Source organism: Lepisma saccharinum, chromosome 9 (genome assembly GCF_977018435.1).
Source record: "Lepisma saccharinum chromosome 9, izLepSacc3.1, whole genome shotgun sequence".
In the NCBI taxonomy this organism is placed as follows: Eukaryota; Metazoa; Arthropoda; class Insecta; order Zygentoma; family Lepismatidae; genus Lepisma; species Lepisma saccharinum.
The window spans coordinates 13518562-13590650 of NC_139237.1; the positions used below are offsets into that span (position 1 = coordinate 13518562).

The following is a 72089-nucleotide window of genomic DNA, read 5'->3' on the forward strand; positions in this document are numbered from 1 at the left end:
ATCATCAGGAATTGTCAGATCAACTTCTAAGAACCAGCCATAGTTACTGTCATCAAAGTCCTGAAGATCGTCAATGTTGAAATCTTCAACCCACTCAAGCCCTGCATATGGCAATTTATCCATTATAACATAACCATACAGGCTATTGGCATCTACATACAGTATATAATTTGATGGCAGTGCTGGATCATAATTGGTAATATACTTGTTATTTGCTCTGGCATATCTCTGAGAACATTGCACCATGCCTCCTCTTATACATTGTTCCATAAACAGATACATATCTTGATCTTGGATCAGATCCAATTGCATTTTAGTGTTTAAAAACATTGCAGACCATGCTAGGCCCGGAGCACCTTAACAATACATTGGATCCAGCTTATAATTTTGCATGGAAGATTTTATAAATGCCTGAAGTATATCGGCTAAGAGGGTCACATCAAGTTTTAAATATGCCTTATGATAATCACCTAATGTCTGGCATTTTAAATTGTTCCACATCAACTGGGCATGGTGATAATCTTCATCAGTGATTCCAGATGCTCTGAGTTTGTGATGTACCTTGTTATTTGTATCTGAAAATTCAGAATCACAAACCGGGCATTTTTCTGCATTGTCGAACTCTTCAATCTGATCCTCTGTTAAAGGCAACATAGGTTTTGATTTTAATAAGACATTAGATGCTATGTTATGGCACTCATTTTCTATTCTATGTGCAAATTCTTTGATGGCATCTGCTCCCATGTATAAATATTCTTTACTGACCACACCATCCTGTACAACAACATAATAAAAACTAGAAGGTTCATGTAACTGGTATGATGTAATTGAAGATTCATCAGGATCTGGGCTGCAGAATGCAAGGGGTTTGAGGTTTGATTCAAAATCACAGACTATATATGCTGAGTGTTCCAACAAGGCTTCAAATGTTTTTGAATTTGGCATTTTCACTTGGCTTAGGCATCACCATATGAACAGGTTTATGGTTGCCACAGTATTTTAAATGTTCAATTAACTTGTTTTTAGCAATATCTGCATTCCTTTCACGAACCCCATTTATTATTTTTTTACCATCAGATACAGTCAAACATCTTCTGCACAACTTGAATATTGTATTGGATTTGTCTAGGTGTTTTCTGACTAAAGCTTCAAGATTATGTATCAAAGTGTAATGATATGTGCCATCCTTTTCAATTAGGAGCAGATCAATCAGGACAGCAGAATCATCATCAAGTGTTCTGATTCTGAGAGGTGCTATCAAGCAATTGCCACGGCCAGTAGAACAAATAAATACATTAATAAATAATTGTTTACCATTGATATCAAATTTATCAATATTCTGAACTGACATTGGATATTTTAAGCCCTCCATTTCTTCATCAAAATCATGTTCATGCTGTTTATAATAACTTATTCTCTCTGGATTATTTAAAACTGGATACAAAGCAGCTAAAATGCACCACAGAAAACATTTCTCATCATTATTTTCTATGTTAACCACAGCTTTTTTGTTTTTGATATTGTCAGGTAAAGACACATTTGTGGAACCTTGTAATGGGCTGAATTCAGAAATATTAATATGTAACTTGTGTGGAGTTCCGCATAGGCTCCATCCTGACTCTTTTGCAGCAAATTCAGAGTGTTTAATATTCAATTGATCTATCAAACTGCTTATTATTTTGTCTAAATTTGCATTTGAATAAACAGCTACAGTTTCTGTTATGTGGGGCTGTGTAAATTTTGTGCCATTCGGTTTCTTATATTGTGTAAACAATTTGAGGGACAGCTTATAAGAGCCATTTTGTGCATTTAGAATTGCCTGCACATCAGGATTTATACTGTTCAAAAAATTCTTAATACCACATTTTTGCTCTGATACAAACCGGTAATCCCTAAGTTGGCCAGCAAAACTGCTATGGATGGGTTCATAGCGTGGCTGCTTTGCCGGTCTAGCATTAACAGGTGTTTCAAACTTCCTTTTCAGACCAGATGTAGATGGCTGTGGGGGCAATGTTGATGGCTGTTCAGAACAGGTATCTATATGTTTATATGTGAAGTATTCCATGCTATATTTTCTATGGCATTTAGGGCATATTTTTGTGGGAGTTCTGCATTTGTCTGGATCACAATTCTTTTGGTGCCTAGCCCAATTAGGGCTGGATATATTCTTATTGCATTGATTACAATATTTGTGATTTGGCATTTTTGTTGTTGGTTTATTATATAAAATTTCTTGGTATTCTAATCAAAATTCTATGCTTAATACAAAATATCAGTTGGATTCAGCAGTGTGCTTTGTATATTTAGTGTGTGTGTGTGTGTATGTGTGTTAATATTTTTGGCTTTGGTATTTATATAAAAATTCTTGGGGTTCAAATCAAAACTCTATACTTAATAAAATTATGACAGGTTGTATAAAGCTGATTGCCTACATGCACAAATGTAGAATATGTACAGAAGCACTGCCCTAGCACAAATGCAAGTCTACACAGGCATGTCCTAGAAAAACAATAACCTAATACCATGCGTCATGTATAACAAATTGGGGCAGATATAAAACCTTTGTTCAATATATTACAAATATGTTTGATATGAATAATAAAAAAATCTGTATATTAAATCAAATAGATTTGTAATTCAATTTATATAAATTTGCAATATTTTTGTGTTTAAAAAAATATGAGGAGCACTGCAACAACATACCCTTACTCTACAACAACTCTCACAATACTGGCTGATATGTAATGCAAAATCTCTTTATATATAACCTAAGCACGGACCGCATTGAAAACATCTGAAACAATAAGCCAATCAGAATATAACACATCATCACATTATGTCATAACCAACCAATCAGAAAACAACACGTGCCTAATAATTTATTGCATAATATTGGGCAATAATTTGTTGCACAACATGATTCAATAGAAATAAACCAGAAATAAGCCACAAGTGGACCGGAAGTGGACCGGAAGTGGACCGGAAGTGAACCGGAAATGACCGGAAATGACCGGAAGTAAACCGGAAGTGGGCCGGAAGTGACTGGAAATGACCGAAAATGACCGGGAGTGGACCGGAAGTGTACCGGAAGTGACCGGAATGGGCCGGAAATGAACCGGAAGTAAATATGTGTGGGTGTGGGTGGGAGTGGGTGTATGTGGGTGGGTGTGGGTGGGTGTGGGTGTATGTGGGTGGCTCTTATGAGCATTTTGGCCTTATTTTAAGTGTAGCAAAAAATATCAAGAGGGGCATATTTTTGACAAGCTTATGGAGAACAATGTCACAGATGTGGCTTTTGTAAGTGTAGGCAAATCAATCTGAGGGGGCTCATCATTTCACGGGAAATTCCCGAGGGAATTTTTACAAAAAATCTTGGATTAGACAGAGTACCACACTTGAGCAATAAGCTCATATACACATCTTGAGTTAGTTTTAAGTGTAGCCAAATCTGCCTGAGGGGGGCTCATCATTTATCGCCCCAGTAATAGTACCAAACACACTACTAGAGCACACACAGAGAAATACAACGCCGTTGGTCTCATGCATCTACTGCACATAGGAACGAAGATATGGCCATGTGAAAATATGTAAACAAACTAACAAGTGGCCTACTTGACCGTCCGTACCACGGCATGTAAGACTTCTTAGGTGCCTGACAGAACTGCCTTTACGCAGAGCAAGTTTTGATAGCAGGTCCACAAGATCGTGTTAGTTCATAGCAAGCAGTCCTAGTGGTATGAGCGAAGATTATGGTGTTCACAAACATAGAAAAAGCGGACATGATCCTGATTTATGGGGAATGCCGAAAGAATGCCTCAGAAGCCTACCGTGTGTACGCAGAGAGATATCCGGACAGACGACAGCCATCTCGACGTCTGTTTGGTAAGTTATTTATTAAATTAAGATACACCGGAAGTGTAACACCACGAGCACGTGTGCGGAACAAGCCAACTACAGGTGAGGCAGGTGCAACAAATGTTCTCGCCGCTGTTGCTGTGAATCCTCACGTTAGCTCCCGTGAAATTGCCAGGGATGCTGGGATGAGTCAGCGAAGTGTATTGCACATTCTGCACACACACAAGTTTCACCCATATCATATCTCACTCCATCAGGAACTTTACGGGAATGATTTTGTGGACCGTGTTCGGTTTTGCACATGGTTGTTACGACACGACACACCCGATTTGTCACGTATCCTCTTCACTGACGAGGCAACTTTTACCAATCATGGAAATGTCAACCTAAGGAACAGGCACTATTGGACGGTGACAAATCCACATTGGCTTCGCCAAGTGGAACGCCAGCGCCCATGGAGTGTGAACGTGTGGTGTGGTATAGTGGGTGAACATCTCATTGGCCCTTTTTTATACAAGGGACACTGAATGCTGACCGATACATACAGTTTTTACAACATGAACTGCCTGTACTATTGGAGGACATACCACTTCAGACAAGGAGGGACATGTGGTACCAACATGGCGGGTGCCCAACTCACAGTGCAAGACGCGCTACAGCATGTGTGGAAAATACATTTCCAAATAGTTGGATTGGACGTGGAGGGCCTGTCAAATGGCAGGCTCGTTCCCCAGATTTGATACCGTTAGACTTTTTCCTGTGGGGAAAGCTGAAGGACATTGTCTACCGGGATGTGCCAACAACTCCAGAGGATATGCAACACCGCATTACTGCGGCCTGTAGGGACATTCCCTATGAGATGCTACATTCTGTGCAACGATCTTTGCGTGGGCGCCTCGTTGCCTGTATCGCAGCTGACGGCCACCAGTTTGAACACACACACTTTGACAGGTTTTCGCTTCTTACGCAGTGGTTCTTCGACATACTGTCATGGTAATTTTCATTATGCTGTAACACTGTCAAATACATGGTGCTGACGATGTCCACAGTATTTTATCTTCCTTTAACACGTTCTGTCTTCATCTTGTCCAATGGCTTCCGACATATCATACTTGTTCATGCCATGGTACTGACGGTCAAGTGGGCCACTTGTTAGTTTGTTTACATATTTTCACATGGCCATATCTTCGTTCCTATGTGCAGTAGATGCATGAGACCAACGGCGTTGTGTTTCCCTGCGTGTGCTCTTTTATATTATGCATGTTATTGTATATCGTTCCATTTAAAAAAAAATATGACTTTGCTCCAGATGCCCCATTTGTCGATATTTTTCGACCCACCCCATACCTCCGATTTACGAGTCCCATTTGATATTATTGTTTCCCGCAAACCTCACATCGCTACTGTTTCTGGTTTCTTCGCTATTTCAGGTGGTACTTTTAGGTGCCTCACGCGGTATATACAGGGTGTTTCTAAAGGTCGTTTACAACGCTTGGGAGGTGATTCCTCACACGAAAACAAGCAAAAAGTGTGAGTAACATTTTTACGACTGAGGCTTCGTTTCCGAGATAGGAGCCTCGCAAAAGGTGACAAAGTGAACGTCACACCTGACTGGGACGAATACTATAACAGATAGAGAGGCGGTTCCAAGGGAATCATAAAGGAATCGTATGTGCTCAGTCCGGAAGTCACTATGAAAAGTTCACTGCACGCATGCGCAATGGAGTCCTCAAAGGAATTGGGGATTTCCAGCAAGAACAATGCATGGAAAGTGTATGTAACGCATCAAGAAGGACCGTGACAATGAGAAAAGCGTTAGAGACAACACATCCCGACCTCAAACATCAAAACATGAGCACGGAACACATAATCCGAAAAGTTGAGCACGGTTGCATACCCCAGTTACACGCGAGGAATGAACGAATCATGTCATGTGGCATACGAGAGACACATCACTCCACCAGGAGGAGGGAAAGAAAAACACAATATCAGATGATTGCGACAACGTGTATTTTTAAACGCGACAACTACGTAATATCCCCACACACACACAAACAACAAATGCTACAATATCTTACGCACGGACAGTGCGTGTGACTGTACTCCAACTGAAGATGTCACTTTCACCACACAAAGGGGGTGGGGAGCAATACCAAGAGTGTTCGCGCGCGATCACTGTGACGTAAAAGAGACCAGTTTTGGAAGCGCTGCGCAAGCAAGTCTGGCTCTCGTAGTCTACGTTTGACCTTCATGGCTGCTGTACCCGCGAGAGGAGCTCGAAAGGTTGGTTCTCTCCGGCAGTCGTCCCAATCGTGTTGCAAGTGCTGGGATATGATCAGCAGTTCGCTCTAGGTTGTCATACGCATTGAAGAGTACTAGTATGTTGTATTTAAAGAAGTTGATGTGGTGGAGTGGGCAAGTCAAGTATCGCAACAATTGGTCTTTGGTGTTCGTACGGTGATACGGCCAATTTTTGCAGTGTGCCAGTGTTAAACAAAAACGATACTTTGCAGTTCCAGCTCCCTATTACATAGATGGCTGCGTATACGACCCAGCAGTTAGCAGACATGCATCTCATGTATGGGGAGGCACGTGCTAATAGCCGTGAGGGAAGTTGTCTTTATGGAGAACGCTTTCCACATAAACTTTTACCGTTTCACGCCTTCTTTCAGGTAGTGGACAGTCGACTGCGTGAAACAGGTCAGTCTTACCACCGCGGCAAGACGTTGGAAGACCCCGAAGTGTACGCACATATCAGTTTGCAGAAGATGTGTTAACAGCGGTCGCAGAACATCCTGGCACCAGTACGCGCGTGCTCGCTCGGGCACGAAACACGTGTCATGTGAATGTTTGGCGAGTGTTGTCAAAAGAAGGAATGCACCCTTTGAAACTGCAAAAAGTACAAGAACTGTTACCTCGTGACTTTCGACCTCGTATTGAGTTTTGCCAATGGTTGTTGAATCAGCTGGACACAAACCATCACTTCTTGGGAAAGGTATTGTGGGCAGATGAAGCCATTTTCACCAGGATGGATGTATTCAATAGTAGAAACAGTCATGTCTGAGACTTTGACAACCCACATGCACTTTTTGTGGCCCATCACCTGCACAGGTTTTCAGTGAATGTGTGGTGCGGGATAGTACATGATCATTTAATTGGACCATACATTCTCCCTGTTCGCCTGATTGATCGCACGTAGCATGCATTTCTTAGTGAGGTTCTGCCTGAACTGTTGGAGACCGTACCTTTGGCACTGCGGCAAGAAATGTGGTACTAACACGATGGGACAACAGCTCATATCGATCGTAATGTACGACATTTCCTGCATGACGTGTTTCGTAATAGGTTCAATGGTAGGGATGAACCTATGCCTTGGCCACAGAGGTTGCCAGATCTCAACCCTCTCGATTTGTTCTTCTGGGGAGATATGAAAACCCTCGTATGCGACACACCTGTCACATCAGCTGAGGACCTCGTTGCTCGCATCAACGTCGCCGCCGCGACGGTAGCATATACACCTAGCTTGTTTGCTCGTACTCGACAATCCTTGATTCGTCGCTGTCATCTCTGCGTAGAAGTGAACGGCAGACATTTTGAAAACCGTCTGTGATTATCGTTCTCGGCAAATCCCAGTGAGAACACTATTGGTATTGCTCCCCACCCCCTTTGTATGTTGAAAGTGACATCTTCAGTTGGTGTACAGTGAAACGCACACGCAAGACATTGTAGCATTTGTTGTTTGTTGTGTGTGTGTGGGGGGGGGGGGATTTACGCAGTTGTCGCGTGTAAAATTACACGTTGTCGCAATCATCTGATATTGTGTTTTTCTTTCCCTCCTCCTGGTGGAGTAATGTGTCTCTCGTATGCCACATGACATGATTCGTTCGTTCCTCTCGTGTAACTGGGGTATGCAACCGTGCTCAACTTTTCGGATTTTGTGTTCGGTGCTCATGTTTTGATGTTTGAGGTCGGGATGTGTTGTCTTGATCGCATTTCTCATTGTCACGGTCCTTCTTGCTGCGTTACATACCTTTTCCATGCATTGTTGTTGCTGGAAATCCCCAATTCCTTTGAGGACTCCATTGCGCATGCGTGCAGTGAACTTTTCATAGTGACTTCCGGACTGAGCACATACGATTCCTTTATGATTCCCTTGGAACCGCCTCTCTATCTGTTATAGTATTCGTCCCAGTCAGGTGTGACGTTCACTTTGTCACCTTTTGCGAGGCTCCTATCTCGGAAACGAAGCCTCAGTCGTAAAAATGGAACTTAGACTTTTTGCTTGTTTTCGTGTGAGGAATCACCTCCCAAGCGTTGTAAACGACCTTTAGAAACACCCTGTATATATATATATATATATATATATATATATATATATATATATATATATATGCATGCATCACGCATGAGTCCTTTTTATCCATGTTCCTCGTTTCTTTGGCAGTTGATTAACTTTTTGTTGCTATCCTCTGATACTGATAACATACTCCCTGACGGCGCAGTGGTAGCGTCGTGGAATTGCAATGGGTAACGGTTTGGATTCCCGGTAGAGGAACATTGTGGTTCAGATCCCACTTAAACTCTATTTCCAGTCCCGATTAGCTCTACTGTGCATAAAGTGGACTTAAAACACCTAGTTAATCAATCATTCGACCAATACTGCTCAGGTCTTGTGTGTACTAAATGTCCAGAATATAATTGGCCATGTGATGGTGGCGTTGAAAGCAAGACTTCAAAGATGAAAAATTGTGAGGTCAAATGAGTGACAGATCATATCATTCCCACCTCAAGTCTGGAAGTAGGATGTGGTCTACTGTAAAGTAGTTGGCACGAAGTCGGCACATTTTTCTTAGTCTTTGGCAAAGGTATTGCCAATCCTCAAGTATTTCGAAGCACGTGCTGAGTCTATGTGTCAAAGTATCACTTTGACTGCAAAATCTGCACTTTTCGTTCCCTTCCAATTGTAGCCGGAGCGCCATCTGTTTGTTCAAGACTTTGTAAGGCCTTCTTAGGCAACACATAAATCGTACAAGTGCAGGTATGTGTCCTGCCGAAACATTACGCCATGCGTTTGACCATTTTATAGTAGGGTGCATGGCTCGAATTCTTGGCATCACTAGTCGTCTTTGTAACTGCATTCGGTATATGAATTTTCCCATTAATTGTTTCACTATGTAATTGCTGGCATGCTATGAGTAAATACTTAAATAACACCATCGTTGTTTGAAAATAGTTGAGAGTTCTGGTTACTTTTAGCACTGAGACAGGGGCTAATAGTTTGACATCTCTTATGCAAGAATGGAGCACATGCTCTGTCAGGTTCTGTGTTGTACTAAGTAACTGTTTTATGTTTCGGTGTATTAGAAGTGACTGTGCTTTTTTGTCAACATTCATCAGGTTAAGTCCTCCAACTCGCTCAAGTAGGCACAGTGGCTCATACGCGACTCGTAATACATGTGCTTGCAAAATAAACTGTTGTTATACGACATATTTCAGCAGCTTTTTGTTTGGGGAGTTCTAAGACTTGCGCTACATACCTTACTTCAGACAAAAGAAACACATTAACGTAGGTTACTCTGGCTATTATTGACAATTCCCTTCGCCGATCTAGAAAGGTTGCATGTCGGAGACGTGTCACCACTTCATTATATGTTCTTACTTTGGTTTCTGTTAATGTGGTACAAAAAACTATTCCTAATATCGTCACGTTATTTAAGTTTGCATAGACAGAGGATTTATAACAATATGCTGGTTGCTTTCCCAGTTGTAGAATTTTCAATTTTTTATAATTCACAGTCACGCCCGTTATTTCTTGTGTTGCTTCAAGTATTTTTTGTACTGATTTCGGATCATGTTAATCTTGAAATATTATTGTCACATCGTCTGCATATGCGAGGATTCGATGTCTTTCGAATATAGTTCTATTTCTTTTACCTCATCCTCTAGCCAGTTTATGATAGGTGTTATAGCTAAACAAAATACGAGAAGTGAGAATGGTCATCCCTGTAGAAGGCCTCGTTGCAAAGGAAACGGTTTTGTCAAAGTTCCATTCAGATTAAGCTTTACTCTTGCTTGGAAATAAATACCTTGCATCGCCTCGATAATTTTGTCTCCTAGTCGAATTTTGCGTCATAATGCAAATAGATAATCATGTTTTATGGAATCAAATGCACTTGAAACATGTAATACTAATATTTGTGTTGTAGATTCCTTTTCATCTTGTGTTAAGGCTACTATTTCTCTCAAGGTATGTAGTTAATAATTCAAATATTCTTCCTTTGGTTCAAATACATGTTGTTGTTTTCCAATTATTTTATCTGTATATATCTGCAAACACCTGGTAAGATGGCGTGCGTAACTTGTATAGTCTTCACGTAACAGCGTTATTGGCCGGTAAGGTTGTGCAGATTGACAGCGGATAGGTTTCGGTACCAATACCATAACTCCTAACAAGCTTGAGGGACCCATCCGTTGAACCCGAAAAACGTCATTTACCCATCTTGTCACTACGTCCTTCATCAGGGACCAAAATATTTGAAATAGTTCCATGTGAAGGCCATCAATTCCACCCTCTTTATTATTTCTTCCTGTAATTACCGCTTGCTTTACTTCGTCCATTGTAAAGGGTTGATTCAGCATTTTGTTGTCTTCTTTGTTATCTTCGGAATGTAATTGGCGAGAGTCGATAGATCTGGTGGTTCTGTGGTAGAGATATTGGTATATCCGCTGAATTTGTATGTTTACATCCATTCTCATCTTCTATTTCTGTGATTAATTTCCATTGTTATCTTTGTAGCTCTTTTAACACGTGGGATAATTTTGGTAGTTCATAGGATCGAACGTAACTAATTGACTACGATAGTTGCATCCCTGTAAGTTTTGATTATACATCTTCAAGACAACAGTTTGCATTTTCCCGTATTCGGGAAATTGTGAGGAATCACTTTCTAATTTTTTAGCTAATTCATAATACAGCATAATAAAAATTATATTTCTTGTAGAAGTCAGCCATTTGTTGTTTACTGTATTGTTGACAAAAGTATTTTATGGACGGTTTGAGTAGAGTCCCACCACTGAATCAAATCTTTCTGACGCAAACTCATGGATTCCCATTTCTCCCACTGTTGTTCAAATTCCATACGGAATGTGGAATCTTGCAATAGTAGTATATTGAAACGCCAGTATCCTCGACCTTTGATAACGTGAGGTATATTTAACTGAATGCTCATGTTTACTCCAAGGTGATCACTAAAACATGTTGGTTGTACACTTATTCTTCTAGTATGTGAAAGTAAACAGCTGGTTACGTAAAATCGATCCAGTCTTCTTGCCGAATCTGTTATTATAATATATGTGCAGCCTGGATCGTGAGAGTGTTTTTTCTCCCATACATGACATAATTTAAACCCATTCACTAGAGCTTGCAAACTGTGGCAGGGATTAAATCCCGGGTTTTGGTCTTCATTTGGCTAAGTACAATTAAAGTAGCCCACACATAGCAAATGTTGTCGATTTCCCTCTAATGCTGTCGCTACAGTGGTATTAAAAAGTATGAGCGCCCCTTCCTTGCTGCAGTACCCGAAGGTGCATATATATTACATATCCACACCGATCCCATAAACACACAGGTAATCGTCCCTGATGGATGGATACCTTAGAGACAGGGAGAGTTTCCTTAACAATTATTGCCGTCCCTGTGAATTGAGGGTTACTATTATTATACACTACATAGTCTATTCCTACCTCAAGGTTTTCTATATCGACTTCCTCTTTACATACGATAGTAGATAATATTGATTCCTTCACCGGAATCATGGTACGAGCGTCGATTAATATTTTGGCCTATTTTGGCTTAAATTGACCAAAATTATGCTATATTTTTATATCTTCTGTTGGATTTTAGCTAGTTTATAAGTGTAACAAATTTACCGATCATTGTACGAAAATTATTCAAAGAATATTAATCCAAGTGCCAAGCTGGTCTGGAATGCCCTGACCCCTGTTAATTGGTTGTGTGTGTGTGTATAATATTTCCCTACTCCCTCTCTCAGATTTTTAAAATCGGATTTTGTATTTGTAAGTGAATGTTTCGAGAATTAAGCTGGCTCGGGAAAATCCTGAGAAATTTAGCTGCTTCTGGAATATCCAGTCAGTAACTCCAGTGGGAATTCCGAGAAATGAAGCTAGATCGGGAATGCCCTGGCCCCTGTTAATTGGTTATGTTTGCATATAATATTAGAATAGCCCCTACCCCCTCTCTCAGATTCTCAGAATAGGAATTTACACTTGTAAGTAAAATTCGGGATTTTCTCGAGAATTAAGCTGGCAGAGACACTCCATATATCGAGTAGCTAAAACTGGGTTAATCGATTGCTTAATACAGTGGTTGCGTGCTCTCAAAGGCCAGCAGAGTAGTTAATATATTAATATGACTTATATGCTATTGTATAAATATTAGATAGGGATATCTGTCACAGTGATTATTTGCCCTCAGGAAAAGCCGTAATTATCTACATTTGTCTCTCTGTTCTGACATGTCGTGTTTAAGTTGGAGAAAACATTAACAAATGATAATTGTGTTTCGATATTGCTTGGAGATTGTTGGGTTTATGTATTGTCTTGCAAAACCTAGCTACTGTGTGGGTCACGGTATCGACCGGTTGATTAATGTCGCATTGCAGAAGAATTGTACTCGATTAGTGAATAGTATGAAGAGGGGGTTAGCAATCGTACAAGTTTTTCGTGCTCCCACAATATTTTGTCATAGGTTTTTACCCTTGTCCCGAAGTTACCAGTAGTTGAGATGTTAATTTTGTTAATTTTTGGCTATCCAGATGAACCCCAAGTTTTACAGATGAATTGCAGCTACCTCATAGCCTACAGTTGCTGTTTTGATGCCATTTGCCTCCCTCTCCTAGTGTGCATTTTTGTAATAGTGTGTCATATTGTGTCATCTTGTGTTATATTACATCCTAGTGCGCCAAAAATGTGTTTCGGTGTGTTCACTTATTTTATTGTTTGTTATATTGCGTCATCTTTTGTTGATTGATTGATTTGTTGTTTAAGTCCACTTTATGCACAGGAAGGCTAATCGGGGCTGGACCTACAGTTAAAAATTGGAGCCGAACCTTAATGCCATGGCATGGTATCGAACCCGGGACCCCTTGATTACCAGTGCAACGATGCTAACACTATGCCATCGGGGAGGCCGCCATCTTGTGTTATATTCGATCTTAGTAGGTTACAATGTGTCATGGTGCGTTATGATATATTGTATGGTATATATTTGGAGAAGACGATGCAATAAAGACTCTGTTGTCTAAGCACATACAGGGTTTGTCAAAATTATTGGCCTTCAGTAAATATTATGCTAGTGTCGTCTAGTAAATTAAAACTCCTAGTTTTGATTCTCAGATACCCTGTACTTAAATTGTTTACATACAGCAGTGTTGTGGCCAAGCAAATTAATAGATTTTTGGATAACTAAAATTGTTCTGTGACTCTTCCATTTTACACATCATAAACAAAAGTTTTCTCTGCAATAAGAATAACACTACATAAAGTGTTGTCGGGCAGAGGCTCATGGAATTCATATACAATTTTGATATTTGTTCTGTCATTATCCACAACTTGTTTTCTTTTTGATGTGTTGATGACAAACATTGGCTTTATGGAGACCAATGCTTCATTATCTGTCCATGGTGTTTCCATAACTGTTTGATGTTTTTCCCGTTATTGCCACTTTGTTCACCAATGTTTTTTTTTTTTTGAAGATCAAAAACCATCATGAAGAAACCTTTTTTGAACTTGATGAAATGAAGGCAACATCTGCCTATTCCGTTTAAGTTAATAAATTTATCATTTCATATGACAAAACAGATTACTTGCGAGGGGTGTAAGGGGTACCTTCCACGTAGGCGCCCAAAAGTCAACCTCACTTCCACGTAGTGCACCCTGGACTAAAGACTAACGAGGCTCTGGCGACTGGCACCATGGCCAGTATAATTTTGTTTGTGTTGTCCTGTGTTTTGTCCTTATTTGTGCTGAGTGTTCTTTGCAGCCTCGACTTTTAACAACAGTCAGAACATTTTAATCTTTTATGATTTTAATTAAGCAACGTTAGAGTTGTTACGTGTAACGGTAAGGGGCTGGACCCCGTATAGTGTGACGGGTGCAAAATAGCCGTAGTGCTGACGCACCCAAAAATTTTAAAACCAAACCAAACCAAACCAAGATTACTTGCGAATTCCATAATACAAGACATTAAATTCCCATAAAGTGTTTTCTCTATTTGCTACATTCAAGTGATTCGTTCCATCCTAACCCAATTTTTTAACATATTTTATAAGTACTACTGTATTTCTTCAGAGTTCTATTTCAACTTGTTTGTAATTGTTTTATTTTTGGAGGTTAATACCATGCTTTTAATGTGTGGAAAATTTTCAAGGAAATTTAAATTGGCCACTGTAAGTTACTATATGTGTATTTAAAATGTGATTTTATACTTTCCTTATTCTCTTTGACGTCTTATGCTTTTATAGAGCTTTAACTCTGGAGGACTTCTGCACATTATCAAATTATGCAAAGCATATTAATTGCCAATGTCTCAATAAATGCATGTACATGTATAACAAAGTGTATGTTTATTATTCCTTTCATTTGTTGGGTTGAGTTGGTGTTTTAAGTCCACTTTATGCACAGTAAGGCTAATCGGGACTGGACCTACAGTTTAAAGTGGGATCCGAACCACTTGTGCCTCCACCGGGTATCGAACCCGGGACCCCTTGATTACAAGGCGGCGACGCTACCACTGCGCCATCGGGGAGGCCCTTTCTTTGTTATTTGCAGTAGTATGTAATGTTTTACCTTTCTACAGTACTATTAATAATTCATAAACTGCAATTAATTTATTGTAAAAATTGTTATTTTCATCTGGTATGTTTCTGAGCATTCCAGGAGAAATTGAACATGTCACAATAGTGAGTCCTGGTTTGTTTGATGGATTTTCATTAACTATTATACAGTTACATTGAATACAGTGGAAATTAATTGGTCTAGTATTTTAAGGATTATTTTAGTCGTTTATTCTACATTCCATGTATATTTAATGTTAATAATATAATTTACATTCTCAACAGCAATACGATGTTCGAAATGAATGAACGTGCTAAAGTTTTAGGGTGTTTCGGAATGTATGACCATTTTGTACCCTTAAAAGTATACCAGGAAAAATCGTCTTGTTTCAAACCTTGCCTTAAAGTTAAAAAAAGGAATGTAAGGAGTCTCTTGAGAAAGATTACAAATGCAATCTTGTAAAGGGACCACCAGGGGACTTGCACAGTATATTAAAACGGTAAGAAGACAGTAGAACTTCCACACAGAGAGGGATATGTCACATGTGGCTTTTCAATGGTATGAAATATCCCTAAATTTACAAACTACCTGTTGGTATATTTGTCATCGGCTACAAAGTTGTGCATTTCTAGTGTGTCAGTTAACTTTTTTATCTATAAAATTCATTCATGCAATATTTATACTTAATATATTAATTCCGCCATGTTGAAAACGGTATTAAATATATGCATGTACCAAATACTTCTTTGTGCAGTATAAGTAATGGGATATGTACGATAATTAATTGTATTTAGTGTGTGTGCTCTTGATGATGCATACTCCATGACTGCATTGGTTTGTATTTTAAGACATTAATATTTCCTAGTCCAGATTTTTGTGTAATGCCATATGATGAAATTGTAGTTCAGTATGTAGAGTGCTTCCAATAAGTAACTTCGAACAAAGCTCACTTGTGTTACATACTCTTACTCCTAATCTAGATTATAAAATTCAGGATATTTCACAAATACTACATGAATAAGCATGCAGTCATTTGTTAATAATGTATCTTGCCATCCACATGTTTTTAGGAATGGGTTGAAATTACTCATATGCAAACCAGAAAAGTGATATTGTATAAAACTTCGAGACAATGTGACTTCTTTATAGGCATTCTAGGTTAACTTGTGTAAGACGTGACCGTTCCCTACTCTATTTTCCATAACTATTCATTACCATCATCAATCTAGTTTTTACAGAGAAATAGACTGATAGTTTTTAAAATACAATTAATACCAGCAATAATTCTGGTTGATAACTTCTCCAATGTGCTGAGTCAGTCATAACTATTACTTTATTGTATTCTCTCATGGAAGATTTCACTTAACTAGTTTCTAGGTTGTATATTCCAAAATATTATTTCAGCTACAGAACATGGAATGTTAGTTATGATATAACGTGATGGGCCTTAACCTATATCCCGACTGCCAGTCTCCCTCCCACGATCCTACCTAGAGGTTTGGTTTGAGTTGCTGTTTTAAGTCCACTTTAGCTAATCGGGACTGGACCTACAGTTTAAAGTGGGATCCGAACCACTTGTGCCTCCACCGGGTATCGAACCCGGGACCCCTAGATTACAAGGCAATAACGCTACCACTGCCCCATGGGGGAGGCCCCTTACCTAGAGGTGTAGAGATCTTCAACCAGTAATTGAATGACGTGGGATCAGCTTATCGAACACTCGCCCGTTATAGTATAATTCCTAGACTTAGTTATACTACTCACTAGTAGCTCCCCAATTTCCACACGAAGGTGGGTTGCCATCGGTCTTATGCAAATGCCGAAAACCCAGAGACTGAAGCCAGGTCGACTCTAACCCATGCTGTCCCACAGTCGGAATGTTGTTCAATTTCCAATATCAAAAACACACTGTGTGATTGAAGTCCTGTTAATTATCACATCCACATTATAAGTATGAAAAACAAGTAATGGCTATATATTTGTATTTCTTATTCCAGTATATTTCACACATACAAGCTCCCAACCGATTTGTAATGGTTTCTTAGGATGAATAGTACTAACGTTCCATCAGTAGTTTTGGATATTACTAGTTATGCTTTACTCTTATATCCTGAGGCAAAAATTCGAGGCTAAATAACAAACATCAAATCAAATAACACTGAAGGAGGGGGTTAAATCGCTGTGGTCTACGAACAAAGTAATCGCACTAGAATTTGCACAAGATACAATCGCAATTTTCCCAAAATGCTAAAAAAACCAAGTCAAAATAGGGAGAATACGAAATAGAATTACTTATTACCACAGATATTAAACGATTTATATTTTATGCACAACGGAATGAACGGACTAAAGTATCTGGAACCTCAATTCATTTATTTTCCTAGGTTGTGCATTTTGGGCTACAAATTCTGATATATATTGTAACTTAACGTAGAATTGATTCCAAACATAAAACGCACTTACTGAAGATTGGTGTTTATCCTCGTAGAACAGTTTTATGCAATTAAATAAATAATAGAATCTTCAACGATTGCGAGATTATTATTAGTAAAAAATAAAAGCAGGAAGGGGAGTGGTGGGAACGGATCATTTCGCTGAGACGCATTCAACTGTCAGCTGCAAGAGTAAGACGTGATTGGCTGGGAGATTGCTTTGGCAACGGTGTAGTACATTTGCACGAATAAGATGTGATTGGTAGACCGGTTGCCATGACAACGCTGTAAGCTTAGAACCCGCCGTAGGTGGCTCTACATGCCTCTCTTTGCGTACCCGTAGATTGGAAAGTATAGAAAGGCAGTGGCGGATCTTTATAATCTGTGATTGAGCTGTATGATTTATATAATCATGATATTCTCAAGCTATGAGAAAGACGAACAAATGTGTTAAATAGGCTGTTGTTGATTACGATAAAGTTAATTAAGATTCCTCAAGCGCCATGCTGTGCACATGTAGAAAGTTACCATTGTCTCCGGATAAATATCTACTAAGAAAAAATTAAATTATCTCCGCAACCAATAATGATAGGATCGTCCGGTTTCCTTTGTCTGAAAGAGAAACGTATCAAGTTTTATCACCAAGAGGTATAATGTGGAAACATTGCTAGAGGGTATTTGTTTACAAGTGAGCAAAATGGCATCATTTACAGTGCGTCAGAAAGTTGAGTGTTGTTTTTGGTTTGCTGAATTCAAGTATCCTATTATCGTACAGATATAATTCGGACAACAATATAGACAGGAAACACCATAGCGTCATTCCATTGTTCGATGGCACAAACAATTGTTGGAAACGGTGTCCGTGTTGCGAAAGGAACGCAGTTTCACGAAACGTGTGAGTGACGCAAACGTGGAGGCCGTTCGGGAAGCTTTTCAACGCTGCCCACGAAAATCGATTAGACGGGCGAGTACACAACTTCAAATCCCTTGATTAACTGTGCGTGAAATTATACACAAAAGATTGCGGCTTAGAGCTTACAAGATACAGCTCGTTCAAATAGATAATCGTAATGACAGACCTCGAAGGAAGAAGTTCGCTATTAAAATTTTATGGCTCATTGATGAAGACAATGAATTCTTCAAACGTGTAGCATTTTCTGAATAAGCCACTTTCCATACATCACGTAAAGTGAATAAATATAATTGCAGGATATGGGGTAAGAAAAGTACAAACATCTACTTGGAAATGTTGGAACATTATGCTGTACGCCATATACAACATGGATACACATTTCATTAGGCCGGGGCTTCTCCGCATTACGGACTGAATGTCAGAAACTTCTTCGATCACTTTTTCCCACACAACTAGATTAGAAGGGAAGGGCCTATTCAATGCCCTCCGAGGTTCCCTGATTTCAACCCACTATACTTCTTTCTATGCGGGTACATCAAGACGCTTGTGTACCAAACACCAGCAAAAGACTTGGAAAATTTCGGCAAAGAATTATCTGTGCATGTGAATCCTCAAAGTTTACAAAACACCGGAAGAGATGTTGAGTACGGCCTTGATGTTTGTCAAGCAACCAAAAGACCACACATGGGGATGTATTAAGGTGAGTGCATTGAATATTTTTGTTGCTGACAAAACACGTTGAGTTTCTCTTTTAGACAAACGAAACCGGACGATCCTATCACTGTTGGTTGCTGACATAATTTAATATCTTATTGGTAGATATTTACCCGTACACCCTGTATTAAACACCGTTTGTGTTGTATGTGCAGAATGTACTTTCTTTCGTCTATCCATGTTCTCACGTGTACCTAAACATTCTGTAATTACTCGGAACGTTTCACTTGTACACCATTTTTGCATAGCCTATACTAACTGACATTTTCAATAAATATGGCGTGGTACAGTTTATTTCCAAATACTCTATTTTGACATTTGCAACACACTATGGCTCAGGTTATGTTCGGAGATATATGATTTTCTCCCTACACAAACCCTTGAGAGTGTCGTTAGTAATTGAAGCATTCCACCGAATAATGCTGTATGGCACTTTTGGAAATGTGCTGAGTTACCAGTGGAATCATGCTGCGGCCCTGTGGTTACGGGCTACAAGCTGGCCTGTCATAAGGTAGGATGTTGCTCAAAGATTGATACTGTGCTTGCATAAGGTTTTATGTTGTTTTTTTCTATTACAATACAGTAACATACTACAGGTTTTTCCGTTGTTCTCGCAATCACTGAAATGTGCCATACAGCGTTATTAGGTGGAATGCTTCAATTAGTAAATAGCAATTGTCAATCTCGGTATGTGTGTTGGGGAGAAGGGTGAAAGTTAGGAAAGTTGATTTGTCTTGATCTTTAATCAATACTCTTTTTCCATTCTTTAATCAAAACAAGACATTCCCAGATGCCGTAGTGTTAACGTCGTTGCTTTGTAATCAAGATTGCCTTGTAATTCGAATTTCTTTCAGGCTTAATTTTTATTCAGTTGATTGCCGGGATTTAAGGTTAAAACTTTTTTTACTTTTAGCTGTTCTCCATAAATTGTGTTAACACACACATTATGACTAATTCATGTATCAAATATGTGTATTCAGGATGTTGTATGTAATGTTATTTAATATTTGTCTTGTTTATACTCTTCACTGCACCTAAAATTTTGTAAATATTTTCCATATATATTAGCACAAACAAAGACACACACAATTCCATTTTGTAGTGGAAAGAGTTTAATGAATTCAAATTGCTAAGATTGGTTATGTTTTGTTCGTTCCTGAGTAATGACTGTTGTTAATACTCTCACCTTCATCTTTTGATACGTCTAAAATTAATAGTAAATAGCCAATGAATGTAAGTGAACGGGTATTGTAACTGATGCCGATGCGATAAAAAACACAAATAACTATTCATGTATTGACATCTAATAAAATTAAAGACCTTAGAATAATTGTTTATTCGCCACAGCTCTGTGCCCAAAATACTTGTCTTGTTTCAACAAGATAATATAACAAATTTTCCACTAAATTCGCAATATTCAAAACCACCCCCTTCAGATTTACGTAACTTGAATCTTCGCATTCGACGTGGCACATGATTACCTCCTACCTTCGAAATAGCTTCCGGAAATGCTGCAGCTCTTACAATTTCCTTTCACCTCGTCAAATACCTTGACCAACTTTATTTTCCAAGCACAGTGGATAAACTTTACACCTAATGATATACTCCCAACAAAATCCTGCTCCAAGGGAGAATCGAACAAACGACCACCCTCGTCAGTAGCAAGCACGCTACTACTTCTCTAAGTATCTCATATTAAAATTGGTTATCAGTTTGAAGAAGTCAATAAACACCTGATGTCATATCTGTAATTTTCTAATGGCAAGAGTCGGTAAACGCTGAAAAGGAAGAATGTAAAGCAATTGTATTCGTGCTTTATCACATTTTGTAAATGATGTGTAGATGCCGTGTTTAGAACAAGGAATCATTTATCATGTAGTAACGAAGTTTCTTCTTGGTTCTTGAAAGTATGATCTAGATAGCGAAAAGGAAGCAGTTGAACCAGGCTCCCGTTGGCAAAGAATTTCAAGCTGTCTGTGCAGACTACAGAAAGATAGAGAGGAAAGGGATATTCAACTTCTGAAATATATAAATGTGTGAAATTAAAACAACATATAATCTTAGAAGTGCATATTAATAAAAATAAATTTTGAAAACCCCCTTTACCTGTTAAGAAACGGATTGGGATTCAAGTCATGTTCGAAATATGAACCTGATTTTTTTCTGTATGTAATGTGGAGATATGGGACTATACTATTCCTCAGCAGGGAAAATTTATTCCATTTGTTCAATGGTCATAATGTTTAATCGTGCATGCATTCCCCAGATATTCTCGATGTTCTAGCAAACATCCCCCACCTAAGAATTTCCACTTCACACTATACACCAATACACAAATGTGTATGTCCTCATCCTATGAACGGAGTGATGAAACTGTTGTCAGCAGTGTAGTGCAGTGTCAAGCGTGCGTGCCAACATTCGGTTGTAGTCAGACGTGTCTGAGAGAGTTCCGTTGCTGGATTGTAGGCTTTCAGATTCGATACATTTCCAAATCAGGTGAAATGCACAACACAGGCAAATAGTGAGGAAAACATTATGAATGCCATACTTTTCGTCTAATTTTAGATGAAAGAATGACCGTGAAACGGTTGAACACTTATCTTTCTCATTAGAAAGACTACACCAGCTATTCATGAATGGCTAAGGGACGTTGCCCAGATGCCCTTTGAAAAGGTGTGAGTATCGAAGTGGACTATGTATTGAAGAACAGTACAAAACAGCCGGCAACTCAGTATTGACTTTCCATCTTACACGAACTTCACAAGATCAAATCACAAAAAATGGAAGCAGTTTTGAAGCAAATAAAGTCAGGTAGAAAGAAGAGGATGAAGCCAGGGAAATGAGAAGTAGAAGACAACCAACCAACAAAGAAGCATGAAGAAGAACGCCCTCTTTCTCTTTCTCCGGTAAGAATTACGAGATCCCAGAGCGTGAGTTCAAATCCAGTGCTAATGCCACATAAATACAAAAATTACATCATAATAGGTAGAGTAAAGTTTAGAGTACTAGGATATAACATTCCGCAGCTCAGAAAATGGTAACTGGAAAACAGGATCAGAGTAATAAAGAATTCAAACAAATAAGATAAACTAGAAATAGTGAGTGTAAAATGTCCATTTTAACTTTCATAGAAATATTAGGTGTGGCGACGCCAATCATTAAATTGGCCACGTTAAATGTAAACAAATTAAGAAGTGAAAACAAATAACTGCATTACGTGAAATTTTTGTACATAATCATATGGACGTGTCATGTTTAAAAGAGATTGGTGTTCCATCCTTTAAATGCAATAATTTATAATCGGAACATAATAACTTTTAACTATTCGGGGAAGTCAATTTTAATACGACATGGCTTAACGGTTTCACAAGAGCAATACCATTCTAGTGGAAAAATAATAATATTTAAGTTAAAGGGCATTAATATTAGTAATGTATATGTACCATCAGGGAAGCAAAACAAAGAGACGCGTCGTCATTTCTTCACTCACGAATTAGCACCATTTCTAGATGGATATACAGACAATCTTTAAATTGCGGGTGACTGGAACTGTACCTTAAATAGAACAGATCAAACATCAACATTCATTTATTCGCCAGAATTGCAACATTTAGTTACTGGGTTTCAGTTAAAACACGTGTGGAAATGGTTACTTCCGGAAGATTCAGGCTATACTTATCTTTGGGCAAACGAAGCTTCCCGGTTGGATAGAGTGTACGTCCATACATCCCGAAATAAAACAATCAGTGTTAGAAGCAACGGTTGTTTGGGTAGTGTTCAGTGACCGCGAAAGACTCAACACTAAACTGAAATCGAATTTTGAATATAAACATGCTGTCAAAGGTTATTGGAAGATTGCTACATCAATTTTAAAACGCGATCATTTTAGTGCAAAACTGGCAACGCCGCCCACTTAAAGAAAAATGTATATGATAGCTTGGTGGGATTAATTGTTTAAAGCTGGTATTAAAAAGCTATATATGAAATATTGTTAGATATTGTTAGATAATAAACGAGAAGACATAAGTTTATGAAGAGAAAACTAACATGCATTTCCTGATTTAAGCCTACTTCTTATATCCTCTTTAATAACATTTTCATTTGTTAGTATTATCCCTAAGTACTTGATTTTGGAAACTGGTTCAAACGAGTTGTTATGAATAATTAGACTTTGATTAGTACCTAACACTTGGTTTCAGACTGTAAGCATATATTCACTATAATATTTAATATGTTTTTGTACGAAAGGACAAAATATTTATATTATATATATAATATTTATTAATAATAATTACTATAATGGCAGAAAAGTGCATTGAATTTAGGATTATCTTTGCAAACTTCCAAACCTATCTCTTTAGCTGCTTTGAAAAATATTTTAGCATTATTCTTAATTGTATTTGTATCATCCCCTAATAAGTCTACATCATCTGCGTATGCTAACAACTGAGTCACACAATTTAACGTTAGTACTTCGTTAGTTTCTGTTACCTTCCTAACAGTACATTCTAGGTGAAAATCGAAGAGCAATGGAGATAATGCATCTCCTAGTTTTAACCCATCGTGAATTGTAAATTTGTCAGTCACATTAATACACACACGAATTTTACTTTCTGTTTCACTGGCGATACATTTATCATATTAACAAGCTTCTTAAATATTCCTAACTCGACTAATATATTATATAATTTATCCCTTTTGACTGAGTCATAGGCTTTACTTAAAATCAAAGAAGAGCTGATGGACATTTTGATTATATTCCCACTTTTTCTGAAGTGTCTGTCTGATGTGAAAAAATTGGTCTGTTGTTGATCTGTTACGTTTAAATCCACATTGATATTCACCTATAATTCGAATAGTATATGGGGTTAGTCTTGTTAAATGAATGTTAAATAATATTTTATATATTGTTGGAGTAGAGAGATTCCACGGTAATTATTGCAGTTCATTTTATCACCTCTTTTAGAAATGGGAACAATTATGGATTTTTTTTACTGCTGAGAGATTTCTTATTTATTCCACATTAAACAAATTCATTTATGAATTGGACATATTAACGAATTTACACCATATTTAGTTAATTCGGCTGGTATTAAATCAATGCCAGGTGATTTGATATTCTTTAGCCTTTTAATAGCATCGTTAACGTCAGTGAAGTTAGGTTCTGGAAATAAAGGTTCTGCTGTGTGAACTTAATTTATTTCTGATTTATCTTCTACACGAACGTTTAAGAGGTCATTAAAGTTCTTCCATCTATCTAAAATATCACTTTGATCGGCCAAAAAATCACCGTCTATATATTTTATCAAGTTTGCATTAAGTTGATACCCTTTCTAAATTCATTTACAACTTTATATATATTATCTCTGATAATTTTGATCTTTCTGTTTGTTTCAATTTCACTAATTTTGCTTTCCAAGTAATATATTTTTTTACTTTGAAACGTACTGTTAACATCTCGCTTTATTCTATTATAATTGCTTAGATTTGTATCATCAGAGTTATTTAACTACCTAAGTCTAGCCTGATTTTTTATTTTATTTAGTTTACCACATTCTTTATCAAACTATGGCTTCCTTTTTATTGGATTATGGTATCTTATACTCTCTTTAGCTGCTGATTCTATTGCATTACGTATCTGCTCACAATTGTTATTTACGTCTGTTTCATTTATATTTTCATCATCATTTAAATCCTGCAAAACATCAAGTCTATTTGAAGTTTAATTTGGTAATCCTTCTTAATTCTTTCATCAGCAAATTTTCCTGTATTAATTTTTAGAACTTTTAGATTTTGTTGCTTATGATTTATCACTGTGAGTCTTTCCTTTAATTTAGCAATTACTAAATAATGGTCACTGGCATAGTTAGCACCTTTATGTGAACGAACATCAATTATGCCTTCTCTTATCAATCAGAATACGACCTATCTGGTTATGAGTTTTACCATCTGGAGAAGACCAGGTATATTTATGGATATTTTTATGTTTAAAAGTGGTACTTTTCACAATTAAATTCTTTGAGGTTGCATAAGTAATTAATTTTATACAATTGTCAATACTTAATTCATGAAGACTTTCTTTACAAATCGTGGGTTTAAAAGTCTCAAAGACCTGTTCTAACTCTGCATAAAAAATCCGTAATGTTATCATATTTATCTTCCGTTGGTGCATGTACGTTTATTAAAATAATTCTACACCACCTACCCTGTAAAACGGCACATGATAATCATTAACAAAATCTACTGTTTTAAGTGCAGAGATAATTCTATTATTTGTGAAGAAACCTGTTCCAAAATTATGATATTCAGTACCACAATAAAAAAGTATAATATTTAGTTTTACAATTCCCTTCTCCTGGCCACCTAACTTCCTCTACAGCTACTACATCTAATTTATACTAAATATCTCATTAACTGTACACTGAACTGCACCAGGACGGTAAAGGCTCAGAACATTCCCGGTGCCTAATTCAATATCCATATTCCTAATGTAGATCTTATTCTTAGTCCAGGGACCTCCCAAAATAGTCCCCAACCGGAGATCCGAATGAGGGACTATTTTACCTACGGAATATTTTACCTTGGGAACATTCCTGGCCTCATATTTCTGTTTCTTGACATGTCTTTTTACAGTGCAGAGTTGTCAGTTGTCCAATTCAATATGAATGGAGGACCGCACCTGTCGTTGGTCAGCGGATCCCTCGGATATAGCTGGGATGATCACATAGTAGTCCACCAACCGTACCCCACTGCTGCCAATTGTGGGACGCTCATAGAGCCATGACAGGACAACTCTGTAAATCACAACAGAGCAAAATGTTGACCATTTTACTCTGTTGGTTGACTAACTCCAGTTAACAAGTCACTGGCGATGAGGTCGGCACATCCCAACTGTCGATGATGTAACAGTATTCTGCAATAGCATTGTAGATGTGATTGTTCTAGGTCAGTGCATTGCAATATATGAAAATGTATCCGGAGCCAAGGTCAATGGCAATAAAACTGGTTGTTTACAGTTTAGTCTTCGAAGTGATGCAAGCGTGGAAACAGTGTTTCCAGTAAAGAACGCACAAGAAATATTTGGCGTTATATTTGGTACTATGCTGCAGACTAGTAAATTACATTTATTCGTAATTATGAAACATGCACATTATTCCTTGAACAATTACAAATATGTTGTTCTTAGTTTAATTTCACGCGTTATCTTTTAAAATGTGTATGTTCTTTTGCATATCTGGTACGTAAAAATGCCAATTACCTCTTACACAAAAATGTTTCCCAACAATACAATCACTGATAGGAAAGTTTGTGTGGAGGAATGCTGTGTTTTGACCAAGACAACCCACTTTCTCGCTTACTTACTTTCAAGGTCCTTGAAATGTTAAACGTAAACTTAAGGCGAATACCTTGTTTTGTCTGAGGTCCTTTGCACTTGCAATGCAAACGGACGATACGACCGCACGTTTCTTACGTGACCTATTTTTAATGATATACCCTTGGAAGCCTTAATAGACATTCCAAAGTTGCTAGCTAGCATAAATTACTATTCTCCGGCAAATATAGCAATTTTGTATGTTCTCCTTCTAAATGTGGAACATAGTACTTTAAAGGTGATGTTGTGGTGTGTCGTATGAGCCACACGCATCATTGTGTTCATTTTTCATCGTCACTACCTTAACGGCGCAAGAGTACCTGACGTTCCTTCAGGAACATACGTTTCCTTCCATTCTGAACCCCGACGGCAACTTTTCCTCTTATTTTCAACACAATTGGGCGACTACCCTATGGTGTGCTTCACTGGCTCGATGCACAATTCCCAGGGAAGTGTATTCGTCGCCGATGTCCCGCGGATGGCAGCCCAGATCACCTGATTCACACCCTTCCATTTCTATCTGTGAGGTCATCTCAAGCAGATGGTGTATGCTGAGAAGTATAAGGCACCTACATGAACGCATTAAGCACTCGTGTGACTACATTTCACCGGACATTCTCCTGCGTGTGCAGTCGGATTGGATACGGCATCTACGGTTGTGCATAGGACGTGATGGCCATCACGTAGAATATAAGCTGTAGTGTGCCATTGGTACGAGATTTTCAAATTTTCAGTGTTCATAACTTGCGAACGATACAATATATCAAGGAAGCAATTACACTTTTGAATTCCTGAGTTCACGCTAGTGTAATTTGATATGTTACGTGTCCCCCTTCCAATTTGAAATTTAGACCTTGCATTCTAGATGGCGAATTTCAAGATGGCGGTCTTGGTTACCATTTACCCTACAAGTTGCGGCCCCCCTCTACTAACATCTCCCATTACCAGATTTCCCATTTTCCTGTCAGGTTTCATAATAAAAGGGTGTCCAAAGACTTTTGGCTCACCTTGTATATATATTGTTGTTTTAAGTCCACTTTGAGCGCAAATGGGCTACTCTGACACACCTACAGTTTAACCTCGAATCCGAACCATTATACAATGATTCTCCGTCGGGTATTGAACCCTGGTCACCTTGATTACAACATCCTGTTTAATAACATACATTATGACGTATACATTCTTAATGTGTGTTAACGTAACTTATGGCAGCTGAATTAAATGTTGTCTTGCCTGAAATCCTGGGAAACTCTGAATATCTTCTAACGTGGATGCATACTGTGCTATAGATAAATCAACCAAGCTGAAGAATTCCTTAACAAAAGCATAAAAACGTATAGTGATTTAACATAAATATATATCACATTGTAACAACACTTCGTACTTGGTAAAAAAAAGTCATGAATTCGGACCTACGGTGTTTCGTTCTTCACCAAAAAAGAAGAATAACAAGGCTAATGTCTAACCAACTGCTCCATGAGATTTCTAAGAAGATAGTCTATGAAACACCTGGATCTCAGCGGAAACAACCTTCTGCTGGAGTTCGAACAATTTTTTGCCACAAATCAAAGAAAAGACGAACTTTGCAGTATCGCCCGGCATTTTGCAACTATTTTTACTGAACTTTTGCTTAAAGTCGTGCAAAAGCTTCGTCTTTGCATTCAAATGTGATGCAAAATCACTCGAGGTGGAGGTGAACCTTTTCAGTGTTTCAAACTGCACATAAATTTCCTTATTTAAAATTTCATAATGAAGATTCTTCAAATTTTTTCAACATTCGTAATTATAGTTATGATTTTTCTGTATGAGTGGGTACTATTACTGGTTTCGGGTTTTTAAGTTCATGGGATGTAAAAAAAAGAAAAACTTAAAAGAGATATTTAATTTTTAAGGAATAACTGTTACAAAGTTGACTACTGTATGTTGGATCTGAAGTGCGATGTTGTCAAATTTACGATATCAGGACTTTGATTATCTTCGAGGAGAACAAATAAGGTGTTGCGAAGTTTACAGGGCACAGTGTTTCGGATCTCACTTTAAACTGTAGGTCCAGTCCCTATTTTACTTCCAATGCAGAAAGTGGACTTCAAACAACAAATCAACCAATCTAGTCAAATCATGATTATTGGAGTCACGCGATCTATTCTAGAATGAAGACATATGCGAGGAGTTTTCTTCTCAAAAAGATCTCATAAAGTTGGAAGAGGTGGTGCTGGGTAATGTGTGTTGTGTCGGCCATTACCAAAATAGACATAAACAATACTGCTTGTGCATATATTAGATCTGCATGTAATTTGGACTCACCAACAACTCCTGTGATGAATTCTCGCGAAAGTTTATTGATTAATCATTACGAGCAACTATTACTGAACGTTTAGCTTATAATGTGTCATTTTGAAACTTTCATTGTGTTTCTAAATATAGTTATCTTATGTTCCACTGAATGTTTGTAATTTAGATTGTCTCTTCAAGAGATTTAAACGTGAACCAAAAATTCTACTGGACTAAACATGCTCGCATACGTAATAGTATACAATTCTATTTTGAACCACATTTTTCGTTATGTTATTCTGACAACCACTTCAGTGAGTAACGCAAGAGTAGATATACTTGTACTACAACCAGGACGAGAAAGTACGAACTCCTCTCTAGCAGCTTTGGCCATATTTAAAACTTGTTCAATATGTTTATATGAGTTTTTGTTCAAGTGTGGAGCTCTTATAATTCAAGATTTTTGTAAAAAATGCCCTCGGGAATTTTTCAGAAAGTACGAACCTCTCTCTAGCAGATTTGCTACACTTACAAAAGTTGCATCAGCCAGATTTTTGTTTATAAACTTGTCAATTTTTGGCTACACCAGAAATTAAGCTTATAGTATGTTTTTCTGTCAAAATCCCAGGAATCTTGAAGATATCTATTGGGTTCTGAGACCGAGTGGAGTGTGGTGCATTGCCTTGTAATCAGGAGGGTTTTGGGTTTGAGTCCTCATAAAATCTGATGGCAAAATGTTAATATTGTTGTTTTGTAAACAAAGGGGCTTTGGGTTCGAGTCCTGATAGATGTGGCTTTCCATATGTGAGATTTTGCTCTGTTGATAGCTCCCAGATCTTAAATTTGGTAAAAAATGTTATACAACAGAGCAAAATTATTCTCTATTAAGAATCACCAGAGTACGGCCGAAACTGCATAATCAATACATACATACGAATGGAGGTCAAGTAAACATTACATGTTTTTTCCAGGAATTAATGCTTGCCCGGGAATTGTATGCCACCAGATATAATCTATATTGCGTCTTTTCAGAGTTATTCATCATCAAATAGTAATTGCCTTCTTTCTGTATGCCTGAGTGATTATATCTATTGATATTACCTCTATTGTGCCTTTTCCGAGGGAAATTACATGTTATTTGTCATGGAACTCAAAGTGAAATTCTTATCTACACTATGTACCCTTTTAGGGACCATCTATCATATTGAGAAATTGCCTTCTCGGATATTGCCATTGCAAAGGTTTGATCTTGTCGCAGCTGAATAATTGTAATGGCAAATGTGCTGTGTTAGTAGGTAAAAGCTTTTCTGCTCGTAAGCATAGGTGCAATAAAATGTGTAGGTAATATATTTTCTGACGGTAAAGTATTGTTTTATATCCAAAGGGTTTCTGTGTTTGAATTGTGCTTCTAGTTCGAGTTGCTGTTTTAAGTCCATTTTATGCACAGTAAGGCTAATCGGGACTGGCCCTACAGTTTTAAAGTGGGATCCGAACCACTTGTACCTCTACCGGGTATCGAACCCGGGACCCCTTGATTACAAGGCAATGACGCTACCACTGTGCCATGGGGGAAGCCCTGAATTGTGCTTCTAGAACTGCTCCGTGACTCTCTCATTTCTTACATCATAAAGATATGATTTTTCCCCTATGAGAATGACACTACATATGGTGTCTTCAGGTAAAGCTTCGTGGAATTCACAGATAATTTTAATGTTTGTCCTGTCATTCACCACAACTTGTTTCCTTTTTGAAGTGTTAATTACAAACATGGGTCTACGTGTCTTGAATTCATCTGGCGTGTAGTACATGTCAGTATTGCCAATAGTGACTCTTTTGAAAGCCGAAAAAGCTTCATATAATTTAAGAAAATCATCCTTTGACATGTCTAAATTGTAATTTTCTCTAGGAAAGACTTCATTTCTGCCATTTTTAAGATATATGTTTTTGATGTTGCAGTTATCAAATCTACTTGAATTTTTTTCCTGATTGTTGTGTCTCCCAGTCTGAAACAGTACCACTACAAAATGAGGCATGTCAAATTGAATACTAGAGAATGAATTTGTTGCATCAAATTCATAATAAGTACCAGTGGCAACCTTCTGTACGCATTGATATGTGTAAAATTGGAGAGGAATCTGTGGATTTTTTACTATATCTGCTTTGTATTTAAGAGCGTAACTGGCTTCGTATTCAACAACTGGAATTCTTAACTCCAAAGTTTGAATAATGCATCTGCCTGCATCAGGTAAGGTATTAGGCATAGCCTCCCCTGTAGAGTTTAATGTACTGTATCTCATCAATGCATTATTATCATTGGCTGCTCTTCTAAATGTAATTCTTAACCCGCCCTTCCACATAATATCTTTGTAATCTGAGAAGAATCCTGGCAACAGGCGCATGGGGAACAGCACTGTATGGTTCTTGGATAATATCTTATCACTAGCCTCAAATCCACCTATTTTGTAGTATGAAGCTTCGGTTTTGGATAATTTTAGAGTGGCCAAAGCTGTGGAGGTAATGCCGGGATAATCTATTCTGTTTATAACAACGCCATGCTTTCTGATCTCAATTTCAGAGAACAGATGCGGTACAAAATTATCTACAAGTCTTATATTTGCATTTGCAGGGTAATCTGTTCCATCGAGCTTTACAACATCAAATTTGATGTATAGATCTGCTCTGTGGGGGTGTATAAATCCGTCCCCTACATCAAGATCAACCTCGATCTCCGTGTTGGGTTGATTTAAATTTGCAAATGTCCTCCTGTTTGGGGGGAATGATTGTAGCTCATAACTCTCAATATTTTCCATTGTATGTATTTTTATTTAAATGTTAATCTCTATGATTGCAGTTGTTGTGGCTCCAGCAAAATCAACTAATTCTTCTTTTTCATTAGTGACCATCAATTCAATGTTATCTATTCTATTATGACACACAGGAAAATATAATGTTGGGGATGGATTGTAGATGATGGGCTCCATGAATTCGGAATTAGGTTTGAATGTTGCAATGATGCCGGTTTGTTTGTGAGTGCCTATGCCATTTGATTTGGTGATCATACCCTCGGCCACATTACAGTGAATATTCAGAGTCTCTATGGCCAAGAATTTAGGTATATTAATAGCAGTGTGTTTGATGCCTGCTTCAAGTTTTGTGTTGTTCTCAAAGCCTAACAGCTCTCCTATAGTATCCAGATCCACTGTTTCTGTGGCAGATACAATTTCTACTCTGTGAGTGACAGAATTTTGACTTAGCACTACACCTCTGGGTAATTGAGCATTTAGAGTGGACAGATTATATTGCCCTGGAGTGATGACAATTTTTTGATCCCCTACTGCAATTGTATTGTTGTGGTGTGTAATATTAGGTATCAAGTACATGCCGTAAAATGCCCTGAGAGCTATTGTTTTGGGATACACAATGTCATCATGTAATTTGAGTTTCAATATTGAATTTTGGCTGGTGAGATGGAATACCCCCATGATGTTTCAGATACCACAAGGCCTTTTGAAAATTTTCAATTGATGGTTTATTTATTTGAGACATATATCTAAGAACAGATAAACACAAATGTCCGCAATTAACATCTTTGAAGTTTTGAACACGGGCATTATTGTAATAAAGATTAGCTGAATTTAGATATTTTACTAAATTTTCAGGCGGAACACCTCCAAATGAATCAAACACAAATGCCTCATTGTTTAAATATTTAAGATAACAAATCCAGTGAGTGCCCTGATTTTTGTACTCATCCAAATTAACAATGCCACACTCTTTGTTGAGTGGTTGTTCCGGTAAAGAATCAGACATGTACACACCTCTAAAATGTTTGATGCCCAGTGGCTTGATCAAAGCTTCAATATCTTGGTTTGTAAGCGGCTCTTGTTTTTTTTAAACTTATTCATGGCTCTCTTAACACCTTTGCCCTGTTTCTCCATGGCCAAGTTATGGCGCCTCTGCTCATCTAATTCTGCCCTATTCTTCTTGGCATCTATTACTGTTTTTGCTATGGCGGCTGATCCCCCAGCCAAGCTCCCCACAGCCCCGAGAGCAGCTAAGATGGCAGGGATGGTAAATATGAATCCCCCTACATGTGATTTTTTTCTAGATTGCTGTAATTTTTTTAATTGGGGGGTGCTAAGCAACAATTTCATACCATGTCCCTTTGCAAGACAAGAGCTTTTTTTCTTGCGCTGCTTTTTGGTCAAGAGACTGTCAATAGTTTTAAGAGATTTCAGACCTGCATAAGGTATTTGATACATAACACCCTTGGCCTTCATCGTAGGTTTATTATATACATATTCACAACCCCCACCCCAGTTTTTGTTTGGTGCTCATAGCTATGGTGGTTCCCAATGCTGATATTCTCTCACTCAAAGATGCATCTTTGCTTACAAATCTACCAAATGCAGCCTCTTCTAATTTCTTGTCTGCAACATGTCTCTTGTCAAGATCAGAATGTGTGTTGTATGCTATGTCATGGTCTCTACAAGCAGCATCTAGGGGATTAACACCAGGATCACCTCTGTTTAATCTATGATCCAATTTTGTGCCAGGACCACAATACTGATAGCCTGGAATATGTAGTTCAAATGGCAGCTTGTTTATAATGTCATTAACAAGCCCCCGACCCTCAGAAACATTCCAAAATTTAGGTGGTAGAGTATTAATAATTTTTATGAGATATCCAATCCCCTTAGGGTCATTCACTATAAAATTAGATAATTTGGTGCTTATCATGTCCATAATTCCAACCTTTTCATTGTAAAAATTGTGGTTGCCAGCATTTTCCTCCCCAGCTATGACCAGCAACCTGTCTACAAGTTTCCTGACATCATCAACCCACACAAATTCTTTGGGCAGGGTGTTGTAATGTTTGATTCCACTACCTGTCTTGATCTGTGACCATATGGGCTTGATTAAATTATTGTATTTTGCCCCACTGCTCGACTTGACTCTTTTTTGTGTGGGATCATTGTTCTGGTATAGAGCATCTGATTTTATTAATATTTCTTTGTAATCCTCATAATCTTGATCTGTATAGCTGCCAGGCCTCTTCCTAGTTATCAGTTCCCACAATCCAGGTGTGCCGGTGTACTTAACAAAAGCACCTTTTTCTCCGAGATGAGATTCAGAATAAACAATTATATCATCTCCCATAAATGTTACTCTGAAATTGCCAATTCTATGTATGATGCTGCCATCAAGCTCTGTGTCGGCATATAAGCCAAACACCTCATCTTTGTTGTCTTTAGGTGTGGTTAAATATTTTTGAGCAAGAAGACCCAATTCAATAGGATCCTGACTAGCCTCAATTCTTCTAGGAGCAACAGGACTAGGTGTATGAATACTTGAAAGTGGGGTGAATGGATAATCTAATATGTTCCTTGCAGCTACAGGTACAAGCTCTGTGATCAAATCTTGATTTTGCTCTGTAACAGTTTTGATATTCTTACCTAAATTATTAATAGCATCAATTACAGGCTGTTCTGTTTGTTTGTGTTTTTCATAAATTCCCCGGTTCTCTGATTTCCATCCCTTAAATCTTTTTACAAGATAATCTCTTAACTTAAGATCATCAATGACTGGTCGTTTCATGGTTATTTATATATGTCTCAACGTCTAGAAAATCGTTGATTTTATTTCTGTATTTGCCAGTATTGGGTGTTCTTGTCATATCAATTGTGACAAACCCATAACTGTCCTGGTTCCAGCACCTGCTGCAAAACTTGGAAAAATCATTGTAGCTCAAGTCCCCACCTACATATTCATCATGTATGTGTTTGAGGTTGGTATGATCTTGATGAAACACACATATAAAATTGCTGTTGTCTCGGATCAGTTGCTTCGGTATTTTTGAAAAAGTCTGTGCCAGGTAGAAGCAATCAATGTTTTTGTGTCGGCCCTGTGTAAAGAAATTTCTAACCTTGTTTTGATTATCCAGTATAACGTCATCAAACACAACAACAGAATTATCGAGACATTCGTGAAGTGGCTTAACATCTGATTCAAAAGTGGCTATATCCAATCCATCATATAGCTTCATCAGCTGCTGATATTTTAATTGTTCCAAGCTCTTAGAGAAGATATACAAGTGCCTGTTTTTCCAGTCTAACCAGTTGGGTGCCAATAAAAAATTATCAACCATTAGTGTAGTTTTACCACAAGCAGATGGCCCAACAATAAGACACCTAATATTATCAGGCAGCAGCACTCCATTTATCTTATTCTGCTGTTCAGGTTCTGGCAACCTTTTTATAACATCCCAGGTGCTCATATTATCACTTTGTCTGCATCGATCCAGCTGTTTTCCGGATGACCCAGCCATTTGACAAGTAACTTGTTGCCTTTTCTGCGGATTATTTTTTCTATGAGATATGTGTCAGGCTGTTTAGTTTTGCTGAGCTCTTGTTCATAGAACCTGCCTTTGAGAATTTCTCCTCGGTGATCCTTTATTATATATGTGTTAAGGGTCCCAGGTTTAACTTGAACCACTGTAAATAATTCAGTACTCCAGTTTCTTGTAAAGCCTTTTTTGAATAAGTGCTTATATTTGCTGATTCTTACTTGATCACCCACCCTGTATTTGGCCCTTCTTGTTGTTGGCTGGTATCTAGGATAATAAACAGTCCCGATCAATTTTTGCTCATCAGATGAAGTTACTTCCGAGGGTTTCATGTTGATTGTAGAATGAACCGAGTTGTTATATTTATGTAGAAGTTCTGGAAGAATATTAAGCCATTTATAATTACCTTGGAGGGTGAATTGTTTATACATAAGATTTTTTAAGGTTCTGTTGAATCTCTCTACAATTGAGGCTTTGAGATCACTGTAACTCGAGTAATGTTTTATTGCCTGGCTTTTAATAAATTGTTGAAACACTGAATTATAAAATTCTTTGCCATTATCTGTTTGCAAATAGCGCGGTGATCTTCCACTCTGATTGATGATTGTTCTGATGGCTTCTGTAACACATTTTCCAGTCTTGGATTTGAGTGGCACAGCCCAGGCAAATTTTGAAAATGTGTCTATCACAGTGAGTAGATACTTGTAGCCCTTGTTGATTTTGTCTAAGTTTTTCAACTGTCCGCTTGACAACTCAATCAAGTCGCTCTGCCATAAATCATCTATGCCTTTTGTGACTACTGGGAGTCTCTTAAAATTATGTCTGGCCTGTCTGTGTAGTTCATCAACGATAATTTGTCTAGACATAGTATGTAAACAAGAATATTGCAACTATAGGGTGTTCAGCAGCTGAGACTGCAGGATTTTCTAAATATAATTTGTCCCCTATTTGTATTTTAAATTCCAGAGAGCCATCATCTTCAACATAAAATGTTTCTAATGTATTGGGATCTGTAAAATCCTCCAACTCTACACTGGTGATTTTTGGTTTGTTGTCAGCATTTGTTATTGATAAGGTAGGGTAGTGGTGTGCCTGTGGTTGATGCCAATATTTGATCTTGATTGGTCTCAGTGTGCCCCCAACAAAAAACTGGTAATAAAATTGTGCAGGGGACAGCATATATATTTTGCCCCCTGGCGTAAATGGTGAATCATATTCTTTGTTGGGGATGCTGTACAATTCAAGAATTACTGAATGTTTTGGATTCTCGATTATGCCTGTTATTTCCTTTTCTGCTGTAAGCAATCTGCTTGTTACAGATTCAAGGTGCTCATTGATGGTCCTAACAACATCATCGTGGCCTGGCTTGATCTTTATGTCCACAATAAGTTTCTTGTATTGTTGCACAATCTCTTGAAGCTGGGTGGCAAAAACAGACAGAGCATTTGCTTGATTGGATTCCATGGTTCCTAGCTGTTGCTTGATATTAGCTACAATTTGTTGCAAATTTTCAACAACTGCCAATTTTGAATTTTGAGCAGTAAGATCATGGACCTGTCTTCTGATATCCTCAAACAGGGAATGCAGTTCATTAATATGTTGATTGGTTGGTAGAGTAGCCACTGTCTGAGTGAGTTGTTTGATCTCTGCTTGGATATTCTTGATATCTTCTGATTTCAATATCCTATTCACTGCTCTCTTAATATTTTTAAGTTCCTGTGATGTAGGCAAATTTGATACTGTATTTTGCAAAGATTCAAGTGCCAATTTCACATTGTTTAATTCAGATGCATCAGCCACATTTTGCATAGCATTTTGGAGCAGGGCTATATCTGCCTGAGTGGGTGTTGATCGTTGTAAAATTTCAAGTTTTGTTTGAATATCATCTATCAAATGATGAAAATGAGATAGTTCAGATTCAGTGTTGAGGTTTTCAAGCTTTGTGATTTGTTGCTGGACACTGACAAGAGTATCTACAATCCCAGGCAGGCGAGTTTCTTGTACATTTGCCAAATCACTTTGCACTGCTGCTATGGTACCTTCAAGATGGGTTATGGTACTTTGAATTTTTCCAAAATCTTCATATGTTTCAAGTTGCAGCTTAATATTTGCTACACTCCGAGTTATTGCATTCAAAGCATCAGAAGATGGCAAGTTGTTCATAAAATTTTCAAGCGTCTCAATTTTTTCTTTAACCTCGGCTATGGCATTGTTCAGAGGGTCCAGATTAGGTATTTGGAGTGATTGAATCTGTTCCTTTAGAGTGGAAATCACTAGATCAAAATCTTCTTGTGATTTTATGCTTTTGACAATTGTTTGGAGCTGTGCCTGGACATTATTAATCTGCTCTTCCAATTGCTGTTTCAATTGCTCGGAGTTGGTGGCCTGGGTCTTAAATCTGGCCTGAAGAGCTGCTACAGCTTCTTCTAAACTTTGAAAATTATCCAATGTGGCCAGATCGGTATATTTCTGAAGCAGCATTTTGAGTTCAGAATCAATTTTAAGAAGAGGGTCCATGCATTGTGATTGCAAATTTGTAATTTCTAATTGAAGACTGGCATTGAGTGTGGTTTGTAAAGCTTGTAAATCACTTCTTAATTTCTTGACTCTGACATCAAGCATCAGAATCTCATCACTGTGATCTTCATGTCTTGTGTGGCCAAATATATCATTAGGCATTTTGTTTATTAGTTATTTATTATAGAGTATCTGATTCTTAATTCTATAAAAAAGGGTATAAGTTTGTCATAGGATCCAGGGACCTCAATATATAAGCAGTCACCAGCAGAAACAGTATATACAGTGCCAGAAACCATGTTTGAGTGCTTAATTCTATAAATATTTCTCCCTACTGAAATCTTGACATCACCCTCAGGGGTTGTAATAAATTGCAATTGCCCACCTACAGGTAATTGGTAATGATTTAAATTATTGTTAAATATGTACAATGTCTTGCCTGTTTCTTCATTATTATCTGTAAGTATGCTGTTCAGATGAATAATTAACAAGCCACTCAGTTTAGACAGCATATCAGGAGAGGGTTGTGGTGTGGGCAGGTCCATAATAGCCTGTTTTTTGAACCCAAATAAGTTCATAGGCATGTTTATTTATTTCAAATCATGCTCTGTAATTGGGCATTGTTTGCCACTTCTCAGGTCACAATGCCCCCAAGGTAGAGTATGTATGTTACATGACAAAATGCATCTCTTGTCATCATGTGGGTCCAGGGCCACTTTTGTTACAATATTTGAGGTCAGCAAGTGATTCTCACTCTGAATTCTATTTTCTGATGTTCTGATTGAACTCTGTGATTTGATGCAATTTTTATAATCTTCAAATACAAGCTCTTTTTCAACAGTTACTCTGCCAATACCCTTGGCCTTTTTGACAACAGCACTACATGTTTTAAAACTGTACATCTTGGCACTTAACCCAGCAAATTCCACAATAACATCACCAAGTGTCTCATCTTTTAACTTGCCAGGCACTTTTTTATTGTGGTCGTGTTGAATCTTTGTATGTTCACTGGTATCAAAGTATTGAAACAATTCAGGCTGTGACATATCTTGATAAACATCTTCTGTTTGAATATCAAGAATAAAACTATCCGTATCCATGTACAATAATTTTACACGATCACCATAAAAAGGTTTCAGCACATCATAATACAATGTTAACATATGTAATTTGGACAATTCCAATATCACAGCCCCTACATAAATAGGTTTATCAAACTTGATCTTTGTTTTCATCATGTTGAAAAGTGCCATGTGCTCATCATAAATTCTTCTGTAATTGAAGTTGGGCTTTGCAACCAATTTTTTGCTCCGGCTGGGATCAGTAATTATTTTAACATCGGTATGTTTTCTGACATTTTCAATAGTTTTGCCATACACAGAATTCACCATCAATTTAAACAAGCTCTTATCAAATTGGCTCTTTGCAGATGTTCGAAGCTCCGTATTTGTATCAATGTATGGTTTCAACCATCTTGAGTGCCTGAACCTCAAAACTTTGCCAACTTTGGTCACTTGGACACCATGTTTCATCAGGAACTGTAGGTTTTTGTAATATAAGACACAACCCTGTTTCGGCTCCAGTGTCATCATGAGCTTCTTCTGTTTAGAGCCAGGTGAGCACTGAACCTCGGAAATTGGGGGCAGATCAGAAAATTTATTGTGTAAATGATCTGGAATTGTCAGATCAACCTCTAAGAAGAGTCCATATTCACTGTCATCAAAATTCTGAAGATCTTCAATATTGAAATCTTCAACCCATTCAAGCTCTGCATATGGCAGTTTATCCATCATGGCGTGACCATAGAGGTTGTTCGCATCCACATAAAGTATATAATTTGATGGCCGTGCTGGATCATAATCAGGCATATGCTTGTTATTTGCTCTGGCATATCTCTGGGAACATTGCACCATCCCTCCTCTTATACATTTCTCCATAAACAGATACATATCTTGATCGTGGATCAGATCCAATTGCTTTTTGGTATTGAAAAACATTGCAGACCATGCTAGGCCCGGGGCACTGAAAAAATACACTGGGTCCAGTCCATAATTTTGCATGGAAGATTTTCTGAATGCTTGCAATATATCAGCTGAGAGAGTAACATCAAGTTTCAAATAAGCCATGTGATAATCACCAAATGTCTTGCATTTTAAACTCTTCCACATCAATTTGGCATGGTGATAATCTTCATCAGTGATTCCAGATCCTCTGATTTTGCTGTAAAATGCTTCTTGTGGTGGCAGGGAACACTCATCAAATTTAGAAAAATCTGTAACATAGTCATATGGATATACACCCTTCCGCCTAATTAATTTCAGGTCCAGATTTGGAAACAATGCACGTGTGATTTTCAAGTCATCATCAGATAATTGAGAGGCCAGTATAGCCAGGCTAGCAGGTAAAAATCTGTAAGAATCAAGAAATCTTATGTGAAAAGGAACATCTTTAACTTTAATTATCTTGCTAATAGATATATATTTCTCATCATTTTCAGCTAAAATATTTAAATTCTGCTTCTCAAACCCCTCGTACCTGATCAGATGATGGAAATCATAATTGGATGCTCCATGACAAAATATAGGGATAAATCTTGGTCTCTTGATCTTAATATTACAGCTATTACACAGGGCCATTAAGAATTTACCATCTGTATGAGAATGGTGATGTACCTTGATATTTGTATCTGAAAATTCAGAATCACATACCGGGCATTTTTTTGCATTGTTGAAATCCTCAATCTGTTTCTCTGTTAAAGGCAACATAGGTTTTGATATTAATATGTTGTTAGATGCTATGTCACGGCACACATTTTTTATTATATGTGCAAATTCTTTGATGGCATTTGGTCCCTTGTATGTATATTCTTTAATAACAACACCATCCCGTATAACCACACAACAAAAGCTGGAAGGTTCATGTTGCTGGTACGGTGTAGTTGAGGATTCTTCGGGATCTGGGCTACAGAATGCAATAGGTTTGAGGTTCGATTCGAAATCACAGACAATATATGCTGGGTGTTCCAACAAGGCTTCATACTTTTTGAATTTGCAATTTTCACTTGGATTGGGCATCACCATATGAACAGGTTTATGGTTCCCACAGTATTTCAGATGCTCAATTAACTTATTTTTTGCAATTTCTGCATTTTTTTCACAAACACCATTCACCATTTTTCTACCATCAAATACAGTTAAGCATCTTCTGCACAACTTGAATATTGTATAAGTTTTGTCTAGTTGTGTTCTCACTAAAGCTTCAAGATTATGTATCAGAGTATAATGATATGTATCATCTCCTTCAATTAAAAGCAAATCAATTGGAATAGCAGATTCATCATCAAGTATACTGATTCTGAGAGGTGCTATCGGGCAATTGCCAGTGGAACAAATAAATACATTAATAGATAATTGTTTGCCATTGATGTGCTTGGCCTTTTTTTCAAATTTATCAATATTTTGAACTGACATTGGATATTCTAAACCCTCCATTACATCGTCAAAAAGATGTTCATACTGTTTGTAATAAGTTATTCTCTCAGGATGGCTTGAAACTGGATACAAAGCAGCTAATATACACCACAAAAAGCATTTCTGGTCGGCATTTTTTATATTAACCACGGCTTGTTTGTTTTTGATATTAGCAGGCAATGGCACATAAGTGGAACCTTGTAATGGGCTGAATTCAGAAATATTAACATATAACTTGTGCGGAGAGCCGCATAGGCTCCATCCTGACTCTTTTGCTGCAAATTCAGAGTGTTTAATGTTCAATTGATTTATCAAGCTACTTATTATTCCGTCTGAATTTGCATTTGAATATACCGGTACAGTTTCTGTTATGTGGGGCTGTGTAAATTTTGTGCCATTTGGTTTCTTATATTGTACAAACAATTTGAGGGACAGCTTATAAGAGCCATTTTGTGCATTTAGAATTGCCTGCAGATCAGAATTTACACTGTTCAAGAAATTCTCAATGCCACATCTTGGCTCTGATACAAACGGGTAATCTATTAATTGGCCATTAAAACTGCTACGGGTAGGTTCATGGCGTGGCTGTTTTGCTGCTCTGGCATTAAGAGGCGCTTCGTGCTTTCTTTTCAGACCAGATGTAGATGGTTGTGCTGATGACTGTACAGAGCAAGTATCTTTATGTTTATATGTGAAATATTCCATATTATATTTTCTATTGCATTTGGGGCAAATTTTTGTGGGAGTTTTGTATTTGTCTGGATTACAAATTTTTTGATGCTTGGCCCAATTAGAGCTGGATATATTTTTATTGCACTGATTGCAATATTTTTGATTCGGCATTTTTGTTGTTGTTTATTATATACAATTTCCTGGGTTTCAATTCAAAACTTTATACTGAATAAAAAATATCAGTTGGGTTCAGCACTGTGATTTGTATGTGTGTGTATGTATGTACGTGTGTATACACTTAATATTTTTGGCTTTGGTATTTATATAAAATTTCCTGGGATTCAAATCTAATCTCTATGGATTAATATTAATAATATTAATCTTATGACAGGTTGTAAAGCCAATAGCTTACAAGTGGAAAATCATTCACACTGACCCGGTGCAAATGCCTGCACGAACATGCATGTATAGAATAGCAATAATCTTGTTATGTATAACAGGCTGGGACAAATATAAGCTTGACTCTAAATATGAATGGATTACAACAAATAACAGATTTTATATTGTTCAATATGAATTTAAACCAGTAAGTATGAGAAGCACTGTATCAACACGTCTGTTCCCCTCAGTCACTCTCTCATAACTGGCTGATGCAATAATCGGGAATTTCTGTTAATACTGGCGCTGAGGAAAAAAATCAATACTACCGTCTCGGGAATTGCGCACATTGCCACAGAGGGGAAACATGCAAGCACGAAGCAATTCTAGAGGTAAGCTCTGCATATTGTTTTGTTTTAATATTAGATAAGCAAATTGAATGGTATCCAATTGAACTTAAACCTGAAGTAAATATGTATAGGTGGGTATGGATACAAGTTTATAGACTGGCTGATGCAATTTTTATAAATCTGCTTGAGGGGGATTTGATATTTTCCGAATTATAAAATTCTTGGGTTAAGCAAGTGCTACACTTAAACAAATAAACATGTTGAGCAAATTTTAAATATAACAAATCTGCTAGAGAGAAATTCGTACTTTCTGAAAAATTCCCGAGGGCATTTTTTACAAAAATCTTGAATTATAAGAGCTCCACACTTGAACAAAAACTCATATAAACATATTGAACAAGTTTTAAATATGGCCAAAGCTGCTAGAGAGGAGTTCGTACTTTCTCGTCCTGGTTGTAGTACAAGTATATCTACTCGCAAGTAATACTATGATACAATTATGAATCGTGTTACGTACACTCTACGAGATGTAATTAGTTAGCTATAAAGTTTTAGTTCTAAATTGTTAACATTCAAAATATTTCAAACAATTTTCTTAATTAACATGCAGTATTTATAATTACTTAGAAAATACAAGAACGTGGATAACGAGACGAGAGGAAAGGTGTACGATTTCTTATCTGAACTTGTGAATGTTATACCAGGAAATATGAGAAGATTTCAGAAACATAAATCAAGCTTTGACAATGGACGTATGAATTTCCACGATACATATATGCAGGTGAGTAACATGAAATACACATGTTTCTGAATGTACTTAATGTGCTAGTATTACTTTGTATTTTGGGAAGAGATGTTCTCAGAGTATCACATAATGAGGTCGTAGACAAGTGGTATTTAGATAATTAAATGGTACACAATATATTATTTTACTGCAATGGTGATCTTTATTATTAACCAACATATTATAGGTCATACCTTACTCTGAAATCCCAATTTAGGATAGAAAATAGTAGTTCTCTAATTGTCTTGTTATATCTTTCGATAATTTTATTTCATTCTTTAAAGTTTTCTAAATTACTCACTTTTTTAACAAATTTCTGACTAGAAATATCTCGTGTGTTTTCAAATTTAAGTGTCCGGAGATATAGTTGAAAAAATTAGATTATAACATTTTATGGGGAATCTCATTTCCTATCCGTTACAGTGTCATAACAATTCCGTGCTCCAAAATGTTCTAGAGTGCTCAAGTAACGGTAATACTGTAATCCTTTGAATAACATGTCGAGGTAGAATTTCAGAAGTCTTTAATGTTTTTATGTTATTTGAGATATTCCATGTTTATTTACGTGGTTCTCTTTCTTCTGTAAGGTAGTCAAATTTCCTCTTTTATTATAATATTTTTATCTTGAAACATCGTATACCAAAAGAATTATAAATTCATGTCATCGATTAACGTATCAAATAGTGTGGCAAGTACACTGATCATACTTTCTTCTGTTTGGTGAATGTAGAATTCTATCTCAAAAATTATTTACACTTTAATTTCTTCACACTACACATTTCCAAGGTCCTAAACTTTGGAAAAGGAAACATACTGGTAGGCCAGAAAATGGCAAATCAAAGACCTATTTAATTCGGCGCTCCCCTTAGTAAGGTTCATTGAATTTTGCTAATCAGTGACATAATAATGTATATTGGTTACTTTATATAGCGTACACTTTTAGAAGGAACATGAGTTCAGCCAGTATACTGCCAGTTCAGTTGCGCTGTTGCCAAATCAATTGCCAGCGGAAGGGAATTACAGATAATTCGCTATGCTCATTATTCATCTTTTACACAGCTTTTTTATATGTAATGAATGCACATTATATTTGAGTGCAGTGAAATATTATAGTGAATACTTCTACACTGGGTTATAATATCATATCACTGCAGCATAGATATGAAACGCGCACCTGAAAGAAGTTTGAAAGTAATTGTTTTAGTCGAAATACTAGGTTATCTATCAACATGCCTATATCTTCTAATATGTTTCCCAGGATATTTAAATAGGGTTCACCGATTTCTGTGGTAGATATTTTACCTTGTTATATTTTTATTTTTCCTGTGGTGTCTCTCCAACTGGTGCTAGCGTTCGAAGGAGACATTATTAAATAACATTCACGGAACACACACTAATTTCACAACAGTCGAACGCAACATAAGTTTTCCTTAATCACTTTTGTCACATAATACTCATTACCATCTTCGTGATTAGCCAAAATGGCAGAAAAGCGAAGTAAAAAAATGAAATCCATCAATCAATAAAGCCTGTATTGATTGTTTGATTTTAATTACTTCGCCTTCTGTGCCTCTTTTGGCTAATTTGCGTAGATGGGGATGGACACATTGAATAATGTACATTTACAAACTTCCATGCCTAAGCCGGGATTCAAATCCCGAACCCCTGCGTTGTATTAGTGTGAGGCCAAGTGGCCAAAATCAAGAATTCGATATAATTTGGGGGTACTAACTTTCCTCAATTCCACAGTTACATGGTTTATAATGGATGCCAAAAAAAACCATGATTACCACTCAAAGTGGTAGCTAATAGAAATGGCGGCCAATCCAAGATGGCTGATGTTGACATTCGAATTCATGACTATATCTCTGAAACCAACGGCCCGATCTCAACGAACTTTCTTTTCAATGAAAGCTTAAGCTATGTTCTATATTTAATGTTACGTTTAGTGTTTCGATCGGAGTAACCGTTAAATAGTTAATCACGGATTAGTAATAAAGAATCGTATTTTTTACTATTAATTTTATATTTGTCATTAATATATTAATAATCTACGCATCTGAGAAGAAATATTCAAACAAAATTTTGTATCGTAAACTCGTTGGGTTGAGTTGGTGTTTTAAGTCCACTTTATGCACAGTAAGGCTAATCAGGACTGGACCTACAGTTTAAAGTGGAATCCAAACCTATTGTGCCTCCACCGGGTATCGAACGCGGAACCCCTTAATTACAAGGCGCCGACGCTACCACTGCGCCATCGGGGAGGCCCTCGTAAACTCGTATATTTAATTTGACATATTACACTTGTTGTTTTGTTGTTACCTTAAATTCATATAAAGCAAATGAATTATGTAGTGTGTGCATCGAATTCTTCTAGCAGCGTGTGTGCTTTGTCCTATTTAATTACACGTATTGTAACTGGTATTGACTATTGAATATTATATTATTGTTACATACGTAGGGTTACATGTAATAATTACATAATAATTGATATATGATATATGAACCGATGTTCATGGAAGAATGTTATTGATTGACTGAAATTAAAATTGTGTTTGCGTCACCACTTAGGCTCTTTTCAAACGTCATATAATATGGAGCCAAGCTCCTTACAAGGTAAACAAATCACCATGTGTGTCTCTAAACTCACTTTACCCAGGGTAAAAACCGAGACGGTACTGGAGCACTCAGCACATGTATTCCTATTAGAAATACACAAGAGAAAATACGTACAACCATACAAAAGGTAGCCTTCCCGATGGCTTAGTGTAACGTCGTTGCCTTGTAATCAACGGGACCAGGGTTCGATACCCTGTGGAAGCACAAAGTTGTTCGGATCCCACTTTAAACTCTAGGTCCACTCCGGATTTTCCTATCTGTGCATAAAGTGTACTTAAAAAGAATCTTTCAAATCAAACAACACTACAAGGGATTGTGCTGGCAGTAGGTTCAGACGCCAGAGCCTCGTTGGTCTCCAGGACAGAAGTTGCTGAGGTGAAGTAGGTGGAAATGAGGTAAAGATTTGGGAGTGTTCAGAAGAACATCATAACATACTTGTATACTCCGATATTAGTTATTACAGCAGAAATGTCTGCTTTCAAGAAAGTAAAAATCTGTAAAAACAGAAGACGGACCAGAGAAGTTTTATTATATGTGGGGGAAATGCAATCACCAAGATTGATTTGTTTTTTTAAGTCCACTTTATGCACAGTAAGCTAACCGGGACTGGACCTACAGTTTAAAGTGAGATCCGAACCACTTGTGCCTCCACCGGGTATCGAACCCGGAACCCCTTGATTACAAGGCGACGCTGCTACCACTGCGCCATCGGGGAGGCCCTATCATTCACCAAGAGACATAGACATATTTGTACAGAGCTGCCGTGAGCAGAAATTTTGATTGAGAAAAAAGATGCATGATTTATTAGCTCAAAAATTTCATGGCATGTGTCGAGCAAATTTGACTAATATCAAGACTAGAAGCATATGCTTCATCCTTCCATTTGTTTTCTGAAAGTCCTTGCTCATCAAAGCATGAGAAGAAACCCTTGAAACGAACACTCACAGAAGAACACATCGTATACATCAACAATTTTTTTTCGTGTGACAAAGAAAGGAAATACAAGAGAATGTGAAGATCAAGGAAAACACTTTCTCAGGTTCCTAAGCTGGGAATTGATAAGATATTGCCTGTGACGGCAATTGAGTGGAAAAATCATCGCAATCAAATTAAGGGAGATCTTAGCGCCAGAAGAATGTTATCATCAATCTTGTTACTTCACCTACACAAAAATAGATCAGATAAACGTAACAAAAAACATTGTTGAAAGTATTTAAGCAAGAAAATCAACATATAAAAAGTTATGGTATATATTTTATCTGAGAAATTTGATGGTTGAACCTCAAAGTTACTTCCTTTCAAAACATTTGAGGATGATAACACCACGTAACAAAAATTTGTTTAAGTGTTTTTTGTTTTTTTCCTGTTTCCGATGCAGTTTACTACAAAACACTAGAGAAACACAATCTTACATGTGGGAAATTGTTTTTAATGAAATGACAACGATTTTCTGATTCTTTAGTAAATGCATGTATTTGGGACAATGAGAGCTGATTTACATTGATAAACAAGTTTGAACACATGTCAAAATGGAGTGAAGAAATATAAAGAAAGGGCTACAGTACACGAAGACCTGTACATTCCCTGTAAAGATAATAAGGTCTCCAAAAATGTGTTGTTTTCCCACTTTTCCCATTGAGATGTCCATCAGCTGCTCTGATCAGTCTCCATATGTAATCGCCTAGCATCCGCTCATTATACTGTCCTTGGTACCTACTTTCAAACAATTGTAAGTACTGATGGAACCTTTCGCCCTGTTCCTCTGAGTATGCACCCATGTGGGATTTGAAGACATCTAGATGTGAGTTGAGTACATACACCTTTAGAGACATTCTGCATCCCATTGCATTGTAGTTATTCAGAAGACCCTGTACTACATCTCTGTAATTTTCCACCCTGTGATTAAACAGGAAACTTTTCGCTATGTCCCTGAAGATATTGCAGGCATTTCTTTTAACAGGTCGAAGCTTTCTGATGAAGTCATCAGCGTTAAGAAGTTTCTTCACTTGAGGGCTCACAAAAATTCCACCCTTTATCTTAGCCTCGGATAGTTTGGGGAAAACAGTCTGGAGGTACTTGAAAGCTTCCACATTTGTATGTAATAATCTTTTCACAATTGCTTGATGAGACCAAGCTTAATATGCAGGGGAGGCATTAGGATCTTTTCTTTCTTGAGAAGGCTTTCCCACTTCATGGTTTTCTGTCCAATCTCTAACTCCGTCCTTAATGGCTACTCAACAGTCTCAAAATGTCTACCTGTATCACTGTTATCTCAAAGGCAGAGAAAACAAGGATACTTTGTGTTTACCTCTTGTAAGGTCATGAAAAATGCAATTATTTTAAAGTCACCGATAACCTCCCACTGATGTTCAGCATAGCTTACCACCTGCAGAAGATGTTGAACCCTTGAGTAATCTTCCCTTAGATGAGTCAAATGAGTGATCGGAATTGATGATCACTCATTTCCATTGTGAAGGAGGACAGCTTTAAGACTTCTGCAGGAGCTGTCAATGAAGTGCCGCCAGTCCCTCTGGTTCTATTCAAACCCCATTACTTTAAAAAGGCCATCCACACTGTGGCAATAGCATATTGTTTCTGTGAGAGTGAAGTATTGTGAGAAAGTTTCATGACGCTTCCTCTGGAGGGATATCTTGCAGGTTTTATCCAATAGGTTCCACTGCTTTAATCGCGATGTTAAAATTTCTGCATTGGATTTTGTTAGTCCTAGATCCATGATTAAGTCATTTAACTCAGTTTCCGTGGGGAAGTGAGGTGTATCATTTGCATCCCCTGAGTGGCCTTCTGCGTGGTAGATGTTAGTATCCGATTCAATACTGGAATCTACACGTTCATCCCATACTGGGGGACGAGGAGAAACAGGAAGCTCCTCACTGTGTGGAATGGGACGGAGATATGATGGCAGGTTAGGATATTCAAAAACAAAGGCTTTCTTACCCCTCTTGTGATGGGACAAGTCTTCAATACAGAAATAGTAGTTAGTTAGATGATCCGTAGGTTCTCGCCAAATTCTAGGTACGCCAAATTTCATTTTCCTGTCTTCTCTATACCAGGCTTTGAGAGTGGATCTGCAGCACCCGCACACAACATGTGGTGCTCATTTTTTGTCTTGGTCTCTCACAGACATACCGAAATAAGATTTGGACGCTGAGCAGAAGTTGTTGCCCTCCTTATCCTATGTCTTAGTGCCTTTGAACTAAGGAAGACGACACACATATAGCAAAACTGTCTGTATCATGCTTACAACGACCGTATAAAACAAAAACAAAACATATTTTAGAATACTAGGTTCCACAGTTTTATCTTATCATGAATTTTCCTATGCTTAATTCATGTTAAACAATACATTTCATATAATTGACAACCATTACCAGAAAAATAATTACATGAAGGTAGCAATACCACATACATATTAGTTTTGACCTAATTTATCACAAACAACAAAAAATCACTTAAACAAAAAAAAAAACTTTTTTTGTTACATGGCGTAATCAAATATAAGATTCTGCGGAGAAAATTTTCCGTTATAGCTTGTACCAAGAATTTTGTCCTTCCTAATGTATTCCAGCATTGACTGTACGGTAGGTAATCTGACTTAGGATTTGCTACTTGTAAACTATCTGAGAACGTAAATCATATTAGAAGCAGCTCTTGAAATGGAAAAATGTTAGTTGAATGGGTGTTTGGTCGACACTTGGAGTTTGCTTATGGGATGCTTCTATAAAAAGATATAACTAGGGAGATGATTTGCAAAAATTTCACTACCTTTGGGGATACCATTCCCAAGCTTCCCCCTTACTTTGAGCTCTGATTAGAAGAGCACATTTTGGCTAAGGAAGGGGGAAACCCTATTCATGGAGCTGCTAAACACTTAAAGGAAGATGCGAAAGGTGTAGAAAAAACCCATAATGATCTCACGAGTTTTACATGAATTACGTAGTTATACTTCCTAGAAAGATTGGCTGGAACCTTTTACATAGTTGCAATTTTAAATCACCTAAGCTAGAAATGTAACTATAGTAAAGTTTCAGAAATAGATACAGCCATATGTATAGAACAATTGCCTACAATTTTTAAAGTATGTAATCTTGCATACGCGAAACTGATATTGCAACACTTTGTTGCTTTCTAGAGACAACTGAAGTACTAGACCTTTATGCCAAGTAGACGATATTTTTTGGCAATAATTATATATGACACAATAGGAAGTCCCAGCCTCACTTAATGTTTCCTCAGTATGGTGTACATTGTCAGAAACATGAATCCTGCTTGTTTGTCACACGAAACAGAATTCTTGATGTATATATACGATGTGTCAATCTGTGAGTGCTCGTTTCAAAGGTTTCTTCTCGTGCTTTGATGAACAAGAATACAAGAATGTTATGGTGTTCTTCTGAACACTCCCAAATGTTAACCTCATTTCCACCTACTTCACCTCAGCAACTGCTGTCCTGGAGACCAACGAGGCTCTGGCGTCTGAACCTACGGCCAGCACAGTCCCTTGTAGTGTTGTGTGATTTGAAAGATTCTTTTTAAGTACACTTTATGCACAGATAGGAAAATCCGGAGTGGACCTAGAGTATAAACTGGGATCCGAACCACTTTGTGTTTCCACAGGGTATCGAACCGGGTCCCTATGATCACAACGCGACGACGTTACACTAAGCCATCGGGGAGCCTACCTTTGTATGGTTTTATGTGTCTCCTGGGTATTGCTCATATTAATATATGTGCTGAGTGCTCCAGTACCGCCTCGGTACTGGAGCACTCATGGCGATTTTTTATACATTGTAAGGGGCTTGGCCTCATATAATATGACGTTTGAAAAGAGCCTAAATGCTGACGCATACAAAATTTTAATTTCAATCAATCAATAGCATTCTTCCTTGAACATCGGTAACAATTAAAGAAAATTATTAGCTAGTTATTATTACAACAAAAAAAACAACTCTTATTATTATTATTATTATTAATAATAATAACAATTCTAATATCAATTATTATGATTATTTATAATGTAATTGTTTGTATATAAAAATAATGTACTATTAAGTAGTTAATACCAGTTATAATACGTGTAATTAAATAGGATAAAGAACACACGCAGCGTGTTACATTAAATATAGATCATATATTAAGCTTTCATTGAAAATAATTTAGTTGAGATCGGGTTGTTGGTTTCAGAGATATAGTCATGTTTTCGAATGTCAACATCAACCATCTTGGATTGGCCGCCATTTTTAATAGCTATTACTTTCAGATGGCAATCATGGTTTTTTACCATCCATTCATAAGTATGTAACTGTGGTATAAAGCAAAATTAGTACCCCCAAATTATACCAACATGTTGGTTATCCCATAAACTATATGAGCTAACCACTCCGCTAGAGGGGCCGGCAATAAGAATTGTGCTGAATCCTCTCACAAGACACAACTGTTCTACGTGGTGTACGAATAAACTATTTTTTTCACCAACCTTGCTACGAAAATGCCGAACTCGAACTGCGACTCGCAATGTCGTAATGTTCGTGAACGCCCACAAGAATGAGGGTCATTGTATACAGCGTGTTTGAAAAAGAACTCCCTTGTTTTAATGTGTCCTAGAATCTGTACAAAGTGACATACAGTATTCTAGTTTGTGGTGTTTGATTCATCAACTCTCCACGTTTGGCACCCTTGCAGTTGGTAGATCTGCTTGACCTTGAGACGGCACCAGTGCTGTGTTTTTTCCTTTGTTCCCTCAGTTCAGTTCCGGCGTTCGTGTAGTGCAGAGCAACTCAGCAACAATGTGTACTCCGCAACAGAAAGCGCAGTGTGTTATTTTGTTTGTGAAAACTGAGTCAGTTATAACAGTGCAAACGTAATTTTAGACGTCAGTATGGTGGTGAACCACCTACAGCAAAAACTATCCGTCATTGGCTAAAGTCTTTCAAGGAAACCGGTAGTGTTTTAAAAGGTAAATCACCAAATAGACCGAGAACTTCCGAAGATGTTGTTGAACAGATCCGTGTTTCGTGTGTTCGGATCCCGAAGAAGTCATTGGCCAGACGTAGTCTACAATTAGGAGTGCCTAAAGGTACAGTGTATGATGTTGTTCGTAAAAGACTAAAGTTGCGCGCCTACAAATTGCAACTGTTACATGATGTGAAACCTACTGAAAAAATCCAAAGGTATGAGTTTGCTGTTGACTTTCTACACAGAATTGATGATGATGACAATTTTTTACCAAAAATTATCTTTTCTGACGAGGCTACATTTCATGTCAGTGGAACAGTTAATCGTTATAATTGTAAAATTGGGGGGGCAGAGCATACACATGAAGTTATTCAGCATCAACGTGACTCTCCCAAACTTAATGTCTGGTGCGGTTTCATGGAAGATCGTGTGGTTGGTCCTTTCATTTTTGTAAGAAAAAACAATAAACGGGGGCGTTTACCATGACATGTTGACAGAGTACGTCTTTCACCAAATGGACGATATTGAGGCGGAAAAGGGGCTTGTGTTTTTCCAACAAGATGGCGCCCCACCTCATTACAGTAAAAAGGTGCGTGCGGTTCTTAACACTCGCTTTCCAGGAAGGTTGATAGGCAGGGCTGGCACAATACCTTTTCCACCACGAAGCCCAGACTTAACCCCACTGGAAGTTTTCTTTAGGAGCCACATAAAAAATGTTGTTTACAGTGCTAGGATCAGAGACATAAATCATTTACGGGAAAGAATCGTCGCTGCGGTTGGGACAGTTACACCTGAAATGTTGGTGAATACGTGGCGAGAAGTGGAATATTGTCTGGACGTGTGCAGGGCAACAAATGGATCCCACGTTGAGGTGTACTAACATTGAACAAAACTTGAAAGAATCCTCTTTCATGATATGTACTCATTGATGTAAGTTTTCATTACTTTCCCTATTAAATTTATTCTTAAAACTACGTGAAGACCTCTACATTCCCTGTAAAGATAATAAGGTCTCTAAAAATGTGTTGTTTACCCACTTTTCCTATTGAGATGTCCATCAGCTTCTCTGATCAGTCCCCGAATTAATCAGCGAATGCTTTTCGAAGACACAACAACTAAGCGGCGTCGCCACGGTGGCAACGGAAAAACAAACTGAGGGGATATCAAAAGGTTATTGTGATGTTTATTGAGACGTGCTGTTTCCCGTGTTTCTTCAAGAAGCGATAACTCCATCTCTAGGTGACGGAAACTCATGGGACTTGGACAGTCAGTTCAAAATGTCGATGCTGGTTGCCAAGGACACGCTTTACGTGGCCCCGCCCGATATTGCTTCTATAAACCTACGCCGTATAATCTGTCGCAATATACATAAAATATCTATGTTTGAGTTGCCTATTTCAATAAAATCACATTACTCCAAATTCTTATCTACACATTGATATATGCAACATCCCCATTTCAACTGTCACATTTCAAAATCATTGAAACAGCTGTATCTTTCCGCAAGATTAATTGTACGTCGACCGTAAAATACCTACGCTGCATGTCATGGGAAAATGGCAAAACATTGCACAAAAGAGTAGGCATTAAACTCACAAATAGTATGTATCTCACACAGTCTACAAAGGTAAGAAAAACTGCAATAGGTTATCCGAAAGCTAAAATGCAAGTTTTAAGTAACCCGCCACCACATTACAATGTCGAGTTGACCATCAGCACCTTCGCATTTAATGAGGTAACAGTTCATGTTCGACTTCAATCATAATGAATGTATGCCAAAGGTTAAATGTGCTATTCCTGGATATCATAGTACATTGGTCTAGAAATAAAATATCAACAACTGCGTATCGAAATCCAACATACACAGGGAGATGGAAGAGTACAATGAACACGATAGTACATGGCCTAAGCTGAAGGGAAAGAAGAATCTCCCCAAAGGGAAAAACATTCACATAAAAAAAGCAACACATCATAGATACAAAGAAACTTAATGGGTATCGACCACCCATAATTAAAAGAGCTTTCCATGGAATAGAAATGCAAAGACGTTAAAAAAAGATAAACTTTCACAAAGTATTTATTTGCAAAAAATGCTGTTGCATAGATAATCAGTAATGATGATACAAGAGTACGTATCACTGCGCTGTATGGTGTAATTAATGGATATTTTACACGTTATTGCATGAGAAGAAAATGATACAGAGTAATTTTTACGAGTCACGTATCTAATGTAAACATTAGCAAAGAAATTGACTATTTTTACAAGTCTTGTGGAACATCGTATTTTTGTATGTATGTACGTACCAGAATGTGTACGTCTCTAAATTACAGTTTACGAGATTTCATTAAATGTAATTCTTTATTTATGCATTATTAGGTTGTCCCAAGATGCGATGATATTAAGATGTTCCCACGCACTACCCAGCTTTACCAAAATACACCGGCTACTTTGTGTAATGAAACCACCCAAGTGCTAACAGAACAAGGATTGTGCTTTGCCATTAATTCCAATGTCACAAACAACTTTGATGACACATCCAGGTTAGTAAGAAATTACCAAGATGTGTTTGATTTTAGGAAACCAAATCTACTCGTAAAAGCCCAAGGGAAATTTAATATATGCCATTTAAGTTGATAATGCAAAATATATCAGAAATGAAGAGTTTCGGTCAAGTTCATTGATATTAAAGGAGAAAGCGAATGTCATCATGAACGCTACAGCTAGAGTGCATTTTCAAGAGTAGATGTAATTGACGAGTTGACAAACCTCTTTTGAGCCACAGTGTTGCCAACCCACCCCAAGAAAATTTCACCATATGATATTTTACAGGCGAAGCTAACCTACATATATGAATTGGCAACACTGACTAGTCGCTTCACAAACCTTTAGATTTTTAAAAATTTTGCCATATGATATTTCAGAGGCAAAGCTAACCTACAAATAGGAGTTGACAGCGTAATATTTTGTAGCCTTCTAAGATGATACGATGAAGAGTTGGTGACGCTAACTGGCAATAGTGGTGTTGCAGTGTTAATGTCACCCTCTCCTCCTCTGTCTTTTCTAGCATACTGATCTATTGCATGCTAACCAAACCTCTTAAGCAATATTGGGAGGCAGGCTCTTCTCTCTTGTAACGCCACGGGCAGAAACATGCATACCTCTGTCCTCCACATGTATGTATGTAATGCGATTTTGGGGGGAAGAAGAAGGGGACCAAATTTTGAACTTACGGCTTAATTAATCAACATGCATGCTTCATGTTTGACTTTTTTATTTCTAGTTCGACATGAGATACACACAATTTTACTTTTTGAAGTACCGTTAATATTTCTGATTAATTTTACTGTCCAAAAGTGAGCAAATTCAAAGCGTGATCTATCGTGAACTAAACTAACCTCACTTACCCACCCACATATAGCCTTACAGGTGACTCAAAGGCAGAAAGTAGTGCATAGCGTGACAGGTCGATCTATCGTGAACTAAACTAACCTCACCCACTCTCTCTCTCTCCCTCTCTCACACACACACACACACTATGCCCTTCAGAGTAAGGTAGCTATATCACTTGTAAGGGGCTGACGGTGGCCAACACACAAGATCTATTGCAAACTAAATTAACCTACGACATAAGCCATGGACACGCACACCAAGCCTTCCCGATAGGGTATAAGCAACTAACCTCTTGCAATTGTTTTTATATTTTATGACGGGGAAAATTAACCTACAGCTAGCAACACGGTTTGAGCTGCTTTCGACGAGTAGTGTTACCAAACTTACACTTTGCAAATAGGTTAAAGCTAATGCTCTACAGCTAGAAGCTTGAAATATATACACACAAAACACCCTAGCAGAGTATGCTAACTTACCTCATGTAAAAAATATTACCTAGCACGTGTTTTAACGGGTTAAGCTGTGACATACAACTAGCGATCGACAAGACCACCTGACGAAAATAAGACACACAGACAGAGAGAGTGAGACAGGTTATACGCAGTTTTTTCCTACACATGTACTGGGTTTAAAAGGTAACTTGACACAACTATTTCATTCACCTCCTATCAAATAATATAATAACAACAGGTTATTGATACTTGGTGCCAGAACATAGTGGTTTTAGACTGTAAATTCAGCCCGATTATTCTATTTGTGAAGAAAAAAAAATGATGATGCCTGCATTTGGAATATTTAATTCTTTTTTCTTGGCTTACGTGCCCAAGTAACCTTGCGTTCAATTCACGGAAGCTATGACGTGTATTTCCTGTTTCGCGAACATACGAGAACCTTTCACAACTGTTTTTAATGTTGCATCAGATAATATATTGCAAGTGCGTGTTGGTTGTGTATATAAATCTAGTTTTGGAAATGGACATGAATATAATGTCAAAATTATTGCATAACTTAATGCATTAATAATAGAAAAAGGACATTTATTGCACTGCGCTTTCTAGCAAAGGTATTATTGTTTGTAAATTTGGAATGCAAACAGTTCAGTTCCCGGCACCTCAGAGATTCGAATACTGTTAGGTTAAACAGCATAACAATTTCATCACTGACAGCAAGCATTGTCATATGGACAGACGATTATTATTTTTTAAGACCTAGTAATAAGTTATAACCTGAGTTGTCTTGCAAGTCTCTCGAGTTTGATATCTGGTGAAGGAATATGATGCCACTATAAACTGTACGCAAGATAGGCAGTCCGTGGCATGAGATGGAATGTCTGTCAACCTGTAGTAGCACCATTTTGAATTCGAAAAATTCCTATGCCATGATGATCTATGGGTTTTGTATAGTTTTGAACAACCTTTAAAAAGTTTTGAATCCGATTCAGTTTTTCGTAATAACGAATTCAAAAATGCTACTACAGGTTGACGCCTCAGTAGCACTTTCACCAAATTCAACGGAAACGATGCCATTTCGTAGTCTAGGTTATGTATCGTTTTGAACAACCTTCAGAAAGTTTTGAATCCGAAGGACAACTTCAAAAACTCAAATTCAAAAATGCTACTATAGCAGCACTTGTTTTGAATTCGAAAAATTCCTATGCCAGGATGATCTATGGGTTTTGTATAGTTTTGAACAACCTTTAAAAAGTTTTGAATCCGATTCAGTTTTTCGTAATAACGAATTCAAAAATGCTACTACAGGTTGACGCCTCAGTAGCACTTTCACCAAATTCAACGGAAACGGTGCCATTTCGTAGTCTAGGTTATGTATCGTTTTGAACAACCTTCAGAAAGTTTTGAATCCGAAGGACAACTTCAAAAATTCAAATTCAAAAATGCTACTATAGCAGCACTTGTTTTGAAATCGAAAAATTCCTATGCCAGGATGATCTATGGGTTTTGTATAGTTTTGAACAACCTTTAAAAAGTTTTGAATCCGATTCAGTTTTTCGTAATAACGAATTCAAAAATGCTACTACAGGTTGACGCCTCAGTAGCACTTTCACCAAATTCAACGGAAACGATGACATTTCGTAGTCTAGGTTATGTATCGTTTTGAACAACCTTCAGAAAGTTTTGAATCCGAAGGACAACTTCAAAAATTCAAATTCAAAAATGCTACTATAGCAGCACTTGTTTTGAATTCGAAAAATTCCTATGCCAGGATGATCTATGGGTTTTGTATAGTTTTGAACAACCTTTAAAAAGTTTTGAATCCGATTCAGTTTTTCGTAATAACGAATTCAAAAATGCTACTACAGGTTGACGCCTCAGTAGCACTTTCACCAAATTCAACGGAAACGATGCCATTTCGTAGTCTAGGTTATGTATCGTTTTGAACAACCTTCAGAAAGTTTTGAATCCGAAGGACAACTTCAAAAATTCAAATTCAAAAATGCTACTATAGCAGCACTTGTTTTTAATTCGAAAAATTCCTATGCCAGGATGATCTATGGGTTTTGTATAGTTTTGAACAACCTTTAAAAAGTTTTGAATCCGATTCAGTTTTTCGTAATAACGAATTCAAAAATGCTACTACAGGTTGACGCCTCAGTAGCACTTTCACCAAATTCAACGGAAACGATGCCATTTCGTAGTCTAGGTTATGTATCGTTTTGAACAACCTTAAGAAAGTTTTGAATCCGAAGGACAACTTCAAAAATTCAAATTCAAAAATGCTACTATAGCAGCACTTGTTTTGAATTCGAAAAATTCCTATGCCAGGACGATCTATGGGTTTTGTATAGTTTTGAACAACCTTTAAAAAGTTTTGAATCCGATTCAGTTTTTCGTAATAACGAATTCAAAAATGCTACTACAGGTTGACGCCTCAGTAGCACTTTCACCAAATTCAACGGAAACGATGCCATTTCGTAGTCTAGGTTATGTATCGTTTTGAACAACCTTCAGAAAGTTTTGAATCCGAAGGACAACTTCAAAAATTCAAATTCAAAAATGCTACTATAGCAGCACTTGTTTTGAATTCGAAAAATTCCTATGCCAGGATGATCTATGGGTTTTGTATAGTTTTGAACAACCTTTAAAAAGTTTTGAATCCGATTCAGTTTTTCGTAATAACGAATTCAAAAATGCTACTACAGGTTGACGCCTCAGTAGCACTTTCACCAAATTCAACGGAAACGATGCCATTTCGTAGTCTAGGTTATGTATCGTTTTGAACAACCTTCAGAAAGTTTTGAATCCGAAGGACAACTTCAAAAACTCAAATTCAAAAATGCTACTATAGCAGCACTTGTTTTGAATTCGAAAAATTCCTATGCCAGGATGATCTATGGGTTTTGTATAGTTTTGAACAACCTTTAAAAAGTTTTGAATCCGATTCAGTTTTTCGTAATAACGAATTCAAAAATGCTACTACAGGTTGACGCCTCAGTAGCACTTTCACCAAATTCAACGGAAACGGTGCCATTTCGTAGTCTAGGTTATGTATCGTTTTGAACAACCTTCAGAAAGTTTTGAATCCGAAGGACAACTTCAAAAATTCAAATTCAAAAATGCTACTATAGCAGCACTTGTTTTGAAATCGAAAAATTCCTATGCCAGGATGATCTATGGGTTTTGTATAGTTTTGAACAACCTTTAAAAAGTTTTGAATCCGATTCAGTTTTTCGTAATAACGAATTCAAAAATGCTACTACAGGTTGACGCCTCAGTAGCACTTTCACCAAATTCAACGGAAACGATGCCATTTCGTAGTCTAGGTTATGTATCGTTTTGAACAACCTTCAGAAAGTTTTGAATCCGAAGGACAACTTCAAAAATTCAAATTCAAAAATGCTACTATAGCAGCACTTGTTTTGAATTCGAAAAATTCCTATGCCAGGATGATCTATGGGTTTTGTATAGTTTTGAACAACCTTTAAAAAGTTTTGAATCCGATTCAGTTTTTCGTAATAACGAATTCAAAAATGCTACTACAGGTTGACGCCTCAGTAGCACTTTCACCAAATTCAACGGAAACGATGCCATTTTGTAGTCTAGGTTATGTATCGTTTTGAACAACCTTCAGAAAGTTTTGAATCCGAAGGACAACTTCAAAAATTCAAATTCAAAAATGCTACTATAGCAGCACTTGTTTTGAATTCGAAAAATTCCTATGCCAGGATGATCTATGGGTTTTGTATAGTTTTGAACAACCTTTAAAAAGTTTTGAATCCGATTCAGTTTTTCGTAATAACGAATTCAAAAATGCTACTACAGGTTGACGCCTCAGTAGCACTTTCACCAAATTCAACGGAAACGATGCCATTTCGTAGTCTAGGTTATGTATCGTTTTGAACAACCTTAAGAAAGTTTTGAATCCGAAGGACAACTTCAAAAATTCAAATTCAAAAATGCTACTATAGCAGCACTTGTTTTGAATTCGAAAAATTCCTATGCCAGGACGATCTATGGGTTTTGTATAGTTTTGAACAACCTTTAAAAAGTTTTGAATCCGATTCAGTTTTTCGTAATAACGAATTCAAAAATGCTACTACAGGTTGACGCCTCAGTAGCACTTTCACCAAATTCAACGGAAACGATGCCATTTCGTAGTCTAGGTTATGTATCGTTTTGAACAACCTTCAGAAAGTTTTGAATCCGAAGGACAACTTCAAAAATTCAAATTCAAAAATGCTACTATAGCAGCACTTGTTTTGAATTCGAAAAATTCCTATGCCAGGATGATCTATGGGTTTTGTATAGTTTTGAACAACCTTTAAAAAGTTTTGAATCCGATTCAGTTTTTCGTAATAACGAATTCAAAAATGCTACTACAGGTTGACGCCTCAGTAGCACTTTCACCAAATTCAACGGAAACGATGCCATTTCGTAGTCTAGGTTATGTATCGTTTTGAACAACCTTCAGAAAGTTTTGAATCCGAAGGACAACTTCAAAAATTCAAATTCAAAAATGCTACTATAGCAGCACTTGTTTTGAATTCGAAAAATTCCTATGCCAGGATGATCTATGGGTTTTGTATAGTTTTGAAAAACCTATAAAAAGTTTTGAATCCGATTCAGTTTTTCGTAATAACGAATTCAAAAATGCTACTACAGGTTGACGCCTCAGTAGCACTTTCACCAAATTCAACGGAAACGGTGCCATTTCGTAGTCTAGGTTATGTATCGTTTTGAACAACCTTCAGAAAGTTTTGAATCCGAAGGACAACTTCAAAAATTCAAATTCAAAAATGCTACTATAGCAGCACTTGTTTTGAATTCGAAAAATTCCTATGCCAGGATGATCTATGGGTTTTGTATAGTTTTGAACAACCTTTAAAAAGTTTTGAATCCGATTCAGTTTTTCGTAATAACGAATTCAAAAATGCTACTACAGGTTGACGCCTCAGTAGAACTTTCACCAAATTCAACGGAAACGATGCCATTTCGTAGTCTAGGTTATGTATCGTTTTGAACAACCTTCAGAATGTTTTGAATCCGAAGGACAACTTCAAAAATTCAAATTCAAAAATGCTACTAAAGCAACACTTGTTTTGAATTCGAAAAATTCCTATGCCAGGATGATCTATGGGTTTTGTATAGTTTTGAACAACCTTTAAAAAGTTCTGAATCCGATTCAGTTTTTCGTAATAACGAATTCAAAAATGCTACTACAGGTTGACGCCTCAGTAGCACTTTCACCAAATTCAACGGAAACGATGCCATTTCGTAGTCTAGGTTATGTATCGTTTTGAACAACCTTCAGAAAGTTTTGAATCCGAAGGACAACTTCAAAAATTCAAATTCAAAAATGCTACTATAGCAGCACTTGTTTTGAATTCGAAAAATTCCTATGCCAGGATGATCTATGGGTTTTGTATAGATTTGAACAACCTTTAAAAAGTTTTGAATCCGATTCAGTTTTTCGTAATAACGAATTCAAAAATGCTACTACAGGTTGACGCCTCAGTAGCACTTTCACCAAATTCAACGGAAACGATGCCATTTCGTAGTCTAGGTTATGTATCGTTTTGAACAACCTTCAGAAAGTTTTGAATCCGAAGGACAACTTCAAAAATTCAAATTCAAAAATGCTACTATAGCAGCACTTGTTTTGAATTCGAAAAATTCCTATGCCAGGATGATCTATGGGTTTTGTATAGTTTTGAACAACCTTTAAAAAGTTTTGAATCCGATTCAGTTTTTCGTAATAACGAATTCAAAAATGCTACTACAGGTTGACGCCTCAGTAGCACATTCAGCAAATTCAACGGAAACGATGCCATTTCGTAGTCTAGGTTATGTATCGTTTTGAACAACCTTCAGAAAGTTTTGAATCCGAAGGACAACTTCAAAAATTCAAATTCAAAAATGCTACTATAGCAGCACTTGTTTTGAATTCGAAAAATTCCTATGCCAGGATGATCTATGGGTTTTGTATATCTTTGAACAACCTTTAAAAAGTTTTGAATCCGATTCAGTTTTTCGTAATAACGAATTCAAATATGCTACTACAGGTTGACGCCTCAGTAGCACTTTCACCAAATTCAACGGAAACGATGCCATTTCGTAGTCTAGGTTATGTATCGTTTTGAACAACCTTCAGAAAGTTTTGAATCCGAAGGACAACTTCAAAAATTCAAATTCAAAAATGCTACTATTGCAGCACTTGTTTTGAAATCGAAAAATTCCTATGCCAGGATGATCTATGGGTTTTGTATAGTTTTGAACAACCTTTAAAAAGTTTTGAATCCGATTCAGTTTTTCGTAATAACAAATTCAAAAATGCTACTACAGGTTGACGCCTCAGTAGCACTTTCACCAAATTCAACGGAAACGATGCCATTTCGTAGTCTAGGTTATGTATCGTTTTGAAAAACCTTCAGAAAGTTTTGAATCCGAAGGACAACTTCAAAAATTCAAATTCAAAAATGCTACTATAGCAGCACTTGTTTTGAATTCGAAAAATTCCTATGCCAGGATGATCTATGGGTTTTGTATAGTTTTGAACAACCTTTAAAAAGTTTTGAATCCGATTCAGTTTTTCGTAATAACGAATTCAAAAATGCTACTACAGGTTGACGCCTCAGTAGCACTTTCACCAAATTCAACGGAAACGATGCCATTTCGTAGTCTAGGTTATGTATCGTTTTGAACAACCTTCAGAAAGTTTTGAATCCGAAGGACAACTTCAAAAATTCAAATTCAAAAATGCTACTATAGCAGCACTTGTTTTGAATTCGAAAAATTCCTATGCCAGGATGATCTATGGGTTTTGTATAGTTTTGAACAACCTTTAAAAAGTTTTGAATCCGATTGAGTTTTTCGTAATAACGAATTCAAAAATGCTACTACAGGTTGACGCCTCAGTAGCACTTTCACCAAATTCAACGGAAACGATGCCATTTCGTAGTCTAGGTTATGTATCGTTTTGAACAACCTTCAGAAAGTTTTGAATCCGAAGGACAACTTCAAAAATTCAAATTCAAAAATGCTACTATAGCAGCACTTGTTTTGAATTCGAAAAATTCCTATGCCAGGATGATCTATGGGTTTTGTATAGTTTTGAACAACCTTTAAAAAGTTTTGAATCCGATTCAGTTTTTCGTAATAACTAATTCAAAAATGCTACTACAGGTTGACGCCTCAGTAGCACTTTCACCAAATTCAACGGAAACGATGCCATTTCGTAGTCTAGGTTATGTATCGTTTTGAACAACCTTCAGAAAGTTTTGAATCCGAAGGACAACTTCAAAAATTCAAATTCAAAAATGCTACTATAGCAGCACTTGTTTTTAATTCGAAAAATTCCTATGCCAGGATGATCTATGGGTTTTGTATAGTTTTGAACAACCTTTAAAAAGTTTTGAATCCGATTCAGTTTTTCGTAATAACGAATTCAAAAATGCTACTACAGGTTGACGCCTCAGTAGCACTTTCACCAAATTCAACGGAAACGATGCCATTTCGTAGTCTAGGTTATGTATCGTTTTGAACAACCTTCAGAAAGTTTTGAATCCGAAGGACAACATCAAAAATTCAAATTCAAAAATGCTACTATAGCAGCACTTGTTTTGAATTCGAAAAATTCCTATGCCAGGATGATCTATGGGTTTTGTATAGTTTTGAACAACCTTTAAAAAGTTTTGAATCCGATTCAGTTTTTCGTAATAACGAATTCAAAAATGCTACTACAGGTTGACGCCTCAGTAGCACTTTCACCAAATTCAACGGAAACGATGCCATTTCGTAGTCTAGGTTATGTATCGTTTTGAACAACCTTCAGAAAGTTTTGAATCCGAAGGACAACTTCAAAAATTCAAATTCAAAAATGCTACTATAGCAGCACTTGTTTTGAATTCGAAAAATTCCTATGCCAGGATGATCTATGGGTTTTGTATAGTTTTGAACAACCTTTAAAAAGTTTTGAATCCGATTCAGTTTTTCGTAATAACGAATTCAAAAATGCTACTACAGGTTGACGCCTCAGTAGCACTTTCACCAAATTCAACGGAAACGATGCCATTTCGTAGTCTAGGTTATGTATCGTTTTGAACAACCTTCAGAAAGTTTTGAATCCGAAGGACAACTTCAAAAATTCAAATTCAAAAATGCTACTATAGCAGCACTTGTTTTGAATTCGAAAAATTCCTATGCCAGGATGATCTATGGGTTTTGTATAGTTTTGAACAACCTTTAAAAAGTTTTGAATCCGATTCAGTTTTTCGTAATAACGAATTCAAAAATGCTACTACAGGTTGACGCCTCAGTAGCACTTTCACCAAATTCAACGGAAACGATGCCATTTCGTAGTCTAGGTTATGTATCGTTTTGAACAACCTTCAGAAAGTTTTGAATCCGAAGGACAACTTCAAAAATTCAAATTCAAAAATGCTACTATAGCAGCACTTGTTTTGAATTCGAAAAATTCCTATGCCAGGATGATCTATGGGTTTTGTATAGTTTTGAACAACCTTTAAAAAGTTTTGAATCCGATTCAGTTTTTCGTAATAACGAATTCAAAAATGCTACTACAGGTTGACGCCTCAGTAGCACTTTCACCAAATTCAACGGAAACGATGCCATTTCGTAGTCTAGGTTATGAATCGTTTTGAACAACCTTCAGAAAGTTTTGAATCCGAAGGACAACTTCAAAAATTCAAATTCAAAAATGCTACTATAGCAGCACTTGTTTTGAATTCGAAAAATTCCTATGCCAGGATGATCTATGGGTTTTGTATAGTTTTGAAAAACCTATAAAAAGTTTTGAATCCGATTCAGTTTTTCGTAATAACGAATTCAAAAATGCTACTACAGGTTGACGCCTCAGTAGCACTTTCACCAAATTCAACGGAAACGGTGCCATTTCGTAGTCTAGGTTATGTATCGTTTTGAACAACCTTCAGAAAGTTTTGAATCCGAAGGACAACTTCAAAAATTCAAATTCAAAAATGCTACTATAGCAGCACTTGTTTTGAATTCGAAAAATTCCTATGCCAGGATGATCTATGGGTTTTGTATAGTTTTGAACAACCTTTAAAAAGTTTTGAATCCGATTCAGTTTTTCGTAATAACGAATTCAAAAATGCTACTACAGGTTGACGCCTCAGTAGAACTTTCACCAAATTCAACGGAAACGATGCCATTTCGTAGTCTAGGTTATGTATCGTTTTGAACAACCTTCAGAATGTTTTGAATCCGAAGGACAACTTCAAAAATTCAAATTCAAAAATGCTACTATAGCAACACTTGTTTTGAATTCGAAAAATTCCTATGCCAGGATGATCTATGGGTTTTGTATAGTTTTGAACAACCTTTAAAAAGTTCTGAATCCGATTCAGTTTTTCGTAATAACGAATTCAAAAATGCTACTACAGGTTGACGCCTCAGTAGCACTTTCACCAAATTCAACGGAAACGATGCCATTTCGTAGTCTAGGTTATGTATCGTTTTGAACAACCTTCAGAAAGTTTTGAATCCGAAGGACAACTTCAAAAATTCAAATTCAAAAATGCTACTATAGCAGCACTTGTTTTGAATTCGAAAAATTCCTATGCCAGGATGATCTATGGGTTTTGTATAGATTTGAACAACCTTTAAAAAGTTTTGAATCCGATTCAGTTTTTCGTAATAACGAATTCAAAAATGCTACTACAGGTTGACGCCTCAGTAGCACTTTCACCAAATTCAACGGAAACGATGCCATTTCGTAGTCTAGGTTATGTATCGTTTTGAACAACCTTCAGAAAGTTTTGAATCCGAAGGACAACTTCAAAAATTCAAATTCAAAAATGCTACTATAGCAGCACTTGTTTTGAATTCGAAAATTTCCTATGCCATGATGATCTATGGGTTTTGTATAGTTTTGAACAACCTTTAAAAAGTAGTGAATCCGATTCAGTTTTTCGTAATAACGAATTCAAAAATGCTACTACAGGTTGACGCCTCAGTAGCACTTTCACCAAATTCAACGGAAACGATGCCATTTCGTAGTCTAGGTTATGTATCGTTTTGAACAACCTTCAGAAAGTTTTGAATCCGAAGGACAACTTCAAAAATTCAAATTCAAAAATGCTACTATAGCAGCACTTGTTTTGAATTCGAAAAATTCCTATGCCAGGATGATCTATGGGTTTTGTATATCTTTGAACAACCTTTAAAAAATTTTGAATCCGATTCAGTTTTTCGTAATAACGAATTCAAAAATGCTACTACAGGTTGACGCCTCAGTAGCACTTTCACCAAATTCAACGGAAACGATGCCATTTCGTAGTCTAGGTTATGTATCGTTTTGAACAACCTTCAGAAAGTTTTGAATCCGAAGGACAACTTCAAAAATTCAAATTCAAAAATGCTACTATTGCAGCACTTGTTTTGAAATCGAAAAATTCCTATGCCAGGATGATCTATGGGTTTTGTATAGTTTTGAACAACCTTTAAAAAGTTTTGAATCCGATTCAGTTTTTCGTAATAACAAATTCAAAAATGCTACTACAGGTTGACGCCTCAGTAGCACTTTCACCAAATTCAACGGAAACGATGCCATTTCGTAGTCTAGGTTATGTATCGTTTTGAACAACCTTCAGAAAGTTTTGAATCCGAAGGACAACTTCAAAAATTCAAATTCAAAAATGCTACTATAGCAGCACTTGTTTTGAATTCGAAAAATTCCTATGCCAGGATGATCTATGGGTTTTGTATAGTTTTGAACAACCTTTAAAAAGTTTTGAATCCGATTCAGTTTTTCGTAATAACGAATTCAAAAATGCTACTACAGGTTGACGCCTCAGTAGCACTTTCACCAAATTCAACGGAAACGATGCCATTTCGTAGTCTAGGTTATCTATCGTTTTGAACAACCTTCAGAAAGTTTTGAATCCGAAGGACAACTTCAAAAATTCAAATTCAAAAATGCTACTATAGCAGCACTTGTTTTGAATTCGAAAAATTCCTATGCCAGGATGATCTATGGGTTTTGTATAGTTTTGAACAACCTTTAAAAAGTTTTGAATCCGATTCAGTTTTTCGTAATAACGAATTCAAAAATGCTACTACAGGTTGACGCCTCAGTAGCACATTCACCAAATTCAACGGAAACGATGCCATTTCGTAGTCTAGGTTATGTATCGTTTTGAACAACCTTCAGAAAGTTTTGAATCCGAAGGACAACTTCAAAAATTCAAATTCAAAAATGCTACTATAGCAGCACTTGTTTTGAATTCGAAAAATTCCTATGCCAGGATGATCTATGGGTTTTGTATAGTTTTGAACAACCTTTAAAAAGTTTTGAATCCGATTCAGTTTTTCGTAATAACGAATTCAAAAATGCTACTACAGGTTGACGCCTCAGTAGCACTTTCACCAAATTCAACGGAAACAATGACATTTCGTAGTCTAGGTTATGTATCGTTTTGAACAACCTTCAGAAAGTTTTGAATCCGAAGGACAACTTCAAAAATTCAAATTCAAAAATGCTACTATAGCAGCACTTGTTTTGAATTCGAAAAATTCCTATGCCAGGATGATCTATGGGTTTTGTATAGTTTTGAACAACCTTTAAAAAGTTTTGAATCCGATTCAGTTTTTCGTAATAACGAATTCAAAAATGCTACTACAGGTTGACGCCTCAGTAGCACTTTCACCAAATTCAACGGAAACGATGCCATTTCGTAGTCTAGGTTATGTATCGTTTTGAACAACCTTCAGAAAGTTTTGAATCCGAAGGACAACTTCAAAAATTCAAATTCAAAAATGCTACTATAGCAGCACTTGTTTTTAATTCGAAAAATTCCTATGCCAGGATGATCTATGGGTTTTGTATAGTTTTGAACAACCTTTAAAAAGTTTTGAATCCGATTCAGTTTTTCGTAATAACGAATTCAAAAATGCTACTACAGGTTGACGCCTCAGTAGCACTTTCACCAAATTCAACGGAAACGATGCCATTTCGTAGTCTAGGTTATGTATCGTTTTGAACAACCTTCAGAAAGTTTTGAATCCGAAGGACAACATCAAAAATTCAAATTCAAAAATGCTACTATAGCAGCACTTGTTTTGAATTCGAAAAATTCCTATGCCAGGATGATCTATGGGTTTTGTATAGTTTTGAACAACCTTTAAAAAGTTTTGAATCCGATTCAGTTTTTCGTAATAACGAATTCAAAAATGCTACTACAGGTTGACGCCTCAGTAGCACTTTCACCAAATTCAACGGAAACGATGCCATTTCGTAGTCTAGGTTATGTATCGTTTTGAACAACCTTCAGAAAGTTTTGAATCCGAAGGACAACTTCAAAAATTCAAATTCAAAAATGCTACTATAGCAGCACTTGTTTTGAATTCGAAAAATTCCTATGCCAGGATGATCTATGGGTTTTGTATAGTTTTGAACAACCTTTAAAAAGTTTTGAATCCGATTCTGTTTTTCGTAATAACGAATTCAAAAATGCTACTACAGGTTGACGCCTCAGTAGCACTTTCACCAAATTCAACGGAAACGATGCCATTTCGTAGTCTAGGTTATGTATCGTTTTGAACAACCTTCAGAAAGTTTTGAATCCGAAGGACAACTTCAAAAATTCAAATTCAAAAATGCTACTATAGCAGCACTTGTTTTGAATTCGAAAAATTCCTATGCCAGGATGATCTATGGGTTTTGTATAGTTTTGAACAACCTTTAAAAAGTTTTGAATCCGATTCAGTTTTTCGTAATAACGAATTCAAAAATGCTACTACAGGTTGACGCCTCAGTAGCACTTTCACCAAATTCAACGGAAACGATGCCATTTCGTAGTCTAGGTTATGTATCGTTTTGAACAACCTTCAGAAAGTTTTGAATCCGAAGGACAACTTCAAAAATTCAAATTCAAAAATGCTACTATAGCAGCACTTGTTTTGAATTCGAAAAATTCCTATGCCAGGATGATCTATGGGTTTTGTATAGTTTTGAACAACCTTTAAAAAGTTTTGAATCCGATTCAGTTTTTCGTAATAACGAATTCAAAAATGCTACTACAGGTTGACGCCTCAGTAGCACTTTCACCAAATTCAACGGAAACGATGCCATTTCGTAGTCTAGGTTATGAATCGTTTTGAACAACCTTCAGAAAGTTTTGAATCCGAAGGACAACTTCAAAAATTCAAATTCAAAAATGCTACTATAGCAGCACTTGTTTTGAATTCGAAAAATTCCTATGCCAGGATGATCTATGGGTTTTGTATAGTTTTGAAAAACCTATAAAAAGTTTTGAATCCGATTCAGTTTTTCGTAATAACGAATTCAAAAATGCTACTACAGGTTGACGCCTCAGTAGCACTTTCACCAAATTCAACGGAAACGGTGCCATTTCGTAGTCTAGGTTATGTATCGTTTTGAACAACCTTCAGAAAGTTTTGAATCCGAAGGACAACTTCAAAAATTCAAATTCAAAAATGCTACTATAGCAGCACTTGTTTTGAATTCGAAAAATTCCTATGCCAGGATGATCTATGGGTTTTGTATAGTTTTGAACAACCTTTAAAAAGTTTTGAATCCGATTCAGTTTTTCGTAATAACGAATTCAAAAATGCTACTACAGGTTGACGCCTCAGTAGAACTTTCACCAAATTCAACGGAAACGATGCCATTTCGTAGTCTAGGTTATGTATCGTTTTGAACAACCTTCAGAATGTTTTGAATCCGAAGGACAACTTCAAAAATTCAAATTCAAAAATGCTACTATAGCAACACTTGTTTTGAATTCGAAAAATTCCTATGCCAGGATGATCTATGGGTTTTGTATAGTTTTGAACAACCTTTAAAAAGTTCTGAATCCGATTCAGTTTTTCGTAATAACGAATTCAAAAATGCTACTACAGGTTGACGCCTCAGTAGCACTTTCACCAAATTCAACGGAAACGATGCCATTTCGTAGTCTAGGTTATGTATCGTTTTGAACAACCTTCAGAAAGTTTTGAATCCGAAGGACAACTTCAAAAATTCAAATTCAAAAATGCTACTATAGCAGCACTTGTTTTGAATTCGAAAAATTCCTATGCCAGGATGATCTATGGGTTTTGTATAGATTTGAACAACCTTTAAAAAGTTTTGAATCCGATTCAGTTTTTCGTAATAACGAATTCAAAAATGCTACTACAGGTTGACGCCTCAGTAGCACTTTCACCAAATTCAACGGAAACGATGCCATTTCGTAGTCTAGGTTATGTATCGTTTTGAACAACCTTCAGAAAGTTTTGAATCCGAAGGACAACTTCAAAAATTCAAATTCAAAAATGCTACTATAGCAGCACTTGTTTTGAATTCGAAAATTTCCTATGCCATGATGATCTATGGGTTTTGTATAGTTTTGAACAACCTTTAAAAAGTAGTGAATCCGATTCAGTTTTTCGTAATAACGAATTCAAAAATGCTACTACAGGTTGACGCCTCAGTAGCACTTTCACCAAATTCAACGGAAACGATGCCATTTCGTAGTCTAGGTTATGTATCGTTTTGAACAACCTTCAGAAAGTTTTGAATCCGAAGGACAACTTCAAAAATTCAAATTCAAAAATGCTACTATAGCAGCACTTGTTTTGAATTCGAAAAATTCCTATGCCAGGATGATCTATGGGTTTTGTATATCTTTGAACAACCTTTAAAAAGTTTTGAATCCGATTCAGTTTTTCGTAATAACGAATTCAAAAATGCTACTACAGGTTGACGCCTCAGTAGCACTTTCACCAAATTCAACGGAAACGATGCCATTTCGTAGTCTAGGTTATGTATCGTTTTGAACAACCTTCAGAAAGTTTTGAATCCGAAGGACAACTTCAAAAATTCAAATTCAAAAATGCTACTATTGCAGCACTTGTTTTGAAATCGAAAAATTCCTATGCCAGGATGATCTATGGGTTTTGTATAGTTTTGAACAACCTTTAAAAAGTTTTGAATCCGATTCAGTTTTTCGTAATAACAAATTCAAAAATGCTACTACAGGTTGACGCCTCAGTAGCACTTTCACCAAATTCAACGGAAACGATGCCATTTCGTAGTCTAGGTTATGTATCGTTTTGAACAACCTTCAGAAAGTTTTGAATCCGAAGGACAACTTCAAAAATTCAAATTCAAAAATGCTACTATAGCAGCACTTGTTTTGAATTCGAAAAATTCCTATGCCAGGATGATCTATGGGTTTTGTATAGTTTTGAACAACCTTTAAAAAGTTTTGAATCCGATTCAGTTTTTCGTAATAACGAATTCAAAAATGCTACTACAGGTTGACGCCTCAGTAGCACTTTCACCAAATTCAACGGAAACGATGCCATTTCGTAGTCTAGGTTATCTATCGTTTTGAACAACCTTCAGAAAGTTTTGAATCCGAAGGACAACTTCAAAAATTCAAATTCAAAAATGCTACTATAGCAGCACTTGTTTTGAATTCGAAAAATTCCTATGCCAGGATGATCTATGGGTTTTGTATAGTTTTGAACAACCTTTAAAAAGTTTTGAATCCGATTCAGTTTTTCGTAATAACGAATTCAAAAATGCTACTACAGGTTGACGCCTCAGTAGCACTTTCACCAAATTCAACGGAAACGATGCCATTTCGTAGTCTAGGTTATGTATCGTTTTGAACAACCTTCAGAAAGTTTTGAATCCGAAGGACAACTTCAAAAATTCAAATTCAAAAATGCTACTATAGCAGCACTTGTTTTGAATTCGAAAAATTCCTATGCCAGGATGATCTATGGGTTTTGTATAGTTTTGAACAACCTTTAAAAAGTTTTGAATCCGATTCAGTTTTTCGTAATAACGAATTCAAAAATGCTACTACAGGTTGACGCCTCAGTAGCACTTTCACCAAATTCAACGGAAACGATGCCATTTCGTAGTCTAGGTTATGTATCGTTTTGAACAACCTTCAGAAAGTTTTGAATCCGAAGGACAACTTCAAAAATTCAAATTCAAAAATGCTACTATAGCAGCACTTGTTTTGAATTCGAAAAATTCCTATGCCAGGATGATCTATGGGTTTTGTATAGTTTTGAACAACCTTTAAAAAGTTTTGAATCCGATTCAGTTTTTCGTAATAACGAATTCAAAAATGCTACTACAGGTTGACGCCTCAGTAGCACTTTCACCAAATTCAACGGAAACGATGCCATTTCGTAGTCTAGGTTATGTATCGTTTTGAACAACCTTCAGAAAGTTTTGAATCCGAAGGACAACTTCAAAAATTCAAATTCAAAAATGCTACTATAGCAGCACTTGTTTTTAATTCGAAAAATTCCTATGCCAGGATGATCTATGGGTTTTGTATAGTTTTGAACAACCTTTAAAAAGTTTTGAATCCGATTCAGTTTTTCGTAATAACGAATTCAAAAATGCTACTACAGGTTGACGCCTCAGTAGCACTTTCACCAAATTCAACGGAAACGATGCCATTTCGTAGTCTAGGTTATGTATCGTTTTGAACAACCTTCAGAAAGTTTTGAATCCGAAGGACAACATCAAAAATTCAAATTCAAAAATGCTACTATAGCAGCACTTGTTTTGAATTCGAAAAATTCCTATGCCAGGATGATCTATGGGTTTTGTATAGTTTTGAACAACCTTTAAAAAGTTTTGAATCCGATTCAGTTTTTCGTAATAACGAATTCAAAAATGCTACTACAGGTTGACGCCTCAGTAGCACTT

At 36.9% G+C, this 72089-nt stretch overlaps 1 protein-coding gene across 1 annotated transcript; it reads left to right on the forward strand.

Moving 5' to 3' along the window:
- Window positions 1–1995: 1995 nt before the first annotated feature.
- LOC145992336 (uncharacterized) lies at window positions 1996–54811 on the forward strand. The gene is made up of 4 exons (XM_083128718.1): window positions 1996–2033; window positions 42772–42925; window positions 53898–54061; window positions 54802–54811. The coding sequence occupies exons 1-4, from the start codon at window positions 1996–1998 to the stop codon at window positions 54809–54811; spliced, it is 366 nt and encodes a 121-aa protein (XP_082984844.1).
- The last annotated feature ends 17278 nt before the right edge of the window (window positions 54812–72089 follow it).

What these genes read in the sequence shown, in the direction of transcription:
- LOC145992336 (XM_083128718.1), top strand. Translation starts at nt 1,996, where the DNA reads ATGGCTGTGGGGGCAATGTTGATGGCTGTTCAGAACAG. An exon ending in TTGATGGCTGTTCAGAACAG is followed by an intron (nt 2,034 to 42,771) that starts GTATCTATATGT and finishes ATAATTACTTAG; the next exon opens with AAAATACAAGAACGTGGATA. An exon ending in TCCACGATACATATATGCAG is followed by an intron (nt 42,926 to 53,897) that starts GTGAGTAACATG and finishes ATGCATTATTAG; the next exon opens with GTTGTCCCAAGATGCGATGA.